We start from the raw sequence: 72,089 nt of genomic DNA, 5'->3' as shown, positions 1-72,089 counted from the left end.
GGCTATCAGTATTGTGGCCCCGGTACAAAATTGGACCATAGATTAAACAGAGGTGATCCTGGTGTTAATCCCCTAGATGCTGCTTGTAGAGACCATGACATAGCATACAACACACATTCTGATCTTGACAAGAGACATGTTGCAGACAAGAAATTAGAAGAGGCTGCATTTGGTAGATTTCTAAGCAAAGATGCTTCTTTGAGTGAAAGAATAGCAGCATTGGGAACCACCATAGCTATGAACACCAAACAAAAACTGGGGTGGGGGCTGTGAATATGTATATAATAAACCTACAATGAAGGCCAAGGGTGTTATGTATCAAATACCTTATGCAGGTCTTAAATCTCTTAAAACTATTGATAGTTTTTTAACCAAAAAGCAGCGCAAGAAAAAAAATTCTTGTCTTGCAAAGGGCCATGGTATGAAATTGTTGCTTAGTACCCCCCAATTAAAAAAATTACAACAATCTAGAAAAAAAAAAACATGTGGGGGGTTTCATATTTACTATCCCGGCCATCTTAGCAGCACTTGGGGCTGTTGGGAGCTTGGCTGGGGGATCAGCTGCCATAGCAAAAACAGTAATAGATGCCAAGAAGAATAGGGCAGAATTAGATGAATTGAAGCGCCATAACCTGGCCATGGAGAAACAAGGCAAAGGTGTTAAGAGAGCCATGAATAAGTTTAAAAAAACAAGAGCCGCTTACAAACCAAGATATTGAAGCTTTAATCAAGCCACTGGGCATCAAACATTTTAGAGGTGTGTACATGTCTGATTCTTTACCAGAACAACCACTGAACAAAGAGTGTGGCATTGTTAATTTGGATAAGTACAAAAATCAGGGCACTCACTGGATCTGTTATCTTAAATATTTAAACAATAAGACATTTGTGTTTGATTCATTTGGAGGTGTTCCACCTGAAAATTTAGTAAGATATCTAAAATCAGCTAATCTTTATTACAATAATGCCCGTGTTCAAAACTTCAAAGATGTTAATTGTGGACATTTGTGTTTATCTGTTCTTAGATATATGTCTCAAATAAATAAACCATCAATTGAAAATTTTCAAAAGGCCCTGTAGTATCTGAAACATCATGGGGGTATTCCATCTCACCAGCCAAAATTCAATATTGAAACTCAAATTACATGATGATATAGTGTATCCCAAAACAATAGCTCTCAGAGCATTTTATGGCATGTACTTGATCCCTAATATTACACACCACAACAACAAAATTGCAGTAGGGGATCAAAAAATTGTCATCACTCCAGGGCAGTATAATCTGTCCACTCTAAATGCTCAATTACCCAGAGGTATAGTGTTAAGTCAAAATTCTGTCACTCACAGAGTAGAGATTGTATCTGCTACAGAAACAGTGGATCTGGGTACTATAGGAGAGCTGTTAGGTTTTGAGAACAACACAAAACTTGAAGCGGCCATCAAACACACTGCTATTAATATACCTAAATTCTTAGCCATAGAGACTCTAAATATTCACTGTAATGTGGCTGAAGGTATGATCACCAAATCAAATGGCATAGGCACTCACAAACAAACTGGCATCATTGCAACATTTAAACCTAATTCTGAATTTATGGAGCCAATCATCTACACTTCATCCCCAACATTATATTTTCCTGTGTGCCATAATAGAATAGATTATATTGAATTGATGGTCACTAATGAAAAAGAAGAATTAGTTGATTTTGCTGGAGCCACAACAACTGCAATCATAGAGATTAATATTTAAATAAAAATACATACAAAAAAAATGGAAAATATTGAGAGTTATGAGCTACAATCATTCCCCCCAAACAGGAGGACATTTGCAAATTTAAATCAACCCAACACAGAGATTGAGGTTGATCTTGATGTAGGGGATGGCTTTATACACCCCCACAGAGCAGATCTATACATCAAATTTGATGTTGTAAAGCTCGATGGAACAGATTATCCGGCAAATTCAAATATAAGATTGGTAGACAATTTTGTGCCGCATCTGTTCTCTGAAATTGAGATCAGAAAGCATGGTGTTGTTATAAACAGTGTGGATTATCCCGGCATTACCTCCACAGCTTTGGCCACACTAAAATTATCCAAAACCGAGGCTTCTTACTACAAAATAGGTGGATTTGAGGCTGGTGATAAAATAATATCTAAAAGCCACACAGTGCTGTTCCCTATGCGCCTGTTGCCAGGATTCTTCTCAGATTACAAAGATATTATGTGGAAGGGTGGTTTAAGAATCACATTTAGAAGAGCTGCAAATGATAATAATGCTTTGATGAGGTACAGCACATTAAACTCTACAGGGGAAGCTTTGCCCAATACCCTACCTGATGAATGCAAATGCATTATTCAGACTATGGAGCTAAGAATCCCGGTTGTTGAATATGAAGCCAGTTATGCTCTTAAATACAAAGCAGATATAATAAAAAATCCACAGATTCCTTTACAATTTTATACATATCAATGTGTACAGAAGCCTGCCGCTGGTACTTATTATGAGTTTGATGCTACAAATTCATTCTCCAGTATACAATATGACATGCTGGATTTTGTGGTGGTACTGTTTCAGACTGGAAGACACAATAATCAGGAAAAAAATTCAAGTAGATTTGATAACTGCAACATCAAGAACATATATCTTAAAAATGGCAGAAATGAGGTATTTCCTAGAGAAAATTATAATTTAAACATGTCCAAGGATGATTTTTTTAAATTATATGAAGCATTTACAGCATACAAAAGGGTCACTACTGGCAATACTGACATGTATTACACACCAGATGAATTCAAAGCACAGAGACCCATGTTTGTCATCAACACTTCAAAAAGGAAACAAGTTGTGGTTAATGACAGGACAAACATTAAAATTATCTGTGAATTCCACGAAACACTCCCTGATGACACTATATGTAGTGTTATTCTCATAGGTGAAAAATCATATGTTTATGATATAAGAAATGAGAGAGTCACAGAACAATTCTAGAAGAATTACATTGTTTTAGTACTAGATATGCAAGTTGAGCCTGGTGCCCAATTGAACTTAATCCAGAAGTAAATATAGGTGTGTGGGTGTGTGTTTTATGAGGATTTTGGCTTAATTTCAAGTGTATCCAAAACAATATCAAGAAGGGCTTATTTTTAACAAGCTTATGGACAACAATCTGGCTGATGCAACTTTTGTAAGTATGGGCAAATCAATCTGAGGGGCTCATCATTTGTACACTGTAGCTTCGGGAAATTCCCGAGGGCATTTTTACAAAAATCTTGGATTAGACGGGGTGCTACACTTGAGCAAAAAGCTCATATGGGCATGTTGAGCTTGTTTTAAGTGTGACCAATTCTGCCTGAGAGGGGCTCATCATTTGTTGTCCTGGTTATAGGTCCAATTACACTACTGCGATGGGACTCGATTCGCTCGTCACGTGTCACCCAACAAGGAAGTCTATTGGAAAGACCTGAACCTTGAAAGTTGTCACAGGAGCGCGGAATTATGTTGGTGCACGTCGATACTCTTAAACATAATTTTCACGATGATATTTTTCCCCCATATATCACTGTGTAATCAAGGTGTCCCGGGTTCGATACCCGGTGGAGGCACATAGTGGTTCGGATCCCACTTTAAACTCTAGGTCCAGTCCCGATTAGCCTTACAGTGCATAAAGTGGGCTTAAAACACCAAATTAATTAATCAAAAATTATTTTATAGTGCCATTTTAAGTGCCTATCTGAATCATTTTTAGGCCTATTTGCCTGCCTATTTGAGAGATTTTTAGTGCTTATAAATCAACACCATAGTAATGTATGTAGTTCTGAATCACAACATCATTTTGAAGTGGATATATTTATTATTTGCACAACATAAATACATTAACTTATGTTTGATTTACTGTGATTTGAACTACAATTCTATTCAATAGTTTTCAACAACTTGTATCCTAGCAAAAAACAGCTTGCTACTACATTTTTTTTACATGTGAGAATTAAATATAAAATTCATGATTTGGAATTATTTACAGCGTTCCTCCTCCTTTGGGAAAAAAATGTTAAAACAATGTTGTTGTTGTTTTTTTGTTTGTATGAGACAAGTATTATATGATCAAATTTCTACACCAATGTGGGTGTCACAGACACTACTGGTTTGTAAAAATACTGTCTGATTTCAATGGGATTTTTGCAAGCCAGAAGTATCAGTGACTGCACCTAGCATTTAATAAAAAGAGGTTAACCATCTCCTTACCTTTTGGTTGAGTTCTCTAAACTGGAACATGAACAGATGACATTCTAAATGATGAAAGACTGGAAAAAAGGCCCACAATTAAATTCAACATAATTCTTTGCAAGAATTCTTACATAACACCACATTTTCTAATGGAAAGTGTGAAATGTATAGATGAGAACAATTATTATGAAGTTTGGTGACAAAAATAGAAAGTAAAAATTGCACTAAATATGCAATATCTTCTTCTAGAACATTTCTCTCCTCTTTCAATACTTCACCATCCCAATGAATTAATGAAAATTCCAGTACCTAATATGGCCATGCTAGTGTTACAATTAGGTCTAAATCCAGACTGAAACGAAACTAGAACTTCATTGATATGTGAACTGACTTGATCATGAGCAAGGCTTTTGATAGTGGAGCGAAACTGATCTGACTCCTTGACAAAATATGCACTTATTTTTATCTCACATGAACGGAGTGTACATTTTTCAGCAAGCAGATAAATTTATCAATGTGCAAATTCTCTTTTTCACATTCTCTTATGTAAATTGTTTCTTCCAATTCCTGCAGAAAAATATCATTGTGACATGATGATCTCATGCATCTGATTGATTGGTCGTTGTATGTGGTATATATATCAAGATTTACCCCATGGGAAAAAAATTATGTTGAGGGTAATACATACTTGAAAGGAATCTGTATCTTGTGTGATTAAAAACAAATTACATTTAATATCATAAACAAAGCCTTAAAATTGCATTCTTATAATCCTTGAACATGCCATATATAATTAAATTAATTCATCCAAAACCGTATACAGTTGGCAAGGTCTCTTGCAAATGAAACAAGACAAATTTTCTTTGTCTTGCTCTGGTTGCAAGATCTGACTGCAAGCTGTATGAATGGCCAAACACATGTGCACAGATACACACACAATGGTGGCTGCTTAGTATATGTTACCATGCTATAGCATATTACTCAATTTGCTTAACTGAAAAGAAAGTAAAGGACAAATTTCATAGTTAAAACAATGAATGTGCTTCTCACATTAATACATTTCCAGAGCACTAAGTATTTTCCTCATGTTGTTAAGAATGAATACCAAGCAATTGGTTTCATTGCATGTTTTTACCTCCCCGCCTCCTGGTTCTGTTGGAAGATGTAGGATCTCAGCGCAGGAACACCATCTGTCAGTGTTTGTGAATTTGAATTTGAATTTAAAATTTTGGGTGCATAAGCAAAATTGTTGGGCCAACGTCAGCTTTTATGTTGGAAAGGTTGGATTTACGTTGGTTGGCAAATTGACGTTGCCCAACATTTGCCCAACCATGGTAAAGTGAGTCAAAATCAGTTTTAAAACAAATTTTTCATGCTAAGACAACTTTCAGGAGTATGGTGTAAATTCTAGAGTGTACAATAAGTGACATATAACAGTGTTTCTTTTCGAATATTTCTGTCACAGCACATATTGGAAATATAATATATTTTTAATGAAAGTGGAAGCTACATTTAACTTGCAGTCACTCACCAGTCCTTTGTCAGCTGCCATGGATGAATGATGTGTTGGTAATTGCTTATTGTTTGTCTCTTTAGCTGTAGTAGAACAAGAACATTCTTACAGATATTATTGTGAACGTAGTTAAACAATGTTATGTGCAGACTAAATTCCATGAAAGGTGGAAAACTAAGTAAACCGTAGAAAAATTTTGTGCTACCACTTGAAGGTATGGTACCTTGACAACAATGATACCATGTGACTGAGAAAGTGCTGTGCATTTTTTTTTATTTTCATAAATAATGTGTGCTATTTTATACATTTGGCCTCACAATAAATTATGTATAAATCAGAACACAAACCTATCCATTCTTTAGTTTTCAGTACATTGACCCAACGTAAATACCACATGTTGGCCCAATGTAAAATACACACGTTGAGACAACGTTGGAACCACGGCCAAAACAATGGTATGTTCTTACGTTGGGCCAACCGCTGGCCAACCGTTTTCAGTACATTTGGCCAAACGTTGGGCCAACCACTTTTGGTTACGGGGGGTCACTCAGCACAAACAAGGACAAAATACAGGACAATAGACACACAGTCCTATGAAGATTGTACTGGTCATAGGTCCAGACCCCAGAGCCTCGTTAGTCTGCAAAATGCAGCACAGGGTGTACTAAGTGGAAGTGAGGTTGACAATTGGTTGTACTATGTGGAAGTCACCCCTTACACCCCATCTGTTAGTGTGATGCACACAACTGCAGCACGGTAGGTGTTGTGTTTACAGGATAAGAAGATAGTTTGCATCCACCTTATCGTCTTTGTCAGAATAACATTTTTCAATATCATTTGTGTGCATTCTGTAGGTTAATAGTATGCATTTTGTGTTATGTTTGTTATGTGTCACATACATTAGCACCAGCTGTAAAGAATTGGAACACGCTTACAATTGAATCTATTGTGGTGGTAAGTTGAAAAGACTGCAACTATGAAAGTATTATCCATCCACTTCAAACTTCTGAAAGTGCTCTCTGCTATGTAAAGGTATGTTTCGATCTATTTGCTCTGCACATCGAGTCGCATTTATCACACATATCGACAAACACAGATAGCAAGCACAACTCTTGAGAATAACAACAGACAGCAATACACATTCCAGACATGATCTTTGAACACTGATCTGCCCCTAACAAGAATGACTCTATGTGTTACCCACTTTTACAATTTCATCCCACTCAATAAAGAAAAAAAGATCCTGCTATGCTACTGGTTCCAAGTAAGTGTGTGTGTCTGCATCACAAATGCTTGAAAAAAACAATATTACCTGCAGCATGCACCTTTGAAACTCATGAGCCAGCACAGCACAGCACAGCACACACACACACACACACACACACACTAGAAAAAGTCTCTTGACCTTGAAATCCCTTCTCCCAGAAAAATATTCAATGAATTATATTCCTACATAAAAATTTGGCCTTTCGTTATGTGGACCGGTTAAAGTTACAGTGGTGTAAGTCACTTTGTTAAAAAGGAAAAACAGTCTGACTCACAGCACTTTGCTGATCAACACAACAGCTGTTTCCTTTATTACAAGACCTTAAACTCTCATCTGTTGACAGTTGAATGAATATCTGAGTTCACATTCTCTGTTAACAGATTAACTTATCTCGATCTGGTTTCTATGTCGAAGTGTTTTTTTTTTAAAAAAAGTGACTTACACCACTGTAACTTTAACCCGTCCATGTAATAATCATAAGTTACCTAGATATGATATCCCCCAATATATGATATTTGTAACTGCTGTGCAAGTATGTTGGCAAATATACTATTAATTAACATTTAAAGCCAAATTAACTCAGTAGTACAACCTATGGCAAAGATAATAATAGGAAAATTGTCCACCATTATTTTTGTACTTTTTCTTCCCCTACATTATGTGTTAAGGAATGGATTTCAGTAGATTCGAAGCAGATGCTTTCCTCTGGTTATTGACATTTTTATTTCAATTCATTATCATAAGGGCTAGGATTTTCATAACTTAGCATATTTTTTTTGGTAAGGGTGATGTGTCCCATAAATATATAGAAATTCATATTCTGAAGAGACTAATTGAATTAATTTAAGGTCATAATTTGGCATATTGGCCATTTCTACGTGTTAGATTATATTTTAATGGATTTTGGTCATATTCAGCATATTTTCGCTTTATCAAGAAATATACAGTCATTTTCGAAATGGATTAAATCTTACTCCCATGTTTACTGCAGCAAAATATTTGTCATTTTTATTTGAAAATTTACAGAAAGTATTGATTGTGTATTGCAACTCGTCAGGGTCCATAAAGTCAACTAAAAATAGTGAGTTTATGAAAATATTTGAGCATAAGTTAGATATTGATGTTTGAAACAGTTAAGTTATAAGGCCATATTTTTCAAATTTTAGTGCATATTTTGTAATATTTTAGGTCATAAGAGCACATTTTATTTTGCATATTTTGGTGATTTTTAGGTCATAAAAATCCTAGCCCTAATTATCATATTGTGGTAAACAAACTGAATGAAAATGGTCATGAACAATTTGCCTATTATTTCTATTGCCATTGGGTACACTACAACCATTCAAGTACATTCATGGGATGATGTGCATTTACATGTGTTTGTGCTTAATATTGAAAATGATTTTCTACTTCACTATATTTTTCTAAAGGCATGGCTGAATGTTGAACCTTTTAAGTAGATATGAGAATAAACACAAAGAAACACACACACACATACAAAAACAGCAGGTTCACATTTGAATGCATAGTTAGTCTACATTTGTAAATTATGTTATCTTTATCAGAGGAAAATTAATAGAAAATCACACATACGCAGAGAGAGATATCAATGATAATTTCACAAAAATCATGCCACATCACTTGATTGAAACTAGGAATGGGAAGGATCAATATGCACTATAATCGTATCATGCAAATGGGCATATTACAGTATTGCCTTATCAGTAAAATTGCCAATAGTATACAGTTTCAATATTTTTATCAACAGCATGCAATTTAGAACACATATGTCAATTTGTGTTTTACAATGTTTTACAAGTGTTATTCACGTACTCATTGTATATAAATGGCTACACACGGAACTTTCTGGCCAAACTTATTGGAATTACCCCTCAACATACATTTATGAATAAATGCATCTGGTATTTCATGGAACATTTGTAAATTTTATATCAGCAGTTTAATATGGTCACTAATATTGGCCAATCTTACATTGGTCACGTCCCAATATGAAATTATATTTTTTTATCATCTTTCATGCTTGCCCTCAACACTGGATGGAGGTTCTGGATCTTCATAAGTATATGGCTGTTCTTCAGCAATTTCGTTTATGGGAGGGGGATATATATATAACCCACTTTCTTCGGCTTCCAAGTCTCTGTCAAGACATCCATAGTGAACTGTTGTATATTCTCTATATTTCCAGCAGAAATGGCTGTCTGGAAAGACAATATCTTGGTTAGGACAGAAACATCTCACTGCAACAATACAACTTAATTATCAGAGGGAGAGAAAATTGAATTTTGAAAAATTAATAATAATAATGAATAATAACTAAAAAAAAATAAAAACAGTGCCCATCTAGGTTTATTGTTAAGCATTAACCAAAATATACACAAAGACAATAAACATGATGAACAACAGTTACATATTTATTATTGTATTTTCATCATTTACTGATTTGATTGCATCCCAATCTCTGTGTTTGTATTTTCTATCATTTTATCATATCACTTTACAGCACTTTTGGCGAATCTCCATGATGATAATGAGTGATGATTAGATGTAATTAATAAAAGAACTCTGAGAAAAAATACCCATGTCCAGGACTGGACTGAAAAATCAGTGGAGAGTTTCAAAGACCATGTATTTTTCCAATTTATATGCATCTCATGTAATATTTGTTATTTACAAAATTTATTGTGTTAACTTCAAAGTCCAGCCTTAATACGGATATATGTTAAAACACCTGTGTTATCATTTCTGGTACTAAAAAAACATATAGTTATAAGTTTGAAAACTAACATATGTGCATAGTATCAATCATAAAGAATGAAGAAGCCATTACAAACATACTTTACTTCTTATTTATGTATATTTATTCTTTATTTTGCAAAAAATAAACTTGTACTGTGACTGTTCAGTTCAAGATTTTTAAAGTTTCATTAAATATAAGCTTTGTTTCAAGGTATGTAAGTTACACACCTCAAATTTGGACTGACTGATTGATTTAGTTTATTTTACTTCACTTTCGGTCACTTTTGACTAATCACAACGAACACCCATGCCTTGACTAGGGTTTGATTCTGAAACCTCTGGTGTCGCAATGTGTGATGATAACCACTCTGCCACATAGGTTGGCACTTTAACCTCATAAGATGACATACAAAGGGTTTGGAAATTATGCATGCAGAAAGAGTTCTGCCACACTAGACATGTAAAATGCATAAAAGTGTAAAATACATAAAAAGTACCTCTCAAATTCACAGACGTGCTGCTTCAAAAAAGGTTTACTTTCAAGATATTACATTTTTTACAACCTATTATAATATTTACTAACTGCATTATTTAATGCCCAACACCATTATTTTCTTTCAGGTTGGGCTGTTTCTTTTAACTCAATTGATGATTATTATTATCACCCTTCATGCATTCCATAATTCCATCACAGTTGCACTGTGGGAGCACTTTGGTTATCAGTCACTTCCTTATGTAGGGGACAGCATAGTGGCACATCAGAGTTTCAACTGTGATGATAATTTGATTCAATACATTTTTGGTTTAAGCATCGCAAGGGAGAATAGAGTACATTTTATTGAAATGTCGTTAATTGTGTCATAACAAATCGGAACACTCTTTAAATGATTTTTCTCATTTCTCATTCTAATGGGTTGATTGCCTATGCAGAAAAATGTTATTTATGTCTGGTTAGGAGTTCTATAACCATGTAAGTCATGCACATTCATAATTACCACAATGTCAGCTTTGTGCATAAAATTTACAGGAGTATTTTGTACTTGCACTATAATTTGAGAATAAAATTATGAAAATATGGTGCATGATTTAGGAGGAGCATTAGTTAGAGTGAATGGGAAGAGAGGGATAAGTCATCTATTTAATGACCATGATAACTGTTGTAAATTTAGAATCATTTAAGTAAAATTATTTCTGCAGCTAGAAAACTTGAGCAAAATTGGGCAATTTGTTTCAAGATGGTGGATGAAAAACTGAAAAACACTCCTATGCTCTACAATGTACTTGTTTTTCAAAACAGTCTAGAATACATTTTCAGAGATTTCATTGGTTCTCAATTTTGCAGTAAATCTTTTAAATTATATTTCATAACTTAGGAGAGGAGTGATAGTAAAATCACAAATGTTGTATTTATGAGTTGCAATTTTTATAGTTACAAGATAACTTGAAGGATTTTGGTCTCACATTGTATTTTAGAAAATTTGGTCATCATGTTTAAAGATAGTAGACGGCAGACCAGTTTAACATGTTTTGTGAGAACTACAAATTATGCTCATATTTGACTAGGTTATATTTTCGTAGATTAAGAAAAAGAAGTCTCAGCAATGTTATGGCATCACTTGAGTTTTAAATTCTTAATAAAAACTCTGTAATATAATGTGCCTTTTAGGAAGGGTGTGATAAGTCACCAATTTCCAGACCATGATAACTACAGCAAATTTAGAGGTTTTTACCTTAAATTAATCACAACTAGTTACATCTCGGGAATGATTTTGTTTTGTATTTGCATTTGTTCAAAGCATTTGAAGATTGTAGATAAGAATTTATTTTTCTCATGCTGAGGTAGATTCCAAATTCTGATGACACTTTCAAATGCCTAAACTACATTTTTGGAGATTAAACATGCATACGGAAGAATGGGTCCTTTAAGTGAACAGTGAAAAATAATAATAATGATTAGACAGTAAGTAATTTGTTTACGAAGCGCATTCATAAAACATATTCACACCATTGTCAGGCGTGTTTCCCAACTCGGGAGTGAGGAAGTGCAGTGAAAACGAAAGTATAAGAAATTCAGTGTAGGTTCTATTTCTAGACCTTGACGTGAATGTGGTGTATTGATCGAACCTGTGAAAAAAATTGTGGCAAACGAATCACAAAAGTAAAAAAAAAAACAGGATGCCGAATTGTGACAGCTGTAAATCATTACGCCTCGAGTGTGAGAGACTGAAACTGGAACTAGCGTCAAAGGAAAAAATTATCGACGTTCTGAAATCGGACTTTCAAGATGTAGAAGAAGAAAGAAGGATTGCCCAAAATCTGTGCGAGACAAATAAGCAAGATAGTTGGAGTGAAGTAGTGAAACATGGGGGAGTTCTATTCAATCGGCACTATCCATCCACTAATGCCCCAAAAGTAAAGTGCTTGGATAATTCATTCGAGCATACCAACTCTTTTGCAGCACTGACCAATGAACCTGGTGAAATCGAAAGTGCACGCAATCAGTGTAGGGAGCTAAAATCCCAAGAAAAAAGAAAGCAGCATACAACAGACACTATCAATGCACTTCGAAACGGGAAAGTTCAAAGTACTACAAAACTGAAAATTAAAGAAAAGAGACCCAAAGCAGTGATCTTCACCGACAGCCATGGCCGCTACCTGGCCACCAATATGAAAGATTTTCTACCAGGAATGAATATATATGGTTCAGTGAAACCCGGGCAAAGTCAAAACATGTACTAGAAGCAGCAAAGAAGGACTGTTCGAGGTTCAGCTCAAATTACTATGTTATTATAGTCACTGGCTCCAATGATATTGCGACAAATCAGGGCAGCGATGCAATAATGGCAGTACGTGACTCACTAGGTTCACTGACTCATACAAATGTAATTGTAACTACTATACCCCAAAGATATGATCTCATCCCTCGGTCGTGTGTAAACATCGAAATACAAAAAATAAATAAACAGATGAAGAACACTTGTAAACACTTCAAAAATGTAACCATAATCGACCTTGACACCATGAGCAGAGAATATCATACAAGACATGGACAGCACTTGAACCACAAAGGAAAACAGTATGTATGTCAAATGATCCATGGTGTTATTAATAACAGAAAATCACAGGAAAATCAAATCATCCCACTCTGCTGGAAAAAGTGTACTGACACAAGGAAGTGGATAAGTGGATCAGTGCTAGTTGAATCCGATAAGGGAAAAACACAGAACACTTTGACTGAGACGAACAACAAGAGCAGCAAGGAAAATGATAGGGTGGGCGTAGAAGCTAGCTACATTGCTATGAAAACTGTGAGTGATATAGGTTTCATGGAAGAGAAAGGGCGGAAATCAAGTGAAGAAAGTGAGGAGAATGGCATAAACCAAAGGGAAATTGAGGAAGAAGCACATTCTTCCATGGTAAAAGTACAATCTGAAAGCAGGGATTGTGCTGCTAACAGTCACGACACCGAAGATAGCAGTGAAAAGTGTAGTGAAAAAGTGAATGCTCCAAATGTACGGTCATCTCAACGGAAGAAGTGTACACCCAGTAAACTGAAAAATGATTTTTATGGTAAGTGATAAGCATACTTATGATAACCAAATCCCCAATAAAAACAGCCTGCGAAACCAAGAAGGAACGATTACAGTTCTCCATAACAATGTACAGAGCATTTCCAACAAAATTGACCAACTGGAAAGTGAGTGCACACCAGATATATTTGTAGTTACTGAACATGGTCTCAGGTCTGAAAATTATAAATTATGCACAATTACAGGTTACAATCTACATGCAGTCTACCACAGGTCAATTCAAAAAAGTGGTGGCACTGCAATCTTCATAAAAAATAGTGTACACAATATCAAAAAAGTGTTAGACCTTGACAAATACTGTATGGAAAATATACTAGAAGTTAGTGGTGTAGAGCTTAATATAGGATTAGATACATTTAAGATTATAGCAGTATACAGATCACCAAACAGTGACATAAATCTCTTTGTAAATGTTCCGGACAACATGCTAAACCATTTGACAAAAAACATAACAAACTATTAATAGTTGGAGATATAAACATAGATCTTCTAAAACAAGACACAAACTGTGGTCAATACTTGGATACCTTGAAGTCAAACAACCTAACTCAAATAATTCAAGAACCAACTCGAATAACAGAAAGTACAGAAACCCTGATTGACCATGTAATAACAAACATACAATCAAATCACATTAAAGCTGAAGTCCTACATACGCTTATCTCTGACCACAAGTCTCAAAAAATTACAATACAAGGGAAAAGGTTAGAATACTCAAAAAGTTACACAATAGAATGTAGGGATACATGTGAGCAAAATAGAGATTATCTCAAATACCTCTTACATTAGGAAAATTGGATAGACCTTTACCAACTAACTGACACGAATGATATCTGGGAATTGCTAATAAGCCATTTAACATATTATTTAAATGTAGCTTGTTCCAAAACAACAAAAATAATATACCCTAATAAAAAGAAAGTGCCACTAACAGAAGAAATTATACGTTTGAAAAGTAATATGAAAATAGAATATGAAAAATTTAGAATTACAAAAGACACTAAGCACCAGGAAAAGTACAGAAATGTAAAAAAACTATTCAAGAAAGCCATAAAGAATCAAAAATCAAATATTTTCAGTAAACAAATAAAAAAGTCTGTTAATAAACAAAAAGCCATTTGGAAAATAGTAAACAATCACCTTGTATCAAACACAAACAATGATAAAGCAAACATAAAAGTCATCAAGGATGACACTGAAGTAATTGACCCGAATATCATATGTAACTTATTCAACTAATAATTTATAAACTTAACCAACACAAACAGAGAGAATGAAAATAATGACAAAACACTAGAGATCCCAATTGAGAAATATCGACCAAACAGTATATATATCCCAGAAGTAAGTGCTAATGAGTTAAAAAAGGTTATACAAGGTTTAAAAAACAAAAAATCACACGGACCTGATGAATGGTCAGCTGAACTTATTAAATCCTGCTCAGAATCTATTTTAGAACCCCTGCTGTTTGCAGTCAACAATTCAATAAAAGTTGGTACATTCCCCAAAGTTCTAAAACACAGTACAGTGATACCCATATTCAAAAAAGGAGCTGCAACAGACAGTGAGAACTACAGACCTATCTCCCTAACATCTGCTTTTTCAAAGATATTGGAAAATTTTTTATCAAATTATATTATAAAGTTTTGTAACAAATATAACATAATAAACAGAAACCAGCATGGATTCCAGAAAGGGAAATCAATAAACACAGCTCTAGCACAGTTAATCGATTATGTAACCGAAACATTAGAGAAACACGAAGCTGCAAACACTATATATATCTAGATCTTTCCAAGGCATTTGATAGGGTAAGACATGACATGCTTATGGTCGAACTAAGCAATATAGGAATAAGAGGGATAGCTTATGAACTTATACAATCTTATCTTCAGGACAGAATGCAAATTACTCAAATAAGCTACAACATGCATGGTATAGTCACTAACTTTAAATCACAAAGTAGGAAAGTGTTAATGGGGGTACCCCAAGGATCAATCCTGGGGCCCCTGCTCTTTATTTTGTACATAAACAATGTACCAGAATACCCAAACACAAAAATTGTCACCTATGCAGATGACACAACTGTTTTTGCCAGAGGTATCGACCCTAGGAAGCTTGAAATAAACACTTGTATCACCATAAACCAACTGGCACAATACTTAACTTCACATGGATTAATAGTAAACAACAATAAAACAAAATTTATGATATTCAATACAATCCGAAACATGGATTTTGAGTCACAAACACTATGCATAGACAATGTGCTCATAGAAACTGTATCTTCAGTAAAGTTTTTGGGAATAACACTAGATCAAAAATTAACGTGGGAAGAACAAATTAACAACATCTGCAGTAAATTATCATCTAATCTATACATGCTAAAACAAATGGCTGAATATAATTTAACAGAAATTAAGAAATGCATATATTATGGACTAATTTACCCCTATGTTGAATATGGCATAATAGCTTGGGGTGGATCATTTTATAATAATACTGTCAGAATACTGAGACTTCAGAAGAGAGCACTTAGAATAATGTACAAACTAGGCTGTAGGGAATCTTGCAAAGAGTTATTCAGGGAAAAACAAATAATGACAATATACTCCCTATACATCTATAAGGCTATAACGTTTGTTTTAAATACTGGAAGCATGACTAAAAATAACCAATTACACAACCACAATACAAGGGTGAAAGATAATTATTACCAGAACCAACACAGACTCAATATCTCAAAACAATCTCCAATGAATGCCGGAAAAATATTCTACAACCAGCTGCCTCATGACATAAAACTGATATCTCCAAAAGATAAACAAATACAAACAATAAAAAAATATTTGACAGATAGAGCTCTCTACAGTATCGGAGAATTCATGGAACAAAACAAAACAAGACCAATGTACTAAAGAATATGTATTTTAATTGTATTCTTATTTCAAATGCAACAATGATAATTTGTTTCTTATTTTTATTGTAGTGTAATGAAGTGTATTTTTTTCATTTTTACTTTGGTGTAGTGATGTAATGTACTACACAATGTTTCTTCTTTTTTGTTATGATGTACTTAACTAATTATTATTTCATTATGTATCTTGACGTTTTCCATGCCCTTTTAAACAAGGGTCAAAGGAAGAAAAATAAAATTCAAATTCAAATTCAAAACTCTTTTAAGAATTTTAGGGCATCACTTAAGTTATAGTTTCACAATACATGTTTTGAAATATAGTGCATGTTTGGGGAACATTGGGGGACCAAATTGGTGCCACCAATGTTTTGACCATGGGAATTGCCATTTTCATAGCAGCCAGACAATTAAATATGGCAAAGTTAATACACGGAGGAGGTATTTATGCTTGAAACAGCCAGAAAAATAATGGGAAAACACAACTGTGATAAACTGTGAAGAGACAGTATTGAAGCAGATTTAAAACATTGTGTTGCATGGTATTTTTGGATTATTTAATAGTCTATGACATATACAATAACTGAGAGAGAACATGCGTTTGTAACTGTAGCATAATTTATTACACAACACTGCATTCACAAAATAATTTGTTTCACAAACTGAAGTTCAGAATGGAATATTCACAAATAGTATTTACTAAAAATGTGCTGCATCTTGAAAATCATATACTTTAACAAGCATAAATTTGATTATTGTTGCAGGGGGAAGAAAGTAACAAACCTGATTGATAAAACTAAAAGTCTCACTGTAAAAAAATTAGTTAATTTTTTTCTGGGAAGAATGGTTCCGTTACTATTCAAGTTCATTTGTTATGTTAATGTGTTGTTTGTTAATGTGTTCATCACAAGCCCCACTGTGCAGTGGAGGGGAGGGGGCACAAGCTTTGGGGGCGCAGTTAGAATGATAAATTTAGAAATACCAATAGTTCACAAAAGTTGTCCTTTCTCCGGTAAAATACTTTTTCAAACAAACATATTATATTTTTATGCCCACATAATTGCAAACAGAAATGTAATAGCTGAATAGTTCAGGTCATTAATTAAGTCACCGAAGGGTAGACAACAGGAAACAAAATGTGCTTGCAGCACTGACTTTCACCATTCCATGCCCTATTTACAAATTCTACCAAATGGGGGTGACAGAAAATGTTGGCTTTTTCGACCCATTAAATTGTTATATAGTAAAATTTTCTACCGAGCTTTAGATATTCCAGTAAATCAAGTAAACAATAGATTTCAAGAGTATGAAACAAATAAAAGAAAGCTTCACTTTTAAAATTCCCACCACCCTAATGGAGCACACTGACAGACAGGTAATGGAATCCGTTACTAATTTCTGGGAGAAATATGAAGGAAATGCATCTTGAACTATAGGTACAGAAATGATTTGGTTTCGAAATGTATCTCTGGAGCAAGGTCATCAGAGAAGGGGAGGAAACCGAGTGGGCAGTGTGAAGCAATACATGCTGCTGTGAAGTCTGGTAACTGCAGTCACTTACCCGACTCAACGCAATCCATTTTCCTCTCACGTGTTCAATGGTGGAGCAGTCTCGCGTCACTACTTGTGCAGAGACTTGATTTCATTTGCCAGTTCCAGAGATAACTGGGACAGAGTATAAAGCAATACAAATTAAATGTTATGATACATTACTACTAGGGGGAAAATGTATTTCATTCTTAAAATATATATTCTTAAACATAACCTGAAAAAGACCAATAAAACCCAGTTTTGCCTTTTTTTGGGGGGTTCTATCTGAAAAAAAAACAACCGAAAAATATGGGTAAAATGGCAACCCTGTTTTATTTGGGTGCAGAAAGAGTGAATAATAAGTGGATAAATATATGCTACATAATACACAACATATTATTAAATATACTGACCTGGTACATTAGATGAAAGATATTAAAAAAATAAGAGAAACATGAAAGAAGTGCATGCATGAATTCTCATTTATGAACATAAATCAAATCAACTAGAAATGCCTAAGAGGAGGATTATTTTATCAATGAATGTTTCTGGGATTAGTGTTTAGATGCTCTTTCACAACTAAGAGTTTATATCTCTGCTTCACATGTTGTTGTTTCATTAATTGTGTGAAATTATGCAGTGATGTTTTGGTAAGTAACGGGCCCAATTACACATTGACAGTGTGGCAGTGGTATGCGTGCCCTGAACACCAAGCATGATCAAACCAATCAAAAGACCTGTGGAGTGTAAAATCAGGTTGAAAATGTAGATTCTGAATACTATGGATGTACAACTGAGTGTAATATTATGTCAAACTTGTGATGAGTTACAGCTTAGTTAGAAGATTCGCGCACCTGTTTGGATGAACTCAAAAATTGTCATAAATGTCAACCTCTTTATGAAAAGTTGTTCTTTATGAAATGTCTACAATTTCACCTTGCCATAACAATTTCTGCTATGACTGTGATGTAACAAAAGTGATGTACACAGATATATAATGCATAGATATCTAAATCCGGATTTTTTTAAAATCCGGAAATTAAAATCGGAGAATCTGGATTTCGAATATGACCCATTCTGGATCACAATTTTAAATAAGTTCAACAGCACCTAACCAAGTCTCCTGAATATGTTTGCAGCAAAATTCTAACTGAGAAAGGAGTAGTTGGGCAACTGAAAAGCAAGGAGATTAGTGTTGTTGCAGCAGTATTGTAAAACTAAAACAGTTCTTTGTTTCGACTTAACAAGCTCGCATTGCTCGATGGTTCCTCAACTGCTGTAGCAGTTGCACAAGAGCAGTATTTTGCTAGATTCGACAAATTGGACCAACAGTGGTGGTTACTTGGGTTAAGCAAATGTGCAAGCAGCTTCTGATGATAAAACAATATAATGATTTGCATCTGCTTCTCGAGATTACATGCTTCGGAGCTCAAACAATGGAATTGATTTAAACACAAAATGTCATATTTCCTTCTATTTTCAACCAAACGTTTTTTTACACTCATGTCTACGTGGAAAAAAACATTCAGATTACATCATGTACCAACATTTAGTTAAGCTATGCCAACTGTGGTTGGCCAAAAAATTGATTGATTTATTTGGTGTTATAAGTCCATTTTATGCACAGTAAGGCTAGTGAAGACAGGACCTATAGTTTAAACTGGGATCTGAACCACTATGTGCCTCCACCAGGTACCAAACCTGGGAACTTTGGTTACAAGGTGGCAACGCTACCATTGCAACATCGGGAAGGCACCTTGACTACAAAAAAAAAAAAAAAAAAAAAAACATGTATGTAGGTTGGTAAACATAATGCAACAATTCAGGGGCAGTGCCAGAAAAATTTGAAGGGGTAGGCAGGAGTCAAATATTGATAAATTAGGGTTGGCAGATATTAAGTTTACGAGTTTCACAAACAGGTATTCTCTCACGCTCACCTGAACTCCTTTGTATTTCATTCGCCTTTTCCCTTTGCTGTTGTACATCTTATTTATCTCTTCCACCATTTTCCTCTGCTTGTAACCCCCTTTCTCTCTCACTTATTCTCTTGTAACACAAACATGAGCATGCGTGGGTAAAACGTTCACCAAATCTTCTGATTAAAATAATATTTATCCACTTAAGTCTAGAAAAAAAGTAGGGAAATGACTCTACATTTACACCTCTTGTAAAGCCTCTTGGATACCATTCCAATCTTTCCTGGGTCAATTTTAATAAGACCTCCTTATTTTTCTCATTTATATGTCCCTTTCCTGATGGCTTTCAATTACTCACTGTGTACTTAACTTTGTACAGGGAATATTTTACCTTATATCTTTAAATTAAGGAGGAATTTATCAAAGCCCATTTTTTATTAAGTGAACGACAGATTAGATTAATTGGTTTGATTTATTTGTTTTATTTAACTTTTATTTTCTTCCAGTTTTGGCTAATTGCAAAGATAAGGATGAATTGTGATAAGATGAAGGAGACAAAGGGAAAATCATAAACACACATTTGCAGATAGCAAACCCACAAAATAAGTTCCATGTAAGCCCCACGACAGGTTAAGTTTGCAGCAGGTTTTATGTATCAATCCACTCTAGAGAGGCACTCAGCATCCCCGTGCCAATCTCACCTTAACCGCTGAGCTGTTCATATCACAGACAGTGAGAAAATCCGCAGTATTGCAGCGGACCTATTTTCTGCATGCACGTTTGGGTCTATATATGCGAAAAGTTGCTGCAAGGTTAACCTGTCGCGGGGCTTAGGATTGTACTGGCTGTGAATCCAGTCTTGTTAGTCTGCTAAATGCAGTTCAGGGTGTACTGCATGGAAGAAAGGCTCACATTTGAGTGGCAGATTAGAGTACATATATATATATATATGCATATATATATATATATATATATATATATATATATATATATATATATATATATATATTTATGTAACAATTATTCAAAATATTGATAGAAATCCGGATTGCTTCCAAAATCTGTTTTCCCTCTAAGATACGTTTTCGTTTCAAAATCTGTTTTGCATCCATAATCCATTTTGCTTTCAAACTCTGTTTTGCCTCCGTAATCCTTTTCACTCCAAAATGTGTTTTGCCTCCGAAATGTGGATAGTAAATTTTCCAAACCCAAATTTCAAATTTTCCAGAATACTGATTCCAGTTCCTTTTTGGCACTCCTAATATAATGTGCACTTGAAACAAAGTGCATGCAAAACATAATTGTCTCCCACGAGACATGTGCTACAGGTTGCAAAGCATTATTTAAACAACAATATTTTGTTACCATTCCATAATGTAGAATTCTATAAATGCAGTCTACAAATGCCACCTCATATTGTTTTTTTTAATGCCATGATTGTTAATATTGGGAAATGAACCACTATGTGCTTCCACTGGGTATCAAACCCGGGACCCCTTGATTACAAGGCGACGACGTATACAACAACAATATTTTGTTACCATCCCATAATGTAGAATTCTATAAATGCAGTCTACAAATGCCACCTCATATTGTTTTTTTTTATGCCATGACTGTTAATATTGGGAAATGAACCACTATGTGCTTCCACTGGGTATCAAACCCGGGACCCCTTGATTACAAGGCGACAACGTATACACTGCATCGCCGGGGAGATCCTGGGACCCTTTGATTACAAGGCAACAGCCTTACCATGTTGCCATTGGTTAAGCCTACAAAGCAACATGTTTGGGGAAACACATGTATATTATTTTATGTAAGAGGAAAAAAATATTCTGCACAAAAGATCAGTATCTCCCTTCTGTATGCACAGGTGTCTGGGCTAAAGTACTCAAAAGTAACAAATTACAATATAAGATATAACTTGCTGTGTGTTTTCAATATAAAGCTCAGTCCATGGGAAATTTTAGTAAGATTTGTTTTGTCACACTTTTGATTGATTGATTGATTTAGTTTATTTTACTTCACGTTTTGTGCCTCTTGGCTAATTTGCGAAGATGGGGATGAGTGATGAAATGATGAAATTGATGAATGGACATTCACAAACAACCATGCCCAAGCGGGATTTGAACCTGGGACCTTTGGCGTCGCAGCGCAATGTGCTAACCACTTGGCCACAGGGTCCGGCTGTCACACTTTTGAGACCAGGCATGTTAATTGAAGTCATGCATGTGCAAAAAAATCAGCATAAGAACAGTAATGAGTTCAGTTCAGATGTGAACACCGCAGTGGAAGGTTCAGTCCATGCTTTGCTTACTGGAATTTAAATCAGTTACTTGCATTCAGCATATTGACAAAGAGAGTGGAATGGATCCTTCCATGGATCCTTTCATGATTTGGAAAGGTGCACATATCACTGATACAGTTGCTTTAATAAAACTTCAGTGATGAAAAGCACTTGGTGAGAGCTCAAGTAATGTTTTATCATGTGTTGAGTTATGAAAGGTACCCACACTCATCTTCATTGACCTCCATGAAAGCTTGGGGAGTTAACTTGCAAAATTATCAAACAAATATCTTAATAAACATTATAGCTGCTGATATATGTATGTATTATATATACATACAGAATTCTATCATTCTCATCATGACACTATACTACTGCTTGAACTATAGTCCATAAAAATATCAAGGGATCATCTTGATTCCCTGCTTTGTTTCTGTGTGCAGTGAATTCTTGCAAATGCAAATCAAGAGAGAGATAATAACTCACATAGTTTTAGAAAGCAACAAGTACAAAGATTTGGAGTGCATTTGGTTTTCGTTCTTACTGTACTTTCATTTATTTCCATGGCTTTTCTCTCCTTTAGGTTAATTACAGTGATGAAGCTCCAAAGTTATTTATGATGATACAACAGATGAAGGGTCACTAATGAACAATCGCACATAGGGCAAGACACAAACCAAGAATATTTAGCAGTGGGGTCATGAGGAAAACACTCAACTCATTTTGCTCCCTGGCAGCTTATTTATTTTTATTCACTTATTTATTTCACCTTTATGTACATGGTTAAGTTAAGGCAATTATGCCTTTTTTCAACTTACATCCCTTTGCTAATAAAATAGAAAATAAAAAACACAAAGGCAGTTCAGTTTACATCACATATATGCATATTCTTGCCCTGCATACACATGCATGATACAAGCAAATACGCTTAAACATAGTCCAAAACGGTATACATTAATGATAATTAATTTTAAATATTACACATAATCATTTCCTTGTGTCTTACTTCAATCCATCATTCTCTGCACCTGCTGCTTACTTTGGGAAGTCAAATCTTTAATTTTCAATCAACATTAAAGTAATACCCAGCTAGAACTTAGACAGTGACCACAGGTTACTAGTAGGAGATGTGAAGAGATGGAAAATAAAAGATAGAAGGGAAGGACAAGAGCGAAGGATAAGTGTGTGGAAATTGAAGGAGAAGATGATAAAAGAGAAATGTCAAGAAATATTGTGTACTAAAGTGCCAAGAGATGAATCCAAAGGAGTAGAAACAGAATGGACATGATATAAAACCGAATTAGTAGAGGCAGCTGAAATGGTATGTTGAAGGACAAGAAAGAAAAGATAGAAGACACCATGGTGGAATGAAAGAACTAGAGAGACAGTGAAAAACAAAAATGATGCATTTACAAAGTGGTTTAAAGTTAAATCACAAACTGCACGAAAAGAGTACATGGAAAAGAAGAAAGAGGCAAGAACAGTAGTAAAGGAGGAAAGAGGAAAGTGGATGGAAGAATGGGCCAAAGTGCAAGAAGAAAATGTAGATGGGAAGAAGAAAGTATTGTATGGATTAGTGAGAGAAAGGAAGAGAAAAAGAAGAGACAGCTGCAAAGGTAAGAGATGAAAGGGGAAACATTGCAGAAGAGGATGAAAAAATAAGAAGAATGTGATGAAATCATTTCGAGAAATTGCTGAATATGAAAAAAAATGAAAGGAACATGAAGAAGCGAAGGAACAAGAAAACAGGAAGGAAACAAATAATATCACATGGAAAGAAGTGGAAGAAGCACTGAAGAGAATGAAGATAGGCAGAGCACCTAGTACAGATTAAGTGCCAGTGGAAATGATAGTAGGAGCAGGAGTGATTAGTTTATTCTTTGCAAAACATTATTTTTTCAGCCCTGAAAAAATTAAAAGTTCTGATTTTGTATATTTGGCAACATAGCACCTCAGAGCCAACATATAGTAGCCAACTTTGCAACAGTTCTTTCTAAATGAAAACGCTCATGTGATTATTATTTTTTTCTGATTCCATACAATATACAATAAACAAAAATCCAATGCGAATATGAATGTTGAAAAATAATTACAATTCTCTGTTCTGAAATTGAAAATAAGGAAACGTATGTGCAATTTGAAACACTTAAGAGGTTCTCCTCCATCTGGACACAGGCAGCCCCCATGTCGGAGTGATTAGCAAATTGCGCTGCAATGTAAGGAGTCCTGGATTTGAACCTCAGCCTAGGCATGGATCCATTCATCAATTTCATCATCATCACTCATCCCCATATGACCATGTTAAGATAAGGTGTGTAGTACATGTAAATTTTGCCATTGTGTGAGGGCAGTACTGCCAAGTGGGAACAGCTGACCAGCGGGGTCGAGTGATTCACGTCAGACTCTTTCTGTACAGACAGTGAGCGGTGCACAAAGTTTTGTGTGCAATCCACGTTTCGAAGTGGGCTGACTGGTGGTAAAATCATAGTATTTGTGTACTGTGTTGTTTTTCTTTTGTGAAATAAATATGTTGTTCAACATATGGGCTTCCTGTGCAGTGTGGTGATACCCATCTTCAGATATTAGCCAAAAGTGGCACAAAATGTGAAGTAAAATAAAAATCAATCAATCCGTCTGGACAGAATTGCCATCATATTTGATGGCAAAGAGTCAAATTTCTCATGATCTTAGGTGAAATTTCAGTAAATATATATTGCACAATATCAAACAATTCTACAAAGTTAGTCTTTTCCTTGATCAGTGAAAAGAAACTGGTTCGGAACTCTGTCATAAGGTTGTTTCAACACAGATCTACGAGTTTTACAGAGTTTCCTTTTAGTAATCTCATGGAGCAGTTGGTTAGACTGTTACCTTGTTATACTTTTTCGTCAAGAACATCATAGGTTCAAATACCACACTCTCATGTTATTTTTTTCTTATTTACTGATTCCGTAGTGTTGTGATAAGGTTATATATGTCATAGATTATGTTAACACACATTAAGGATTTGTATGTCATAAATTTCTTAAACAGGAAATTGTAATCAATGTTTGATAGCCGGTGGAGACACATTGCACAGTGGTCGGATTCCAGTTTAAACTGTAGATCCAGTCCTGATTAGCCTATATGTGCATAAAGTGGACTTTAAAAAATAAATATATATATATGAAATATATATATATTACTTTCCAAAAATTTCTGCAAAGAAGGAGGTTTGAACACAGAACTTTCCATTCCACAAGTCAACATAATCACCCTACACCACACTGCTAACTTTATTTTATGTACTCCATTCGAGGGATGATGACATATTCTGTATTGATGTAAGTAGCATGGTGTGAAGTGGTAAGTCTTACGTGGAGGATGTTTGCTGGAGCCTTTAGGATTGCTGGGAAATTCCTGTAGGATTAAAATTATGGCCATTTAATAATGCAGAAAAATCAGGTTCATATTTCGAAAATAACTTGAATACCAATACTGTTGCTTGGCAAAGGAGTCTGGTTTCACTTTCCAGATCCTACATTCAACAAAGAAGAAAGAATTTCATAATTAAACGATTGCTTGTTCCAAACATGGCAATTTTGTTTACCATTTAAAACATGTAACAAAACACCAATATAAATGTTTATCATTCTTCCCTTTCATTGTTTCTCAATTTTTGCTGAATACATTTCCACTTAAAACTTGCTATGAGGAAATTACAGACATGATATCACATGTGCATTAACTTCTTCAAACTGATAGCTTATTTTAATGTGAGTTACTTGAAGAAGAGGTAGCGTACTTGTTCCTTAAATAGGTGGTCACAGGTTCGATTCTCCATAGAGGCAGGATTCGTTTCAGAAATATAGCGTTGGGCATAAATCTTATCAGGACAATCAAGTGCCACATGGAATGCACTGAATTAAGTTAATCAAGTTATGTAGAGCTAAGTCTGAGGGTAGTTGTTTTGGGAATGCGAATTTAGTGGAAAATGTGTTAGACCTAATACTTTCTGCTCAAATAAGACAAGTAATTTGGATAAAAAGCAGTGGCGAATTAATAATAATTCTCAGGTTTTGCCTTTTATATTTGTCACTCATTACATAAATAGTAAATAGTAGTTTTTTATCGCATCAACCTCAGTTGCAATAACCATTTACTTATGTTAATTGGCGATTTACTATTAGTTTCAGACACATCGGAAGATGGATGTCAGGGAATTAGGAGCCAGCCATTATCAAGGAACGAGCATAACATAATCAATCTTGGCATTACAGTAATGCACCATATCAATGTATTGCATTACTGCTTAATATAATTGTTTGTGTGTGCCAGTATATCGAAATAATCAATAATTTAGGTCTACAGTGAAGGGCTTAAAAATACATATCTTAAAGAACATTACATGCAGCATCCTGAATAGATATATGTGATATGTGATTCAGTCATAATGTGTGTGTTAACACAACTTATCAAGAACAGCTAAGATAAAAAAGTTTTAACCTTAAATCACGGCAATCAACTGAATAACCATTACGTTTCTGATTAATAAAATGCAAAGAAGGGATATCCCTAAAAGTGTGCATTGCATTAATTTTACAGTGTTCTAATATCAACGGTTTGGAAAAAAAATAGCAGACTTGTACAATAACAGAGAGAGACAAAACAAAGATGCAGGCAGTAGGGATGAAATTTTTAAGTAGTATATTGGGGAAGACTAGAAGAATAAGAAAGGAGTAGATACAACAGACAGTGTAGGTTTTAGAGCTTTAGGACAGAATAGATCAGGCATGGAAGAGATGGTTTGGACACATGAAGAGGATGGCTGCAGAAAGACTGCCAGTAATAGCTTACAATGAACAAGGAGTGGGAACAAGGCCAAAGTAGAAATTAAGATGTTGGTGTAAGAAGCAGATAATGGAGAGTATTAGGAGAAGATGACAACATTGGAACACCATGGAAAGAAGAATGGTAGAAGACCAGAAGAAAATGGAGAGGCTTGACTTCTGTGCCGATCCAGCCAGCTCAGATAGGCTAACTGGGACTGGATCTATAGTTTAAAATGCAATGTGAGCCAAGGTGCAATGTGCTTCTACAGTGGACTGAACCAAGAGACTCTTGATCAGGCAATCAGATCTCAAAATTCTAACCTACTTAAAAATACAAAAATCAATAGTAAGGATCATAAACACATAAGAGTGTAATTATAATGGTAAGAACACCTAACATACTTACATAACAATATAGACACAGCAAGAGAAAAAATGTTCTGCACACAATATGTAGTTCATAATCAGAAAAATTGTTCAGTGTGAGCTCATACACATGTATTGAATGTGATTTGCAAAGAAATGTGTGTGTGGGTGTGTGTATTGCATGGATACCCAATAGCCTGTCTAGTTCGCTGCACTTTTTGACTCGCTTTGACTCTCATTGCACCGAAGCGTCTTGTAGGTTGGACAGTGAAACACTGAGTCGTCAAGGTTGTTGATTTGGAGTCAAGTAGTTTAGTTGGTGTTTGCACCGTTTGCACTACGTTCATGAGCAGTGTATGTGGTGTACCCTTGTTTGTATAACAAACTTGGCTGCCTAGTTATGGATCGTGGAAGAAAAAATATGTTGTATGAAGGAAAATAATGGAGTTCCAGTAATTATAGATGGCAATTACATTTTTATTTCAAAACGTGAGTGTAGTTAGTATTATATTAGCGTTTATTTGTTATTTCCCATTGAAGCTTCATGCGATAATCTTGACTTGTTATGTGAAGGCATGCTTACATCAAGTGTATTCCATTTATTATTTTAAGAAAACATACAATTTCGTACTCAAGTGTAGCATTTAATTTAAGGTCCAAGTATGAGTGTGTGTGTGTGTGGAAGGGGGGTACAGTGCTTTTGTCTCGCGGTATGCTGTACTGGCACTTTTGTTCAGGTGAGAAGAAAACAGATTTTATTATTGAGTTGCTGGTTTGAGTTGCTGTTTTAAGTCCACTTTATGCACAGTAAGGCATGTGTCACTCACTACATGAATGCACGATCATTTGATGAACGTACCATACGAACGGCTAGCGAAAGGTTCAGCCTTGTCTGTGGGTATAGCAACTTGGCGATGTATGCTAACAGCACCAAACCTCACCTGCCTAACTTATCCTCATGCTCATCAATAGCAGAAATAAACATGTGAATAGATGAGGCATGTTAGGTGTAAAGTTGTTAGTGTAGCATACCCATCAGAGCAGAAAAACGTGATGTATTTATAATAATATAACTATATAAAATAATATTATAATAAATAGCCACTCATAGCAGTTCTTATGATGAATTGAACAGTACAAAAACAAACCAATTTGAAGCATACTTGAACCTTTGTTACCGGGAAAAAAGGTGCTCTCATGTGATGATTGATTGATTGAATTGGTGTTTGAAGTCCACTATATGCACAGTATGTCTAATCAGTACTGGTCCTACAGTTTAACGTGGGATACAAGCGGTCGTGTGTGTGTATGTGTATTAAATTGAGTTGTTTAATACTAGTTTGCGTTTCTGCCAGTTTTGGCTAATTGTGAAGATCAGGATGAAACGTGATGAGATTAAGGGACAATCACAAACAAAAACACATAAGGACAGCACAAAACACAATTCCCATAGAGCAGTGGCAGCGATTGGGTTCCAAAACAACTGGGGACAAGGACAGATTAGTTTCCCTTGGAAGATAAGGTTTACCATAGTACGGGAGCAAAAGTGGAAAAAAGTAGTGGGCACTTCCTCCCACGCCCCAATAATCGCCACCACTGCCATAGAGGATTATACTGGGCGTGGGTCCAGACGCTAGTGCCTCATTAATGTGCAAAATATAGTTGTGGAAGAGAGGTAGGGGTGCGCGCGCACACACACACACACACACACCAGGGGTGTGATGGGCAGTAATTCTTTTGGACGGGAATTTATTTGAATCCCTACCTTAGGGGTGGGATAGATTCAATATCATGGAAGGGGAAATAACTATAAACATTCAAATTTTTCCGACACTAGAAATATCAAATTCTACAAGCTAGTCCCTTAAAGTGATAGTAGTTGTTGAATGTCAAGGCAAAAAACGAAAAATTTCCGAGAAGTTGCAAGATAGGACTGGAATTTTTTTGTCTCGATTCCTGTTCTGACTTCTCGGAATCCCGTACAGCCAAAATATGTATGTATGTATATACATATACATATAATTGGCAATACTCATTAATTGAATTGAGATTTCCAACTCGCAGGAAAAAAATTGACCGGAAATTTAGTCGCCACAAATTGTGCGCATTTGTATCGGCAAGTTGCGACTCCAGTAAATGTTCAATTGAATAATATGGGGAAAATATTCATTGACAGGTTACAGGAGTAATAAGAAATAAAAATTAGTGAGAACTGCAAAAACCAACCCCTTAAAATGACCCACGACCACCATACTTGTCTGTGAACAACTTTTCAAATGAAGGTTAAGATAGTAATCAGGAAATATTATGTAGTGCAACCCGCCACAACTAGATAGTAGTTATGTATGGTACATACATTCGAATGTCCGCTTAAAACGGATATTATCTACCAGTGACATGCGGTAATGTTGACACTTGGGGTAGCAGTCAGTGGCATGATCAAGGGAGGGGGTTGGTGTGGGTCACATCCCTCCTCCCTTTAGGACCCAGTATTCCTAAAAAAAGAATGTTAATAACAGGAAAATATTGCAAAATGATGAATGAGTACTAAAAAATGTACACATAAACCCCACCCACATTCGAAAATAAAAAAAACAATTTGATTTGACTACTATGCCAGAGATCCTGGGTTCGAATCTCAGCTTGGCCATGGGTATGTCATGATGATGTGATAAAATTAATGAAGGGACAAACACAAAGAACACCCGTGGCCAGGATGGGGTTCGAACCTGGAACTCCTGTTGTTGTAGAGCGCTGTGATAACCACTCCCCCATGGTTGGTTGATTTGGTGTTTTAAGCACACTTTATGCATAGAAAAAAAACAGGTAACAAAACACAATTTTCTGTAGTTTCTTTAATAATATTCATTTGGCATTTTAAGTTCTGAGATACATTTTTCATTCCAAATTATTTAATTATTCACGGCAGAGTACAACACATAGGACAAGAATGTGCACTCATCACGGGTATGAATCCTGCCCTGGATTGTTCATATCAGGTTCCTTCATCAATTTCATCATATCATCACTCATCCTTATTTTCACGATAACTAAATGTGGCAGAAAAGCGAAGTAAAATAAACCAAACCAACAACAATATGAACCAGTGTTTTCTTGCCCAAATAAATACATTCGTATTTATGACTGTTAGAGACCAAAAGTAGTATATTTAAATAAAACACTACTAAAATGAGAGTGAGAGAGAGCCCAAGCACATATTTGTAATTTAATCATTATATATTCCATACTTGAAAAAAAGGAAAAAAACTTAACATTAATGTCTGCACATAACATGTTCCCATTTCATAAACAATAAAACTACATCCCATATTATACAACGTGTAAAATGTTGTGTAAATACAGAGAATTTTACCCTGAGTTCTTTAGAGGATTTACAAAAAAATCTATGAAAAACCAATCCCCTATCTGTCCTATAGGAGATATGCAGGGGGACCTGAAAGCACGAGCTTTCAACCTTTGCAGTGGGGGTGAGGGGACAAGGGAGGTAGAGGCAGAAATCTTCCCTTTTCCTTCGGAAACCCACTTTATACCTGGAACTGCTAAGGCGGAAGAAGAGCAAGCTAGGGTATCCAGCCAGCTTGGCCAGCGGATCACACCGATGGATGAGAAGCGCGTGGAAAAGAAAGTGTTGCATATGAACTGTGGTGGCTTTAACAAGACAGTAAATATTGTGATTTGAATATAATTCGAAATTTGAGATTGATTGATCTATCTCTGCTAGACTAGATACTCCTCAGTGCACATCACTGTTATCTACTGAGATTTGTCAAATTGGAAAATTGTGATTTGCCTGTACAGTGGAATCCATGAGTATTACCATGCAAATTGTCCATGACTATTTTCATTATTTTTCTTTCTTACATTCTATGCATTTTTAAGCGATGGATTTGTATGTATTCTGGTGCAGAAATTGTCAACAGCTTGTTTTGAGTTTTCTTATAATTCTTGAAGCTCCTATTGGGTCAAATATAGTGCACGAACTTGGTGATGGATAATTTTGCATGGTAATACTCATGGATCCCACTGTTCATGGGGACCGGGAGCATTCACTGTGTCATAGAGAGATGCAGGAAGTAAACTAGAATATGTGGCCTCGTGAACCTGCTTTCATCCAGTTATTTCAACCACTGCAAGATAAACATACCAAGCGATTATTTTTCTGTCTAGGGATTAAGATTTTCTGTATGGCCTGTAGTAGATATCCTAAAAGTGTTACAAGTGGCCTACCAAGCCCTCAGGTTCATGTAAATTGAAAAAAAGGTAAAGTGCTCCTCTGTGCTTAGCACTACACCATGAAGGCGTATAGGGGGTGTGGGGGTAACGCCCACACTTCCTTGATCCGGTCGTGAGTGTGGGTGATGTGATCAGCATCATGCCCCTGACCACCTTTACCCCCCAGGTATCCATGTCATTTGACTCTGGGTGGGTGCCGTGGCCGCTTCCAATGTTAGAAAATTTCCCAGATATAAACCGGCCAGGGATCGAACCCGGGACCTTTAGCCTGGTACTCAGATGCGTTACTGACTGAGCAACCACGGCCACCATATAAATTGTACAGTTATCAGCTAAACATACCTTGTTTAGATCTTTTTGGACAATACTCTCTTCATCCATAATTGCTTATTAGTTAAGAGCACTTTTGTTTACTCATTCTGAAATGAGTGATGAAATCCTTGTCGCTGTACTTTGGCACTACTCCTTCACAGTAATTACTTATGATTTCTCTCTTTCTCTTTTTCAGTAACATTAAGGCTTCTACTGATAACAATGCTGCTTCTGTTTCCATCAAACCTTCATCATGAGTTGAAGCTTCAGAACTTGAAGGTTCTAGTATGCAATTCACCAACACCTCCATTCTATCAAAACACAGATTACACTGCAAAACCTCAGGAAATGTCTCACTTATCGCACGTGTGACAAACACCTCCTCGGTCTTCTGATGTCTGGTTTAAATACTTTTGTTGTTAGGCTAAGTCTAACCTAACTATGAAAGCATTCTGCGCTTGTGTTAGAAGATGAAATTCGGCGCTTAACCGAGATGTTTAGTAATCTGTGCGAGAGACCAAAACAAACCCTACAGAAGAAGAAGATTACACCGATTGCACTACAGCGTCTAGATGGTTGAACACGATTCACTTACACCAAGTCAACACTGGATACATCTGCACTGCACCGAGTGTCAAAAAGTAGCCAACTAGACGGGGCTAATATACACAACTGAAACTTGGGCAAGAAGAAGAAGATAAAGGGAAATACTGATTCAACCGAGCATGTAAAACATACTAATGTAAGAGTTTTCGAAGGAAAATCATGTTTTCACACAAATCTACAAAATAAACTTGAATTTACCTGTGTAAAACAATAAGTAACCATACCTGCACATACATCACTAGTTCATTTCCTAGACAACAGGAAAATCGTAAGGCAGTTTACATGAAAGGAAACTCAGAACAAGAAGTGTCATGTGACACACTGTATGTAGACAAGTTGCCTGCTGTTGATTTAATTCCAGAGTGAAGTCAGACTGGTTACATGTGACTTCTCAAAAGAGTGATAAAATGGTGAATAAACAGACCACAAATAAGTGACAGATGATGTACAGAAATTCTAGAAATTGTATTGGCTTTGATTACTGAAAAAAATTAACACATTTTCACCAAAAAAGACATGATGCAAAATAATACATTTACACAAGTACATGACACACATATACACATACTATAACACATCATATATGAGCAGCAACCAGTAACATTTGGAGTTAACCAAGAAACTGAGTACAGTGACACTTGTTAGTGCACTCAAGTTTGTAATAACAATAATAAAAACAATAAAAATACTCTTGCAATGTAAGTAAAAGAGTGGTCCCCAAAATTTAAGTGCTTCTACTCAGGCACATATCTAGAATTACATTGGGGGGGGGGGGGGTCGGAACCAAATGTGTCAGTGATAATAATTATAAGATATTTTTTTAAATTATAATTAAATTGAAGTATTAATAAAATATATAAATTAATGAATATTGTCTTCTTGTTGTTGCATCAAAGAACACAGTATAAGAATAGAGATATAACAACATATAATCAAGATCACCAAAATATGTGTGAAACAAGTGTTCTGAGAAGGAAATGAATGTCAAATTTATGAAGAATTGAAAATTTATTGATTAACAAAAAACGAAGATAACTCCAGTTGACAAAAAATAATGTTCTTGTTAATATTTTACACATATTATCTTAAGTAGTAGTGTGCATAATATTTCTTTGGCACTGTCCTCCAAAGCTGTATGATCCCAATATAATCCTTGTCTTTCAATAAGTTCAGAAGACTCCCCTAAATATGTCCTTGCTTTTACTAGTACATATACCATACTAGCAACAAAGGGAAACTCTTGTATCACTCTGGACATTGTATTAGTTAGAGATTATTTTGTAAGTTAGGGAATACATTGTTATAAATGTGTTATTTTTTATTGGCTAAAACAATTATTTTGCACTCGAAATAAAGTTAATTATTCCTTACCAGTGTTTCATACTACAATTCATAAATATAAATTTTATATGACCATTACACTAAGCAATAACGTTTCCTTAATGAGTGTTGCATGAGATCAACCATTTACCTCCTCTCTAACTCTCTCTCTGTGGGGTGTGCAGAGACCTTATTCCCATAACTAATCAAAAGCAGCAATCACAGGTATCACATCCCAAACATCATAATTCTACAACTGATGTTGATTCTGTTGTCACAATATGGTTTAGGATTAATGAATATAAGGAGGAGAGTCTATTTCACATGAGAAGATATGCTTAATTTTTTGTCAAAAATGTAAGAGATTGAGACAGAAATGCGGGGTGATTCAAAAGTCCCTTTACACCCCCATACAATGTAAAGGAGTTAGACTGGGTGTAAATGGCCATGATAGAAGCAGGTTTGGCCTAGGGAGAACCATATTGGTGCCTTCCAAGCAGACATCCATCATATTGGTGGCCACCAAATCGAATTCATCTCAATACTTGTAAATTTGAAGGGGATGATGTGATATATCAAATCAGGCTAGAATTTCATGAGAAATGCAATGGTAAAGTTAATCAGGAAAAAAGTTATGACTGCGTGATTGTAACAGATGTTTAAAATATTTAAAGCACATAAAAAATAACCAAATTTTTCCTCAATGGTTTGCTTGTCTAGCCCTTATTTCAATACTGTGAACCATTGGAAAGCATAATTTTTTATAGAAAAACGTTAGTAAAGGGCATTCCATTAAAAAGTGGTCTTACTCCATGTAAATAACAAAATTAATTAATCTGGAAATTATTGTTGTTTTTAATTGCATTAAATTTTAAATGTTTGCGAATTATTATAATATGCATATTTCACCAAAAAAATCATAATCTTCAGCCTACATGCTTCACAGACAAATAAAGTCAAATTTTGCTACTTTCTAAAGAGTCACACGTGTAACACATTTTCGTTCATGCTTTTCATGCATGTGGCTATGTCATCATATCAAGTCTTTTTCATTTGTTAGTAGACAGCACAAAGTGCTTCATAATTTTATGAAATAAGTTCATTATGAATATTTTAATCTGATATCATGTTTAGAACCTTAGATTTTGTGTTTGAAATGTCACACATGTAATGCTGGAATGCCCCTAAAGCTGTTATAGGCTGTTGAAGCAATACCATGATGCAGGAATCGAAGATAAATTGTACCCTTCACATTTTTGGAGATACACCTAAATTCATATATCCAAATTGCACAACTCGAGTGTGCATGCGCAAATGAACAATCAACAAAGATACTACCAGGGGACCTCGTATAAAGGAACATATTTACATTCAAATAGAAGACATACCTTACATAATATTGTTGTAATCCCGTTTTACCTGTTATCTGAGGTCACAGGGAAGTTTCAATTATACATTTAGGTAGAGCTTAATTGTATCTGTTGGCTGAACCTGCTCCGATTAGGAGGGTAGAGATATGGAAAATTGATGTAAAGGTTATTCACGCTTGTTCATACCTGGTAGGTGTGTCATGTTCTTGTCCAGATGCTTCTTGCAGACCGAATTGTGACAGGTGCCAAGGTTCTATCCTTCGACCCTTGGCTCAGCAAACCGAGCAATCCCTTGCGACTCGTAGCATGCTAGGCAGCAGTAACTCCGTGTTCCTTCGTCGTAGTTCAGTACTGTTAGTGTGTTGTAGAGTAATCAGAGACTAAATTATCCATGTGAGCGTCGATGATAAAAGTAATTCAAAAGAGCGTCGATGATAGGTGTAGTTCCAATGAGCGTCAAAATCCAAAAGAGACCGAGCTCCGGGAGTGAGCTCCCTTTTATAACCTTAGGCTTCGAAAGGTTGTTAAACCTTTCGAACGTGCTAGATCTTGTTTTGATCCACGCGTTTGCCTTTCAGTTCCTTGTTTAACGGAAGTTACAAAGTTAGCGCATTCTTGGGATCACCCGCTGGTCGGACAATTCCAGGAAATAAACAAGCGTGAATATTACCATGACGAGGTTTTCTCGGTTTAATAATCTCCATATCTCTACATTCCTCTTGTTGAGTTAATCGATCCACTCTTGTGATGGTCGACTAGCTCCGGAGGAGGTTATATTTAAAAATTATCATTATTAAAAATTTCAAAATCCGTAGAAAACCAATACATCAATCCATTCACCATAAGATTCACATCACCATAAAAAAAAATGAGATCACCAAAATAGTCATATCATCAAAAAAAAACATTCGTAGCACAAAACACCGTTGAGAAAAAAAATAAAAACACGTAGAAAAAAAATAAAACTGTAGGTCAAAGCCTCTTGTGTACTCACAGAGTACGAGCACCAATAACTAAGTCTTGAGGGATATAGAAAAAAAATAATCATGTAGGTTTGACACTGAACTAGTTTTTAATTAGACATGACAACACGATAACAGAAAAACAAATGTCAGCACTCAGTGAAGGAACGCCGCATAACGCACGTGGTTTTATTGACTGTTTGCGGAGTTCAAAGTACACACTGAATAACACACACGAGGTTGGGCGGAGCATTGAGGTAAAGTTACCATGGCAACGCCGTAGACTGCAGGTCGCTATTGGCAGAGTGTAATCTGTAGCAAGCGATAAAACACAAAACAAAGACTCGTATCGCACACAGGGCGTGAAAATGTAAATCCACTAAAAATATGGGCAGCACCCATGGTCACAACCCTGGCACTGTAAATGACATATTTGTGTACTAAAAATGTGTGCCTGACGGTATTTGATGGAGGCTGAGCACTGGATCACACTTTCAGCCGATGAAAAACGACAATGCGTATCTCGTGATGGCGGATAAACAAAGGCAACACAACACGCTCTGAGTGGGAGGGGCTTTGCCGATGTAGGTCGCCGTGACGTCATGGAAGGCCAGTCTGGAATTCAAGCCTACGATGTCGGTTCGGGTCGGTAGACGTCCTGAATAAAGCGTTCCACAGCTGGATCGCGGCCTGGAAGATGGGAAAATCCGCCAATCGGTCCAGACAGGATTGGGTCCTTTGGTGCTGGAAGTCCACAAGATCGTCGTCGTACTATGCGATGAGCCTAGATCTCTCGCTCGGAAGCACAGGCAGGTCGTCATGATGAATCCATCCGGTTGCATTCGTGGCGATGAGAATGAAACAAGCGCAAAAAATAGGGAAAAATTAGGAAAAATGTAAAAAGTAGTGGAGCAGAGTTATAATAAATGATGGCGGGTTATAAAGTCGATACAAAAAGGACTTTCAGATGGAACGGGGGAATTATTTCGGGGGGAGAGGAGGGAATATCTGATCGTAGTGACGGCGAACGGGCGTTGTTACTTATATGACGTACAGTTTTTTAAGGGGACCTGTTTATGAGTGACAGGTTTACATGAGGAAAGTTCGCCGGGGGGGCAACGGGGGGGGGGAATGGGTGGAATAGCCGGACTAGCCGGGATAGGGGCCGGGGGCGGCTGTGGCTTCACTTGAGGTGCCGGAAGTCGACGTTCTTTCGGAAGAGTGGTGGTAAATTGAGTTGGAGTATTTATTTGTTTCGTACCAGAAGTGAAAGGGGTCGGGGGAAGAGGGGGTGGTGTGAGAATGACTGTTGTCTCCGGGGCATGCGAAATTGATTGTAAAGCAATCGGGGCACTGATGGAAGGTTTCTTTAATCGTTTTTGGGGTGTTGTGACACGTGATTTGGGGGAACAACAGCAAGATATAATTAATAATACCAATAAAATAAGTATGCCGAGAAGTGCTATCACAAAGGATGCGATAATAGCATAATGAGCGGGAGACATCTTGTGGTAGGAGTCTGAAATGAGAAAAGAAAGGGGAGTTCAGCGATAATAGAAAGAACTAAGTGATTACGAGACATTTCCTTCTGTAATATGTGTAAATGTCGTATATAAAAACAATTGCAAGAATTTTTACGTGTATTGTGGGCAAAGGATTAAGCGCCTTCGATTCGCTGCTAACCAAAAAAAAATTGAAAAAGAAGCGAAAAAGAGTAAGTAATATGTTTATAGAAACTTCATGGAAAAAAAAGAGTAGGTTTTAATTTCATGGGACATGAGCTATACCATGTTGTATGCTATCAATAATTGAACTATAAAATTAAAGAGAGAGTGGGAACATTTGCCTATATTTATTATATGCTTTGTTAACATATTTAGTGCATTGCAGGTTTCAAAGAAGCAGTTCGCGTTACACCTGAGCGTAAATAAAAAAAATTTGCTATGGCCAGAAAGCCAATAGTTCAGCAAGTTCTACGCAGTTAATTTGTTCTTTAAATCGTTGATCTTGTTCTATCTTAGTTCTTTCTTTCTTTCTTTCTTTCTTTGTACTCTTTTTTTTTCATTTGAGCGTATATGTACCAGCAAATGGGGAAAAAAATGTTTGCTAGTTAGAATCATAAACGCGCTAAGTACTTATTAGTCAAATCAGCTAAGTGATATGTTCTGACTATTACTATGCGTATAATCGCAAATTATAAAATGACATTAAAATATGAGTAGAAATTAATTATTAGGCAAGAGATGTATTATAAATGTTCCGACGATTGAGATAGCATTCTGTAATCCTGGTCTTGTTAAAAATAAAAATGAGTTCGTTCTAACGAAGAAGTGCAGTGCGAGCACGGGAAGTGAAGAAAAGGGGGGGGGGGTCGATGAGCGTGAGAAAATGCTGGATCATGGGATGTTAGCATGTGCAATGTACGTAACGAGGAGGCTAAAGAGAGGGAGGACGGAGAGGAGTGTTAATGAATGTTAGCGTATATGTTAGTGGGGTTTTTATGGCACTAGTCGTAGCGGGCTTTGAGTCTAGAAACAGTAAGAGTGTCAGTCTTTTGCTTACTCCTTCCGTCGATGAAAGTAACTTCATAGGAGTTCTCGTTAACTTTGCGAAGAATAGTTCCTTTGTACTTATAAGAGGACGCAAAGGCTTTTGACACGCCTGGAGTCGGAGTGGCATCTAGAATCCACACATGTTGACCTGGTGAGTACTGCATTTGCCTAGGAGTGCGGTCTGTGTACTTTTTCTGCTGTTCGTAACGTTTATGTAAGTTGTCGTGAGCGGTCTTACGTATGGATGTCAGGAGTTCAAGTTTCTGTGCGTTCGTCTGGGAGATATTGTCAGGTTTCGAAGGAAGGACTGCGTCTGCTAAGATCCTTGGGTTATAGCCAAACAAAGTAAAATACGGGCTCTTGAGTGATGCAGAATGGATTGTAATGTTGTGGCTGAACGTCGCACTAGCTAAATAGTCACACCACGAAACCTTTTTCTCTAACACAAAAACTCTCATTACTTTCTTTAAGTAACTAAATGAACTCTCAACTAACCCATTCGTGAAATGTGCACAAGTATCTACATATTTTAGTTGTACGCCTGTAATATTAGCTAACTCCCGTAAAAGTAAACTTGAATTGGGTGTTTAGCGATCTAAATAGATCGTTTCCGGGATGCCATGGATTAGAAAGACTTTCTCAACTAAAGCTGTTTCTATGTTTTGTGCATCATGATTAGCCAATGGAGCTGTAATGACGTATCTTGTACAACTATCAACTACTGATAGAAAATATTTGTATTTGTGCGTTTTAGAAGAGACTAATGGTCCACAAACGTCAATATGAATTCGTTGGAAAGGAATTTGGGCTGGTTGAAATGTTTGCAGGGTATGTGGTTTAGAACCTCGTGGTTTCTTTGAGATCTGGCAAGGGATGCAATGTCGAACCTTATCGTACACAAATTTCTTCATATTAGGGAAAAAGTAGCGCATAAGCATTAAATTATATGTCTTTTGTGCACCTTGGTGACTTCCATTCATTTTATGTGCATGAATAAGATCGAAAACTTGATTTCTTAATGCATAGGGAATACAAAGTCTATCCCGATAACCAGTTTTGATTTTATTAGTCCTGTATAAGACGCCATTTTTGAGTACATAAGAATACGAAAGTTTTTCTACTTTAGGATTACTAGTATTGTCTTTGTTTTCTAAAACGTCAATAATGTCTCTTAAATAGGGGTCTTTACGTTGTTCTGAACTAATATCAAAATCTGCTGCTTGTGCATGAAATACTTGATGAAAGAATAGTGCATCATTATCATCATCATCATGTTTCTTGTCAGGATTAGTCTTTTCTAGAGGTAAGCTTGCACGGAAAAGTTCATCCGCAAGTTCATTTTTACTGACGCTGACATGCCTTATTTCGAAATCAAAATTCTGAAAATAAAGAGCTCTTCTTCCTAGAATAGAACTATGGTGTTTAGTTGAACGAATATAGGATAAGGCTTTGTTGTCTGTGAGAACCACAAATCGTTGATTCATGAGGAAAAATTTGAAAGTTTTCAAAACATAATATGCACCTGGAATTTCGAGGGAAAATGTGTCAGCTTTTTTCTCTGTTTCTGTTAAGGCTCGTGAACAATAAGCACATGGATGTAAATTTCCTTCTTCGTCAAGCTGTAACAACGCTCCGCCAATCCCAATTCCGCTTGCATCAATGTATACATATGAGGGGCGCTTAGGGTCATAAGGGCGGAGGATAGGGACGGAAGTGATCATTTCTTTCAGTGTTTCGAAACTTTTCTGGTGTTCATCAGTCCATTGAAACTTAACATTCTTTTTGAGAAGCTTGAATAAACATTCTGTTGTCCTGCAAATCCTTGCACAAATCGTCGAATGAAATTTACAAGTCCTAGAAAACTACGAAGCTTGCGTTTGGTGGTAGGAGTGGGATATTCCAAAATAGCTTTAAGAATATGCTCTGAAATCTTAATTCCCTTTCGAGATACCAAGTTACCGAGGACTTTTACTTCGGTAAAGGCTAGCCTACACTTAGAGGGTGATAATTTAAGGGATGCTCTTCTTAACTTTTGAAACACTCTATCCAGTATGTTAACCATGTGTGGGAGATTTGAACTGTAAATAATAATGTCATCAGTGTAAACAGAAAGTTCTGAACTGTCTATTCCACTAAGGGCAAGTTCGCTTACGCGGTTCATTACACCGGGGATGTTTTCAATCCCTTGCATAACCTAGCATATCTAAAACTACCAAGATTGTTAAGGGAAAAGGCGGTAATGTCCTTAGAACGCTCTGTTAATGGAACCTGAAAGAATGCACTAGACATGTCCAAAATTGAGTAGTATTTCTTACCAGCCATCTCTGTCATGATGGTTTTTATGTCTGGGGCCTGCAGTGAAATCGGAGCTATTATCTGGTTAAGCGCGCGAAGATCAGAAATAAAACGATAAGTCCCATTGGGTTTCTTGACTAATAGGACTGGGTGTCGATAGGGACTCCCTTCACAGCGCTCTATAACACCTTGGTCTAATAATTTCTGAATTTCCTGTTTCATAGGCTCTCTGTAATGAAAGGGTATAGGGTAGGTCTTGGCATACACTGGGGTGTCATCTCTGAGCTTGATGTCATATTCCAAAACATTACTTTTAGTCAATTTATCCCCTGGCCAGAGAAAAATATCTGCATACGTGTATGCGAGCTTTAGGATTTTTCTCTTTCTTCTCGGGGAATATCAGGGTTAACTGTGAGGAGGGAGGGGTCAAATTTCTGTTGACTTTCACTTATTTGATGTTCTACTGTGCTATTTTCATTACAAGAGTATGAAAATGCGACATCTTCGCTTTTATTTTCCCAAACGGAAGTAACGTCACTTAAAATTTCACAGGTCGATATTTCACCTAATATCATGTCACTTTCCAAAGTGATTGTGGTTTCCGTAGGGTTGTGTATGTGAATGACAGGTGTCTTAGGGTTTACTGTAGCATTGGGAAGGACTACTGGATGCTGGGTCATAAGGGAAGCAGATGGGGTAAAAAGTACAGGCTTAGGGGTGTTAGGTGTCGTAGTGGTAAGTTTCAAATTGATATAAGTTTTGGATCGTGGACTTAACTGAATTGTGTTTGAAAGGGTAGCTTTTCCCTCATACACATTTGCATTTTCAATTTGGTTGAATATGTCAAGTGACACCTGGTGAGTCTTGTACTTTGACCTCAAAATACTATAATTTGGAGTACGTCCTAAATGATGAAGAGTTATTGTGTTGTCTTTTAACGACATTTCGCACCTTTGCGTTCGCAAAAAGTCATTTCCTAAAAGGGAAGGGACATTTGTTGAATCTACTATTCTAAACGGGTGCGAATATTTACGCTTTCCAATTATGATAGGAAGAACTACAATTTCAGACACACTCAGTTTCAATCCGGACACACCTTGGATTGTGGACTTTACCTTGTAAGTTTTTCTTTCAGAAGGAAGAAGGTGGGAGGGGTAAATTGATATTTGGGAACCCACGTCATTAAGTAAATCTACTTCTTTCCAATGTATGCTACTATTGATAAAATATAGGCCATTTCTCTCAATGATAGGAACTTTGTCTAATCTACTATTATCCTCGATTTCGTTCCTGCAAGTCGAAGATGATTTTAGTTTAAACTACTGTTATCTCCTTGTGGCTTGTAAAAGCATTTATCGCTCACGTGATTATAGCGAACACAGATTGTACAGGCCGATGTATTTGCATCGTCGCGATTACCCATATTTCGAGTCTGATCTCGACGTTGAAACCTGTTATTATTATTACCTCTGAATTGGCCTCGAGAGTTCGATCTAAAATTTCCTCTATGATTAGCTCTATTATTACCCCTGTAGGAAGAGGAGTTATTATTCCCCTTGTTATAAACTCTGTTCCCTCTGTCATGTGCGTTTTGATTAGCCGTTTTCGCAAATTCCAAAACATTTGAGCAAAAATTAAAAAGAGAGGCTGTGTTCATTTGCTCGTATGAATGTAAAGCTAAGTTCGGCATTTGTGACGAAAGTTTATTTATCTCATCACTAGAGGCAGCACTTTGAGCGTGTTCCACAGTGGCTACAGCTGGTGGCTCCGCGCAGTGAGCACTGTCAGAACTCGGTACATGATACATTCCTTGATACATTGCGTGGGAGTTATTGACGGGAGCGGGATTTGATTGAAGACTTTGGACTTGATGAGCCGGTGGTGGGAGAAAGGATGGACTCTGGTTATACGCTACATATTGCTGACTCGGGTTCGGTGGATTACTTGGGAGGGGGGAGTAGACCTGTGCATGAGAACAGCTGTGAAGTGGCGTCTGGGTCAATGGCTGTTGCTGCAAGCTTGCTTGTGCTATTGCCTGGTCAATTTCAAACTTCTCCTCCATCATACGGGAATTAACCAATAACTGCTGGCGTTCGAAATTTTGTAGGTGGGCAAATAATTCCTCTGTTTTGGCAAAGTGCTTATTAGTTAAACAGCCAATGTATTTGGCTCGCAGTCCCGTGATTATATAAGATAGAGTTTGTTCTTCAGTGGCGTTCGGGAAGTATTGCTGGACTAATGTCTTCTTAGCAATAACATAGGTGTGAATCGGTTCTGTAATCATTTGCTTCCTTGCGAGAATTATCTGTACGGGATCCGCTGATAGGTACGAGCCTTTAAATAAAGTACTTAGCTCGTTCTTGATATGGGTGTATGTGAGGTATACAAAATTGGGTCGTTTCTGTATGTCATGAAAATAACTTAAAGCAGTGTCAGTCAAAAATAAAGGCAACATCTCTTTACGCTTAGCTTCCGACCATATCGCGGCGTGTGCTACATTTTGAAACATGAGGAAAAATGGGTCAATGTCCTTGGGGTCATTCCCGCTAAATGGTGCCGGGTATAACGCAGTTGGGATTGGGGTGGCCATGGTAGTGGTGGGAATTTCTATAGTAACGTTATCAGGGCTATTAGTATTGTTAGAGGGAGTAGGAACGTGAGCTGGAGTGCTTGCTAAGGGCTGGGTTCGGTTTAAGTTGGGTGCTTCCAGTCCTAGGACAAATTGAGGGTAGTGTCTCTTAGCAGACCTTAACCGTGTTAGTGGAGGGGAGGGGACTGGGGAGACTAATGTAATTTAAAGCAATTCGTACAGAAGGGTACTCAATTGCAAAAAGGGCCTGAAGCACCTCCACCATGTTGTAATCCCGTTTTACCTGGGATCTGAGGTCACAGGGAAGTTTCAATTATACATTTATGTAGAGCTTAATTGTATCTGTTGGCTGAACCTGCTCCGATTAGGAGGTTAGAGATATGGAAAGTTGATCTAAACGCTATTCACGCTTGTTCATACCTGGTAGGTGTGTGATGTTCTTGTCTAGATGCTTCTTGCAGACCGAATTGTGACAGGTGCCAAGGTTCTATCCTTCGACCCTTGGCTCACCAAACCGAGCAATCCATTGCGACTCGTAGCATGCTAGGCAGCAGTAACTCCGTGTTTCGTCGTCGTAGTTCAGTAATGTTAGTGTGTTGTAGAGTAATCAGAGACTAAATTATCCATGTGAGCGTCGATGATAAAAGTAATTCAAAAGAGCGTCGATGATAGGTGTAGTTCAAATGAGCGTCAAAATCCAAAAGAGACCGAGCTCCGGTAGTGAGATCCCTTTTATAATCTTAGGCTTCGAAAGGTTGTTAAACCTTTCGAACGCGCCAGATCTTGTTTTGATCCACGCATTTGCCTTTCAGTTCCTTGTTTAACGGAAGTTACAAAGTTAGCGCATTCTTGGGATCACCCGCTGGTCGGACAATTCCAGGAAATAAACAAGCGTGAATATTACCATGACGAGGTTTTATCGGTTTAATAATCTCCATATCTCTACAATATAGAAACAATTATGATATTGTTGAGTAGTTAACCCAAAAGCTAAAATATATTCCTGTGTGTGTGATGTGTGTGTGTGTGTAGAATATGTTTGTCCATCTGCATCATCACTCAATAACTTCAATATTATTAAATATGCAGATCATGAACCAGTGGCTTCTCATGGTTCGAAATGTTGGTGGTTGCAGTCAGTATCGTGCCCAGGAATTTGGAAAGTTGGGTGGGGAGGGCTTACGTATACTTTATAGTAGTCAGCTCTTATTTTGGCTAATTTCTACTTGGGGCATGATCTGACATAATATGCTGAGCCAAAATATAAAGCTGTTGCTGGTTAGCATTTTTACAAGACCACTAGCTTGATTAATTGTATCAGTGTTCCTAATTTCCTCATGTAATCTCTTTTATGGATGTACTCGACATTAAATCCTGCTAACGAACAACTTCTAAGGGGAAGAATGCGCAGAAGGGACGTCCCTTAAAGTGTCCATTGGAAACTTTTTTTTAAATATTCTAATATTAACGGTCTCTGTTCAGCGAACAAAAAAAGAAAGGGGAAGGTGAGATTGTAAACCGTGACCTTTCATGCATGACAAAAAATAAGGATACCCTCATCTAACCAACTGCTCTACATTAACTTACTAGCAACTTGCATTAAAAACATGTTGACGTTTATGAAATCATCCACTTTACTATGTTCAAAGCACATGTTCTCGACAAGTCATGAAAAATATTATTTTTTGCGAACCGTTTGATATTATGCAATATATTGAAAATGAAACGTTGCATAAATTCCCCAACAAATTTGCTTCTTTCTGCAAAAACTTGATGCAATTTTCTCCAGGTATAGAAAAACTCTATTCAGTGTTTCAAACCCCTCTGATTTCAAGTCGATCATGCAGAATTGTATAGATTTGTCAAGGTTCCTTATCCAATTCTTTATTTCTGTTCAAATATCCAGTCGGTATTCCACCTCCCTCCATGTGTTTTGAAGCATTGTAGGTGTTACATTGTTCACTGCAGCACAAATTCTGTTATGTAATTCTGCAAGATTATGCACCTGTGTACAGTACACTTGGTTATTAACAAATCCCCACTGAAAAAAGGGGATCTGGTAGGCTACGGAAGAAAAGTTGATCCTCATCCGTTCCATCCATGAGGAAACTGCTCATTCAAAAAATTGCGAACTTCTCTGGCATAGTGGAGGAGGAGCACCATCTTGCTGGAAAATTGTTCTGTGAGGGAGTTGAGACACAGCATACAATTGTATCATATCAAGGTAAGTGTTGGCATTGATCGTAGGCTCAGAGAAAAAGAAAGGGCCAGTGATTTTGTTATGAAGAACACCACACCAAACATTCGATTTAGGAGAATTCCTCTCGTACTCAATGACTACCCAAGGATTTTCTGACCCCCAGATGCGGTAGTTGTGCATTTTCCCCTTACCAGATATGTGGAATGTTGCCTCAACTGAAAAACAAGCAGATTCGAGAAATGCATTGTCAGTGTCAATTTTTTCTAACATGTCAATAGAAAACTTTTGTTGCACTTTTCTGTTATTTGGCAAAATCTTCTGATGGAGTTGTATCTTGTATGCCTGTAGGTGCAATCTTTTGTGAAGCATGGTATGCACAGTTGTTGGTGGGATGTTTAGTTGTACACTACCTTGTATGATGGATTTGAGCAGACTTCTTTGGAACACCTTTCGAATGCGTTCAACATTCTCCTCTGACACTTTATGCTTGGCATGCTTACCTGCTTTTCACATCAGATTTCCAGTCTCTTTAAGTTTTTTGTCCCATTTCATAATTGACAGGTAACTTGGATCAGCTGTCTTCGTTGGAAGGTTGTACTCACAACGAAAAAGGCACTGCACGTGCACCACAGATTTACATTCCACAAGCAACAACACACAGAAAACCTTTTGCTGAGCCGTCCATATTGTGACTCACTCTTCACAGCGTGGCATGACTTTTATGTGAATGCGCATTGGCGTGTGACTTATCATCACATTGCAAATGGGTATGAGTTGATTTAAAATTTCCTACATTGCTCTTTTCAATGGTGCCAACCGTTTCTCATTAGCACTAATATTTTTTACATTATACAATTTTCTTTTATTATACATATAAGCCAAACACTCTGTATTAGAATCACACAGACCCTTTCAATTGTTAATATATTTGGGTGCATGTGTGTGTGTGTGTGTATCTGTATGGGTTGTGAGGGGTGGAAATATATGATTGAAATAGAGAAAACATCTGTTTCTACTCTTGAATTTTTGGAAACTTCGCCTTGAAAACTGGGAATCTGGGAATTATACTTGAATTTTTCGTCGTTCTACAATGGCTACCCTGATTACATGAACTGTAATTTTAATTTCTGCATTATTGGAAAGATGCGAGTACATTTTCCAGCTATATTTTATAAATAGGGAGGAATGAAGTACAAAATGCCAAATATGTTGTGTTGGTTTAACTGCTGTATCACTTTGCACAGTCTGCATTATCCTAGAACATTGATTTCACTGCACACTTCGATCACAGGCTTAAACTAATTAATATTTAAATAACTACACATGGATCTAAATATTTTTGTAACACCTCTATTAGATCCTGTTCGTAGTCCTAGACAGCAGCGGCTCTAAGAGGAGAGCCACCGTGCCATGGCTCTACCCTCAGAAAAAGAAATAGCACTTGCTTTGCCAAAATATAGTTAAATTAATACAGAGATTCGAATCTTGTAAGCGTTCCAGCTTACGGCCAGCTCAATTCCTGCGCCGCATCCCCATCTGTTCTCTGACTTGCTCTGAGCCAGCATAATCTGGCCTGAGCGAAGAGGCCTGTGCGGAGGTATGAAAAAGTATCCGCAGTTAAGGAGCGAGGAGGTGGGGTGGTAGCCCAGTGGCAGCCATAAGACAACCAGCCGTGCCAGCTCGCATCGTGGCACGACGCGTGAGCTTTCACATTGTGTTGACATAGTTGCAAACTTCACAGAGAAGTGACTAATCCTGACCGATTTGTAATACTCGTTGGAGAAGTAATTCGCGAAAAAGATACTTTCCTGCATACTTGGCAAGAACGAACGTAATATCTTCCCCAAATTTATATAACCATTTAGATAGATGCGTCTAAAGAGCCATCCAGACTTTTTTGTTATTGATTTATTCCTTAAGAACCGGTGGAGGCACATAGTGGTTCGGGTCCCACTTTAAACTGTAGGTCCAGTCCCAATTAGCCTTACTGTGCATAAAGTGGACTTAGAACAACAAATCAATCCAATCCAATCCAATCCAATATTCCTTAAGAAAACATATATCCCTTGTTCTCACGCACACAGACACTCATGTGTTGCAACTGACGTTGACAACATTGAAGACATTTACTGTACAAAAGAATTGCCTAAATATCAAAGGGAATTCGCATCACCAGGGGATTTTTTACTTTAATATTTGTAAAAAATCACACGGAAAATCTATCAGTACAAGTATATATCACTTGGAGATATAATTCAATTTCTTGCATTGAATTCTAAAAATTTTAGATCTACAATTCATTTAGCAGATAATCATATTTAAGTTTTTAGTAACACCTATTGTTGGTGTACCGTCTGCCGTGCTGGGGTTGAAAATTATAAACAAAGCAAGGCGAGAATACCGTGATCAACTCGGTGTCTCTAATTGTTCAGTGTTTTTCTTTTTAGTGAAGTGAAAGTGTCCGATGGTGTGTGAAAGGAAGGGTAGTTAGTAAATATGAGTCAGATTAGAGCATTATTACATACACAGTTTTCCAAGGTACTACGCGATATTAAATTAAAAGTTAAACAACTTGGCTGTCCCACGCCAGATTTAAACATCAATTCTATTTAAAAATATTCAAAAAACGGTAAATATGACAGGAGTCGAAATTTTAATAGTCACATTTATTTCCTAGAAAGGCTTGATTGATTGATTGATTGATTTAGTTTATTTTACTTCGCGTTTTGTGACTCTTGGCTAATTTGTTAAGATGGTGATGAGTGATGAAATTGATGAATGGAGATTCACAAACAACCAAGCCCAAGTGGGATTCGAACCCGGGACCCTTGGCATCGCAGCGCGATGTGCTAACCGCTCGGTCACAGGGTCCGGCTTCTAGAAACTCTGGCCGACCTCCACACAGCATGATACGACGCCAGGGATTGCAGATTCGAATCTCGGCCTGTGCATCGGTGTTCTTTGTGAGTGTTCACTCATCCTTATCTTCGCGATTAGCCAAAAGAAGTACAAATCCGAAGTAAAATAAACCAATTTTAGGAACTCTGAATTTTTGTCTGCAATTTTAGGAAATAAAGTTCCATTGAAATTACCTCTTTCTTTAGATTTCTATGACATATGCTAGTGAAATTTTTTCGATTTCTTGATCACGTTGGCACTACCCATCATACTAGCTGCCAGTCGCCACTGGTCCTAGATACTTTTGGATTGTAACTACGGCACTGACTGTTACTGCTCAGCCTTTGGCTCTTCTTTTTTTTTTAAACAACAACTAATTTTCTTAATTTAAATTAAGATATGTTATTTATCCTTGCAGGATCATATGCATTGGTATCAGCTTAACTGTAGAATAACATATTTTGATTTACTTTCTATAAAATATCCTATTTCTAAAATTGATTGTCACTGTACCTGAAGAGATAATTGCCTGAAGTTAGTGTTACAAGAACTTACTTCTCTATTTTATGTAGATAACACTACAATGCCAAGAACCATAGTGTTTTTAATTACTAACATTTCATAGAAATGGTCTATTAGAATTATTAAAATAAAGAAATTGTTTTGGTATGGATATCTCTCAGAGGACCACATTGCAAATTCAATCATAACCAAAGATTGAACCTTGGTTGTTCTTTTTCTTTAATTAGAATTATGCACTGTAGATTTTTGGAATAATGAAATCTGAATTGATTCCATAATTTAGTTTATCTTTAACATTTTCTATTTCAGAGAAATTAAGTTGAAGAGCCAAGTGAACATAGGTAGTGAAAAGGAACCAGTTGAAGAACCCCTTTAATAGCAGACTGCTTGAAGACCATTCTAGAATAAAGGATTAGAATATCTAATTTGTAAAAATATGAAATATAGCTCAATGATTTGAAACTACTGTATTATCTTCTAGCCTGCGTACATGTTTCAGGCGATATTTATGAACTGCAATTTATTTTTGCAATGAATAGGAAAGTTAATGATTGGAAGCACTACGTTAACTTCCACTTTGACCAAACTGCTAGCAACAATGACTGCTATTACAGTAATGTGATAAGATTATAGAATAACCCTTTCAATGATAAGAAAATCGCTCATGTTTTGGATGTCCAGTTAATGCAGTCAATATGAATATAAAATTTTGCTTTACTGGGAGTACATTTTGTCCATAATATTGTTTTAACAATAACTATATAAACATTAGAATTGCACCATTTCTCAATTGTTATTTGTTCCATTATTGGACTATACTTTTTTATTTTTTTTTCGAATAGCTACTTTCTTTTCTACAACAAATTTATACATTCTTAAATCACATTATTAAATTAAGATATTTGATGGAATTATTGAAATTTGAATTTCATCAGGTGTCCACATAGGGAATGCTGGAACATGGTGGTTTATAACCAGAACCTTCATATTGCTGGATATGTGTTTCATTCTTGTAGCAAGAATTGTGAGCTTGCTTCTGATAATTTCGAAAACAACAACATAATTTCTAATGTAGAAGTAGAATTTTTTTGGTTTGAAATTGTAACCCCTCCCCTCAAATACATATCCATAGTCAAATTGAACTTCACTTATTACTAATAGGACGCTTCAAAGCTCTTTATGTAGCACTCAAAATACATACCTCCAAACATTGTTTGAGTCACAGTATGCTCCAAAAGTCGAAAATACCAAATGTGACACATGTCACATCCAAGTGTTTAAGGTTTAAAAACATTTATTGGAACAGATGACCACTTTTTTGTAAGAACCTCAAAATTGGGCTTTAGCCTAGCAAAAACATAACTAAATAAGAAGTAGACCATTATTTACAGTTCTTTAGACACACACACACACACTAACAGGGTGAGTTAAAAGTCACAAGATATCCTTTCATTTCTGAAAAGGAATTGAAAATTAAGTAGCTACCACAGGTAAAAGGGGGTCAGGGACATACTTTCCAAGATAGAACTACAACATGGCCACCATATTGAAATACATCATTTTATGTATCTTGGGTTAAATTTTTTTGTTCAGTTGGGAAGGGTTACATATAATTTGTGACTCACATATGATATCAAATCAGGCCAATTTTATTTCTTAGTATTTTACCATATGTTGTGTGGTACAAAAGATATTTGCTCAAAAATTTGAAACTACATCCAAATAGCCACATGTTGTGCTACTATTTTATGTATTCAGTATGTTACCCTTTGTGCCAATTGAAGTCACTTTGCTTGGTCGTTATGCACGAAAACATCTGGAGAAATAAATTGTTGATTTGCTTTTGTGCCACTTTTTGCTAATTGCGAAGATGGGGATGAGTGATGAAATGATGAATTGATGATTGAACACTCACAAACATCCACGCCCAGGCTGGGATTTGAACCTAGGACCCCTGGCATTGCTAATCACTCCACCATGGGGGCTGGTTGAGAAATAAATTGTGTTGTAGGTCTCGAGTATTAATTGCTGCATGTGGTTCTCGTGGCACCCATATTCACCCTAAATGCACAGAGCTAGCTGGAAATGCTACAGGAGAAGCCTTCAATTCCATTTTCAGTGTACATGACAGTTTCGCCTGTTCTTTCCAACATAATGAAGCTCCGTCACACTACGGAACAAATGTTCATCAATGGCTCTATGTGTATTGCCTGGTTATTTAAATAGTTGACATTGTCCGGAGAAATGGATGCCCAGATCACCCGACCAAGCCCCTCATTTATATCTGTGGAAAATCTGAAAGTATTTGTGTATGTCACGAAAATCCACAACAAAGATCATCTGCAGGAACGCATCATGGAGAAGTGCAACACAATTTTTCCAGATATTCTTGTGTAAGTGTGTAATGAGTAGACCAAACAAATTATACTCTGTGCTCAGCCAAACAAGGTGTAGCATACTGAACACATCACATAGATGCACGTTACATGGTCTTTTGGAGGTATACAGCTCACATTTTCATCTGGAAGGCGGGAAAACAAGAATTCACTGATCAGTTGAATCCTATTCGACTGAAATCGGGCATTCTCATGCCACAAGACACTGAATGTTGAAAGCGGGATGAAGCAAAATAATAATGTTTGTACGTGCACACCACATACAGCAAAGCTGATTACAAAAGGGAATTTCTGAGGAAAACATACCCAGGATTTTACATCATCATGTCATCCTTCCCTTTTGAAAGAAAGTAGTCTGAACCCATGATGGTGGATTTCAGTACGGTGGCAATATTGTAGTTCTATCTTGGAAGGTAGGTCTCATCGCCCACTTTTAGCTCTGGTACTTAATTTTCAATTCCTTTTCTGCATGGTGTCGATTAGGAGATGGAAGGCGACTGCCCGACGGATGATATGCCCACCATGAAAGGCAGCACAGAGACACGAAGATTACATAAACTGGATTCGACCCTGGCAAAATTAAAAAATAAATTAACCAATCATAATGCAACAAATACATTATGATTTGGGTCTCCTGGGACTTATTATTTAAAACAGGCATAATTAATAACCATAATATCTATAAAATTCTCACTTCCAAAGTAGAAAGTTTCTTGTCTAACTCCCAAAAATCAGAAATTGTAAGTGAAGAAATATTGAACTGACAGTACACACTGACAGACTAGAATACTGCTGGATTCCAGTGGTTCCCCAGGAGGCCTGAATCAGATTGGGTCATGGAATTTCAAATACTGAAAGAATGATGGATTACTAGAAATTTGACCTGCTCTGGAAACCAGAGTTATCAAATATACTATCACAAAGTGTAAAACCAACAAATTTCAATTCACATAATCCAACAAGTAACTATTACCATATCACCGATTTCAATCAATTGCAACCGTCACAATATATTTACAACTATTCTCGATCCCTGAATAGTTTTATTTAATTTACTTATTCGCACCCCCCCAAGAATAAAATATAAAACTTAAAACATAAGGGGTTTAACCAACGACATAGTAAGAAACAATACAAAAATCAGCAATTATAGTCATCAAAACTTGCCTTGAAACAGTAAAAAACACAAACACTACGATACAACCTAATGCAATCATCATGTGTAAATGTGGAAGTAAACAAGGCAAACTCTAAATTTTCCAAAGTTTGCAAAGTTTTTCCAAAAGTGCAAATGAAATCGGAAGAGATGGTCATAGCACCCACGGCCAACACTTAAATACAAGGTAACCAAAAACGTTCTTGCCCTTCAAGAGCAGTGATAAACAAAGAGCAATACAGTGGACGGTACGTACCTTTAGGTTTCGAAGTAACCTCCATCAGCATCCAACACCTATTGCAAATGTTGTTGCAGCTGTACAATACCCTGGTGATAAAACTCGGCGGGCTTGGCTGCAAAGAAGTCCGTGAGTGAGTTCCGCAGGTCTCCTTCATTTGCAATGGATCTCCCACAGAAGTGGTTGTCGAGGAATGAAACAGGTGGTAATCTGTTGGTGCAAGGTCCAGTGAATATGGTGGATGGCACAGTGCCTCCCAGCCAAGTTGCTGAAGGGTCTCCCGGGTCCTCTTTGCCACATGTGGCTTGGAATTGTTGTGCAGGAACAGCACGCCCTTGCGATTCAATAATGCCGGCTCCTTCTGCCACAATGCACGGTGCACCCTTTGCAACTGCTGAGAGTAGAGGTCAGCAGTGATGGTCTGACCAGGTGGAAGGAGCTCGTAATGCACCACTTGCCGACAATTCCACCATACAGAGAGCATAACCTTTCATGGGTGCAGAGGTGGTCTTGAGGTGTGAGGAACAGGGTCGCGTGGCGACAACCAATGTCTGGTACGCTTGGGAGGGTCATAGAGGACCCACTTTTCGTCACCAGTGAGCAAGCGATCAAATATGGGTGTATTCAGGTGCCGAGTGAGCAAGAACAAACAGGCTGTCACTCGTTGTTCCTTGTTTGGCTGCCGACAATGTGTGGGGTACCCACTTGCTAAACTTGTATGACTTCCCTATCCCATGCAGGTGCAGTCTGACTGTTTCAGCGGAAACATGGAACCTTTCTGCAAGTTCATCACACGTTAGATCACTGTCCTCCTCGATGGCTGCTTTCAGGACCTCGTCATCCAACACATATGGTCGTCCACTGCGAGGTTCAACCGAAAGGCTCACATTTCCAGAAAGGAATTTCTGGAACCAATGCCTGGCAGTGCGTTCGTTCACGGCATTGTCCCCAAATGCCTGGTAAATGCGGCGACTTGATGCGGCAGCTGACAGGCCCAGTTTAAAGTCATAGAAGAAACACACACGAAGAAGTTGCTTTGATACCTCCACTTCTCTTCGACACTGCTGTGTGTGCGCAACGTGCCTGTATTACTGACAGTCGATGGTCAGACTAACCTCCAATCTCTTGGCAGGCACGTGCATCATTTCGTTTCCTCTCTGTGAGTGCGTGATTAATGGGACGTCAAAAACGGCAAGAACTTTTTTGGTTACCTTCTAGAAGAAGGGAAGATATGCTGTGTGACAAACTCTCCCTATTGGTAAACAGTACACCTCCTCCAAACTGGAAAAATGCTATAGTCCTTCCAGCTCCACATCCTACTGGGAAGAATAAAAACTCACCCTTGAAACAACCCTTGGTTCAAGATATCACAGAAGTAAATCAGGAAATAGTAAATATTGGTAACCACATCAGGAAAAATGCTAAAAAATCAAGATGATGGCAAATCAAAGGAAAGTTTGACTAGTGAAAGTACAATTAGAAATATTGAAGATACCTGTCGGATATCTACAATGACAATAATTTTTTATGGGAAATGTAATTTATTCAGTGGGTTGTATGGATACAATGGTAAGATATAGGAAGCCAGAAATCTTAAATAATTTTCACCAAAATCTTCAAGTTGTAAATACAAATGTAGATAAGAAAATAATGTGTATGAGCAATGCTGAGAGAATGGTAATTCGCTAAGAAATGGCAGAGGATCAAAAACTCTGAATATATTCCATCAAAACAATCAAGGACTAAACACCAAAAATAAACTAAAGGTAGAAACACTCCTAGCTGATAAGTTAGCAGATAAAAACATCATATGTTTCACTGAGCATTGGTTAAAACATGATGAAATATGTTGTGTAAATTTTCCAAACTTAATTTTAACTTCAAACTTTTCAAGAAGTAAATTTAGGAGAGGTGGTGCATGCATATACAGTAAAATTGATTTCGTAGTCGAGGAATGCAAACAGTTTGCTCACCTCAACATTGAAAAACATCTTGAATCATGTATTATTGAATTACCAGAACTAAAATATATAATCGTAGTGTACATAGAATGCTGGATAGTGATTTGAATACCTTTATCAGTAACATGGAAGTTATTCTAAATCACTTTCAGCAGCCCAACAAAAAGGTAGCAGTGATAGATGATCTAAATGTTGATTTTCTAAAAAAGAATGTAAATCATGAAATAAACATGCTTCTTAACATGTTCAACCTAGAAGCAATGGTAAAAGTACCTACCAGAGTAACAAAAAATACCAAATGTGCTATGTACCAAATTCCATTGAACACACTACTCAGCCAATGCACAGTAGAGGTTTTTGACACTGGGTTTTGAGATCACTTTGCACAGTTTTTCTCACTTCCAATACCATTCTCACAAAAGAGAAATAGCAATGTTAAACAAATAAATGATTATACCACCCAAAGAGTTTTTTAATGATGAAAATATAACTTACTTAATCATTTACTCAGTAATGAAGAACGGAAACATATATATGAGTGCAGCACAGTCAATGATGCTTTCGACAAATTTCACTACATATTTTCTTACTATTTTGATGCAGCCTTCCCAAAGAAACAAGTTAAAGGGGCAACACAGAAAGAGAAACCTTGAATCACAAAGGAATAAATACAGCTAGTGATAGAATGAGATTCCTAAACAGGGCTAGTAAAAGCACAGCTGTAACATATGATTTTGAAGAATACTCCAAGAAATACAAGTCAACATACAAACGTGTGTTACAAGCTGCAAAGAAAGGGCATAATGGGAAATTAATTTCAGACTCTTCGAAGAAAGCCAGAGCAATGTGGGGCATAATAGAAAATTAACTTCAAAAAACTAGAAAACATCACAATTCATCGCAATGACACAAACATAAGGGATCCTTTGGTAGTGGCAAGCTTGTTTAATGAATACGTAATCAAGATAAATAAGGATAATGTCAAAACCAATCAAAACTCTGGTAAGATTTTAATGAATACACAAAGTGCATCAATGTTCTTACTTCCCACTCTCTGGTAAGGAACTGACACACATCATCTTAAACATGCAAAGCAAATGGTCACCCGGCTTGGATGAAATCCCATCTTCAATTATAAGGAAATGTCATACCCATATCTTACACCTATTATGTTATATAGTGAACTTATCTTTGTTACTGGTGTGTTCCCAGATAAAATAAAACAAGCAAAAATCAAACCAGTGTATAAAGAAGGGGATAAGCATACTGTATATAATTACAGGCCCATAACTCTGCTTTCACCATTCTCTAAAAATCATGGATATTGCAATGAACAAACAAATTTCAACTTTCTTAAATAAAAACAACATAATATCTAAATCACAACATGCTTTCTGTAAAGGCAAATCAAGAACTACAGCAATATTTGAATACATCGAAAATGTCGGAGAACTCCTGGACAATAGGGAACAGTGTGTATGTAGGTCTCTTTCTTGATTTATCAAAAGCTTTCGACACAGTATCACATGACCAACTTCCTAACAAATTAATCACTATGGAATAAGGGGTATAGTAAACACCTGGCTTAGATCTTACCTGAAAAATTGCAGTCAAGCTTTAGAGATCTTACATGTAGAAGGGACTAATAGCAATGCATCTTCCCATATTTCTAGTCTAGAAGTGACATGTGAGGTTCTTCAAGGCTCTATTCTAGGGTAAGTACTATTTATCATATACACAAATGACTTAAGCTCTAACTAACCCTCAGTTAAAACTACCTTATATGCAGATAATACGAGCATTGTGCTCACTGGCAAAAAGGAAACATATACTAAATTAAAATATAAAACACTTCAAAGAAACTCTGCAAATGGTTCCATACAAATAAGTTGATGATAATTAATAATAATACTTTAGCAATAAAATTCCATCACTCAAGAAATGTAAACAATGAAGAATCAGTAATAAAAAATGAAAATGAACACGTCAAATATACAAATTCCATAAAATTCCTAGGTATTTGGATACAAGAAAATCTCAACTGGGACATACATTGAGCACCTAGCAGGGAAATTAAGCAAAACCATACATGGTATACAAACCTTAAGAACCATAATAAACAGGGAGACAATAAGTACAACATACTTCAGTCTTTTCCAGTCGCAACTAACATACGGAATTGTTTTTTGAGGAAATGCTAGAAACAGTGGAAATAAAATATTTTGCAGATAGAGAATAGTACGAATTATGGCAGAAAAGAAAATAAATGAACCATGTAGGAAAATCTTCAGGGATCTTGGCTTCCTACCATTACCTTGCCATATATAGCCTACGTATATATTACATTTACTGTGCTATTTAAAACAAGATATGTCTAGTTTCTCCAAATGTATCAAGGAAGTACATTGATACATGATACAACACAAGAAAAAATTACAATCTGGTTATACAAGCTCACAAAACCACTCTTTTTGAAAAAGGTGCTAAATTCGTATTTATCCAACTGTATAATAAATTACCTGATCACATGAAAACAATGTAATGAAGTACCCAATTTAAGAAGGAATTATCAAAATTCTTATTACAACATTGCTTTGATTCAATAAATTAATTTTTAAATTTGTAAATATTTATAATTATATAAATTGTCAACATTAGAGTTCGATTGTGCAGAAATGGTTATATTATCATATACGAATTATTCACTATGTGCTATTATTGCGCCTAAATGATCATTAATAGAGGTTCCTTTTATATATTTGCATTCTTTCACTTCCTTTCATGTTGTATAATTTACATATTTACTTCTAAATTTTACTTTACATTATAAAATTTTCTAACTTATTATTGTGCTCATCCTAAATATTATATGAAATTCTATTCCTATAGTGTATTCTTCCTTTATTTGGTTTTCTTTCATGTAGAAATTCTTCAAATCATTACTGTAATTCCTGGCCAAAAGTGTATTAATGTTTTATTACTGTATGTATTATTATATGATGATTTCCATACCTATGGACATGGGTCAATGGAAATAAAGAATTATTATTATTATTAACATAAAATATTGTACCCTAAATAAAATCACATTGTAACAGTATATCTGGACTTCCCAATATCACAAAACTGGAAAGAAAAAACTATTCCCTAACAGGGAAGACTTGATCTGGTTACCAAAATGATTGAATAATTGATTTGCTTTATTTTACTTTGCTTCTTGTGCCATTTTTGGCTAATTTGCGGAGATGGGGATGAGTGGTGATTAGACCTTGGTTTTTATGTTTTTATTCTATTTTTTCCTTTGAAGGTAAATAAAAAATAACAAGTTATGTCAGCGTTTCATAAAAAACGCACCAACTGACAAAGTTTTATAGTGCCTAAAATAACATATTTTGCTTGTTAGAACCTATTTTATGTTTACGTGCCTAAATTAAACCTTTTTTAAAGTTTTTTATATATTTTTTAGGTTTTAAAGAATTCTTATATCTCACAGAGGTATTCACTAGGTTTTGTGGCAAAATAATTCAATGACTGGTGTGTTTGAAACATGTGTCCTGTCGATTTTCCTCCCTCCAAATATATGATGTTTAATAAAGCTCTAAACAAAACAAAATGCTTGACGCCACTGTCACCTGCACACAGCGGAGGCGATTACACGGGGCAGTTCCCCCATACTTTTTACCCCTGCCCTATAGACTCTTAATGCTAAGCCTTGCCTTCTAAGATAAAGTAAACAACTGTCCTTCCCCAACTCTGTCTCTAAGTTTTGACAAACAACCATCTTTACTGCCAGAACACTTCAAAGTGCACACTTCTGATCTCGGTGGTCTTGCTCACTTTCACGTCAGTTTGGTCCTTTTTGGCATTCACGCTTTGCGAAGTAACGTTTCAGCATTCAAATTTGCACAACTGACTATGTTTCTGTTGAAAGATAATTTTCAGCACATGAAATGATCCTCACAGACAAAAGGCGGAGTTTGAGTGTGGATAACATGCAAAAAGATTCATGCTGGTCACAAGGACCATGATAAAATTCAAGTTTATTTCCTTTTTTTCAATGCGAACTTTCCAAATATTCAAGGATACAAGCAGATGTTTTCTATATTCCAACCTTAAATATTACCGACTCTCACCCCCCCCACACACACACAAATAATGGATTGAGAATATTTTATTTACCATGTAGCTTTCTCTTTCTTCCTAAAAAAAACTAGAATGAGAGGAACTTGCCTAAGGACATTTATAAACATGTATAAATTTATGGGATTTAGATTAATAAAAGTTGCAATTTTTCATGTCTACGGAGAAAAAAATGAGAATAGAGAAAACATCCGCTTGTATCTTTTCTCATGGTCTACCAAAATTCACGAGTAATTTCCAGAACGAATAATTCACGCATATTTCCTGGAATTCAAGGAATTCCCAAGTGAATAGCCACCCTGATATTGTGCAGCAAATTATACATACGTGATTATTTTTTTTTATAAACAAGTAACTTTGGCTAACAGTGCAAGTGTAGTATTATAATAATTTGTAGATAATTTTGAAATTGGTATAATGAAATGAAAATTTGTTTCTAAAATTAACATTTAGATATTACGGTTCTTGTGTAATTTTGTTATTAACAATTGTATCTAATGAATCCTTTTCAGGAATTTTGTACCAATTTTAGTTTTTTGCAACTTACTTCAGAATTTTACGAGCCTAATTTCAGATTTTTAGAACGTATTTTAGGATTTTTAGAGCCTATTTTAGGAATTTAGGGCCTATTTTAGGATTTATAGAACCTATTTTAGGATGTTTAGAGCCTATTTTAGGAACCTAGAAGCACACTTTTTAGAACCTAATCATCCGATGTATAGTGATGATATGATGAAATTCATGAATGGTGACTCACAAACAATCATGCCCCAGCTGGGATTCAAACCTGGGACCCCTGGCATCAAAGCGCGGATACCAAAATAAGTATTGATATTAAAACACATTTAACTATTATAACATAAAATATATCACAACTAAATTATGAGTGTAACTTGTGTTTTCTTTCTTTTCTTTTCTAATGTTTAATTGTCCCAGATAGCACATAAGCTTGTGGCAAGCTTATGATTGCTTCCTTATAGCTTGTCAACTCAAGCTTGATATGGCAAGCTGGGCGCAAGCTTGAAGTATGTGATACTTAGCATGGGTGGATTCATTTTCTTAAAAAAATGTAGCAATAGACATACACATTTAATATAACAATAGAGATACTAGCAAAAACCTACACAACAACAACAAAATCAAATAAAACTGAAATACAGTGGAATGAAGTGAAATGTCGATGCGACCTCATGATACTGATGGACCTAAAGGTAATCTCCCCACCTAGTGGTTTCATGATCTTGTAGTTGGTGGTGAGGCTTGCGTGCTCTAATGATTTGCCAGGCTAAACCAGCTGTAACATTGCTACTCGTACTGTCACCCACGCCGGGAAGGCTGTCAAGAAAAAGTCAGGCTAAGGTGGAAGAAGATGAATGACCATCTCAATAGCGGAGGAGGCGGAAATGAGTAATACCTCTTTAAAAAAACCTTGGTCCATCTGGCTACGGATGGTAGCACTTTGTAGGGGCCCTTGCCAGGGTTACGGCAAAGACCTCAATGGCTGACGCAGCGGAGAAGGAGTCCTTCGGTATGGTACAGAATACGAAAGAAGCAACCCTCCCTTCTGGGGTTGAATAAAAAGGGAACCCCTGCCTTGTGGTGAAGAGGGATCATCGAAGACTAACAAAGACAACCCTAACAGAAAACATCATGCTTGGATGCTTCAAGTGGCAGCCCACCACCAAGATTGGGTGCTGTAGGCCAATAACCTGCACATCTTAAATTGCTTTATTAACGAAACAAAAGTGAAATGAAACCGGACAGATTCTTTGATGATAAAAGGAAAACGAATACTATGATGTTGGAATATCAGAACTCTGAAAGAAAGTTCAAAACTAAAACAAGTGGAAAGAGAAATGAAACAATACAAACTATAAATTCTTGGGTTGAAAGAGGTGAGATAGATAGGCTTGGTGAAATAACAACACAAGAAGGAAAGACAATTTTGTATTCAGGGCAAATAGGAGATAATGCAGAACACAGGAATGGCGTATGGGTACTCCTAAACAGACTGTCAAAGATGAGCCTAATAGAATGGAAACCTATATTCGACAGAATTATTACAGCTAGGTTTAGAACCCGCTTTAGAAATCGAACTATAATACAATGTTATGCTCCCACAGAGACTACAGAAATTGAGAGGAAAGTTGAATTTTACCAACAACTAAATGACGCAATAAAAAATTTGAAGAGAGGGATATTTTGATCCTCATGGGTGACATGAATGCCAAGGTAGGATCGCAAAATGAAGGATTGGAACATATAATGGGGAAACATGGTTTGGAAGACATAAATGATAATGGAGAGAGATTGGTAAACCTATGTGCATATCACGAGTTGGTAATTGGAGGAACAATCTTCCCTCATAAAAATTTTCACAAAGTAACTTGGGTTTCACCAGATAGCATTACAGAAAACCAAATAGACCATATAACAATAAGCAGGAAGTTTAGGAGATCGCTAATGGATGTAATAAATTAAAGAGGGGTAGATGTAGCCAGCGACCATCATCTTGTGGTAGCCAAATTTAAGCTAAAAATAATGTCAACATCCAAGAAGTTTGAAGGAAGAAAAAAGAAAATTAATGTTCAAAGATTGACAGAGAAAGAAAAACAAAAGGAATTTAAATTAGAAATAACTAATAGATTCCAAGCTCTTTCGGAAAGTACACAGCATGAACCAGATATTGAAACAAATTGGTAAAATGTGAACAGAATCTACTTAGAAACTGGAGAGAAGATACTTGGAATTAGAAACTAACTACAAAAAGACTGGATGTCTGAAGACTCTTGGGAAGTAATATGAAATAGGAAACAAGCAAAACAAAAATAAACCAAAGCAGAACAATATTACAGAAAGCAGCAGCCCAAACAGAGTAATCGGAATTAAATAAAAGGTGAAGAAATGTGTGAGGAGAGATAAGAGGAAATAGGTAGAGGACTTAGCACAAAATGCAGAAGAGCCAGAAAAGAGAAGTGACTTAAAACCATTATATGACATAACTTAGAAATTATCCAGAAAAACTTTCAGGAAGAGTAAACTGGTGAGAGATAGAAATGGTAATCTATTGCTAACCCAAGAACAACAAATGGAAAGATGGAGAGAATATTTTTAAGACATATTGAATAGAGATGGGAAAAGAGAAGAAGAAACTTGTAATCGAACAAGAACAGAAGGAAATAGGGAAGATACCAAAATAAAATTAGGGCCTCGAACTAGAGCAGAAGTTAGACTAGCAATAAAGCAAATTAAGAATGGCAAGGCTCCTGGAATGGATAACATCAATCCGGAACTAATTAAGGCTAATGTGGAAACTTTCATTGACCGATGTTAGAGAAAATATGGAATGAAGAGAAAGTTCCATTAGAATGGATAGAAGGTTTAATAGTAAAGCTGACAAAAAAGGGAGATACAACTAACTGTAAAAACTGGAGGGGAATTACTTTGCTAAGTATACTAAGCAACATGCTATCGAGAATAATCTTAAATAGAATGAAGGATGATGTAGAATCAAGATTGAGGAAAGAACAAGCTGGTTTCTGCAGACAACGTAGTTGTGTCTATTGAATAAATAATCTAAGAATAATTATGGAACAAAACAGTGAATGGCAAGCCACCTTATTTCTTACATTCATCGGTTTTGAAAAGGCTTTTGACTCACAAAATAGAATAGTCATGTGGCAGACACTAGCAGCAGACTATGGTATTCCAATGAAGATATTAAACGTAATGAAAGATATGTACGAAGGTTTCAGGTGCAAAATCCTACATGAAGGCTTACAGAATACATAGATGTTAACCTTGAGTTAATGGCGGCAGCTAGCTAGACTGGCAAATTACGCTGTCCCAGCACTTTCTATAAAGAAGGAGAAGGAAAAAATTGCAGTCGTTTGTAGCATCTTACTGGCGTGAAACAATAGCTGTAGGAACAGTATCGTGTACGAAAATAAGAATATCTTTACGCAGTGTGCTCCTTCTATTGAACTTTCGTGTGCGTGTGAATTGGCAGTGTTGTGTTGTGCATTCAATATGGCTCCTCCTAAGAAGCAGGCATCGGCAGGCAGCCCGTCCCTTGCCGTCAAGGAGTGTTTTCCCCCGAACTTACTGAAACAAGTGACGGAGGAGGTGAAGTCAGTGGTGCAATCCCCTGACATTCTATCGATGATCAAGGATTGCCTCATAGACTCAATCACCAAAGCAGTGGTGGCTCGTCTACAAGATCTCCTCGACTTTAACACAGAGAAAGTTTACCAGTTCGAGGAAGAGCTTAGGAGGAAGAATGAAGAAAACCAAGAGGTCAAGAAACAGCTGGTGAAATTAGAAGAAAAGGTGGTGGATCTGGAGCAGTATCAGAGGCTGAACAGTATCCGGATATTCGGGATTCCGGAGACCCCGAATGAAAACACAGATAACGTTGCTCTCTCTCTCTTTGAGGAACAGCTAGCAGTGAAATTGGAGCCATCTGAAATATGTAGGAGTCACAGGATAGGGGCCGAATCTGAAGGTAAGATCAGACCAATCATTGTTAAATTTACAAACTATCATTCCCGGGCCAGAGTTTTAAACTCCAAGAAAAAGCTTAAAGGTAGCAGAATCTCTATCAAAGAAGACTTGTGCTTCTCCAGATTGCAGCTCTACAGGGGAGCAATCGAGAAATTTGGTATGAAGTGTGTGTGGACATTCGATGGCCGCATTGTGGTTAAAAGAAACAATGCCAGGCACTACGTCACAACTTTTGATGAACTTGGTCGCCTCTAACACAAAACACAGTGATCGTTTGCTGGGAACATTGCTATTCAACCGCCTTTTAGTTTGTGTCATTCTCAAGTGTTTTTATTTTTATTTTATTTTCGTTCTTTTTTCTCTTTTTCTTTTTCATTTTTAATTTAAATTTTCATTGTAAGAATTGAAAGTACCTTTTCAATCTCATTCAAATAATTTTAAGTAGCTATTTATTCTTTCATATCATCTACCTCATTTATGCAAATGTCTAAATTTCAGTCTCAGGATCTCACATTTTTAACACCCCCTACTTTTAAAAACTCACCCCACAAGTCCGTACTTATCTTCCCCGATCGCCCCAGATGCACTGAACAAACAACGCGAAAACAGTTTACGAATTGCGTCATAGCTGATACTGAGTTTGCAACACTTGCAGTCACACCGAGGTCATTCGCGTCCGCAAGAAATGGCTGATCTTCCACCCCAAGTAGCTAGCCTCGAAGACACCCCCTCCCCGACCGCTGACCCATATTTCAAGGGGCCGACAGGTTTAAAGCAAGTGCTTTTGAGGTTGTATCCTACCCTGCCGGACGTCCAGCTCGCGGAGGGGGAAGGCCACATTCACGTCTGCCACCTGAACGTTCAGTCCCTCGACAACAAATTCACGGAACTCTCCGCATCCGAAATAACAAAATTCGATGTAATCGCATTGAGCGAAACGTGGCTGCAATCATCTATTCCTGACCCTCTATACAGCATTCCAAATTTCCATCTCTTTAGAAACGACCGAGACACCCGGGGAGGCGGTACCGCTATTTTCGTTAAGAACAACCTTCTTGCCTCTAACGTAATTTTGGTCAATGAAAGTGACCTTGAAGGACTATGGGTGCGAGTCTCGTGCCCAAAAACAAATAAAAATGTTATCGTAGGTTGCGGATATAGACCTCCTAGCGGATCGGTTGTAAAAGCGTGCGCAATCTTGCAAAGGATGATCAGTAGCTTACCACCGAGCCATCTATCAATATTCCTTGGAGATATGAATGTAAATTTGCTGAAAGATGACAAAGACTCAGATACATTAATGGAAACGTTATCAGTCCTAGGACACAAACAACTCGTTACTCTGCCTACAAGAATTACGTGGACATCCGAATCGTTAATCGACCACATTTATTCCTCGAACCCTTACTTGCACACAGTCACACGAACTGTCTATGAGGACATGAGTGACCATTTTCTCGTTTACACCACACTCAAAATTAATATAACGCGCACGCCAAGGAAGCTAATTACTACCCGTAAAATTCATAAAATATACGAACCTAATTTTTTCACCTTCGCGTCCTCTCTTCCGTTCTACGCAAGTACATCTCCCGACTTAACCGTGGACGACAAGGTCAGTCATCTGCAGTCTCTCATTTCGACTGCACTCGGCGAATTTGCTCCCTTGAAAACTCTCAGGGTGAGAGAAAGCAGGAAGCCCTGGATCACCCCTCAAATTATTAAATTAATTTCACAGAAGAACCGCTTGTTCAAGAAAGCGGTGGATCCTTCCTGTGACTATACGTGGGAGCAATACAAATCTTTTAGAAATCATTGCACAACAATTACTAGGGAGGCAAAAGTAAATTACTACAGAGATATGGTGAATCAGACCACAAGCTATAACAACTGCAAATGGAAGGTTATCAATGAGATCACGGGTAGAGAATCAAAAACTACAATTAATCATTTACTAGTCGATAATGTCCTCCTAACGAGCCCGTCCGACATAGCTCATTACTTAAATATTCATTTTTCTAATATATGCAAAGCATCGGCGCACGTTCATCCTCGCAATTCGAACATAAATATTCTAAGAAAAGACCCCAATTCAGCTGTTGTCCAACAAATTGAAGAGTTCACATTAAAATCTGTTACGGTCGATGAAGTTTTGGCAATTCTAAATAAATTAAACGTAAAAAAGGCAGGAGGTTCGGACGGCATTCCCAACAGCGTTCTGGTGGTTTTGGCTCCACTTATAGCTGAGCCCCTCGCCGACGTAATAAACACGTCCTTCAAACGTGGCCAATTTCCAACGAGCTGGAAGCACTCCATAATAACCCCAATTCACAAATCTGGATCTCCTACCCTAGCGTGTAACTACAGGCCCATTTTCTTAACCTCAACATTAAGCCGAGTTATGGAAAAAGTAATAGAGAAGCAACTGACAACTTTCCTGGAAGCCAACAATCTGATGTCTGATCGACAGTATGGATTCAGGAAGGATGTATCCTCGGAATTATTATTACTTAGTTTAATTAATGAATGGCGCGAGACACTGGACAAAAAAAGCAATTCCCTAGTTGGATTAATTTCCCTGGACGTTTGCAAAGCCTTCGATACCGTTGATCACAATTTGCTAATAGAAAAATTAAAGAACAGATTTGGTTTCAACAGCAAAACAATTCTCTGGATGGAAAGTTTTCTCGCAAATAGAAAAATCTCAACGAAAGTAGGATGTTCACTTTCCACCGAGCAGTCAGTGTCTGCAGGCATTCCACAAGGCTCTATACTTGGCCCAAAATTATTCAACTTATTTATTGACGATATCACACTAATAAATTCAGATTTATCGATTACTCTGTACGCAGATGACTGCCTTCTCGTCCATGTTGGAGATACGTACCAGGATGTAAAGGAGAAAATGGAAAACTCATTCCCCAAAGTATTAACGTGGTACAACATGAACAACCTGAAACTTAACGTTGCAAAGACGAAGGCCATGGTGCTTCACACCGGTAAGGGAATCCCGGCTAACACGATAGATCTTACCCTTAATGACGCCAGAGTACCTTTGAGCAAACATTTAAAATATCTCGGAATCATTATCGACCCTCAGCTAAATTTTAATCTTCAAATAAATAACTATATTCGTAGAATCTATCACCATATTTACATATTTCGAAAAATTCGTAAATATCTTAATAGAAATCTGAGTAGACATTTCTACCTTTCATTTATTCGTCCCGTATTCGAGTATGGTGCTAGTCTTATTTTTGGCGGTAACATAACTCATCTGAAGGAGCTTGAAACTATCCAAAACAATTGCTTAAGAATCATACACATGCACCCCCAAGAATATAATTCCCAACAATTGCGCAAGATTTACAATATACCTACAGTCACTTCGAGAATACATTACATCTACTTGAATAAGGTATTCCATAGCATACACAACAAATCATCTCCATTGCAACATAGGATTAAGCTCCGCTCAGAGTTCAGCACTCGGAACACCAGATCGTCCTTACATAGAGACCTTGTAATCCCCAAACCCAACAAAAGCAGATTTGGTCAGAAGTCTTTCTCGTACTTAGCAGCGATAACCTGGAATTCACTCCCGACGAAGATCAAACTCAGTACCAGCAAAGCGCAGTTCTGTCGTCTTCTACGTTCACATGTCTATAAATTCTAACTCCAGTAATATTATTTCCAGTGCTTACCCCCACCCCCTCCTCACCATCCCCACCCACACACATATATTTTAAAATTTTCATCCCTGTACTTCGAACAGCAATTCCATACACACTCATATCCAAACTCACACACCTTCACACTTTCTTTTCTTCTAAATGTGTATAACTCTCAAACTTTCTTTATTTCATTGCTACTATAGAACACTATATATACTAATGTAAATTCATCACATTTTCCTTAGATGTAGCTTTTGCATATTTTTTTTACTATATAGGGCATCAAGTCATTATTTGTATTAATTTTGTTCAAAATGAAATGTTGTATGGCTTAATTGTAACCCTATGGAAATAATAATAAATAATCATAATAATAATAATAAATGGAGTGAGACAGGCTTGATTGTATCTCCTACAATATTTCTGCTAGTACTAGATGCAGTTATGAAGAAAACGATGGGTTGCAGGAAAAGAGGAATACAATGGGGACTCAAAGATACACAAGAAGATTTAGATTTTGCGGATGACATCTGCTTATTAGCTTAAAGACTTAGCGACATAAAGGAGAAAGTAAAAAGACTACCGGAGGAATGAAGAGTCAATGCAAGAGGGGGAAAAAATTGAATGTTTGTCATGAGCTGGTTGAACAAGTAGAGTCATTTACATACTTAGGAAGTGTCATAACAAAAGATGGAGGTTCATATGAAGACATACAAAATAGAATCAAGAAAGCCAATGTGGCATTTATATATCTGTATCCCATTTAGAAAACCTGCAATGTTTCTAGAAAGACACAAATAAGGATTTTCAATACAAATGTAAAACCAGCTTTACTCTATGCTTGCGAAACATGGAAAACCACACAAGTTAACATGAAAAGTATACAAACCTTTATTAATTGCTGTCTCCGGCGTATCCTCAATATAAAATTGCCAGAAATAATATGAAATGAAGAACTATGGAGAGAAACTAAACAACAGCCAATTGCACCCCAAATAAAAGTAAGAAAATAGAGTTGGTTAGGACACAGCTTACTAAAACCAACTGGAGCAATAGAGAAAGCAGACTTAGACTGGAAACCCCAAGAAGCCAAAAAAATAGGACATCCGAAGAAGACATGAATGAGAACAGTAGAAGAAGAAGCAGCCGAGAAAGGAAAAACATGCAGAGAGGTCAAGGAGTTGGCACATCACAGCCAAATGGAGGCGTTTTACTGAAGCCCTATGCTCCTGATGGAGCAAAAGGAATTAAGTCAAGTAAGTAAAGGAAATATGTAAAGATTGAAAAAATTGGATTGATCTTGCTCAGCATACGGACAAATAGAAGGCTTTTGTTGCTGCAGCCATAAACTTTCGGGTTTAAGAATACTAGAGAGTGAGTGGGTGTCTTAATCTCAGAACCTTTCAGCCTTTAAGATCGGATGATTTAAGAATTTGCAAGTAAATAAGCTGTCTGAACGCCTGGTGTTGACATGTTATGAACTGTATTAGCTCAGATGTGTTGATAGCAATCACACTGTGCACATAGTTTGGATACCACTTCAAACTTCAACTCATCCACGTGATGTAACAGCATTGTTTTTTGTTCCTGGATGACTAAATACATAAGTAGCAATGACATGACATGGGTTGGATGTCACTTTTAAAGCTGTTAGTCTTCTAAAAACAGGAAAGTTCCAATTATTGCATGCGATCAACAAATATTCAAAATATCGAACTGGATTCAGTGGTTCTGGGCTGGCCATAACTATATGGAGACGATAAGAGAGTCATCATGTTGGAAGACTCCACGTTGAAATTATAGTCTTTAAATGCATGGTGGTGTTCTTGCTGGAAGAAGCTAATTATAAACTCTGGAGCAAACCAAATGTACTTCTTATTAGGTACAAAGGGATTCATTTCGTAATGTTTGACATGTGATGAACTACAGCAAGTACTCATAAGACTTCAGCGTGTGCACTCCACAAACTGCATAAGGATGTATACCTTGTCAATTTTAATGCAGAAGCTGACTCAAGATAGTGCAAGTAAGGAATAGGACATCCGAAGAAGACATGAATGAGAACAGTAGAAGAAGAAGCAGCCGAGAAAGGAAAAACATGCAGAGAGGTCAAGGAGTTGGCACATCACAGCCAAATGGAGGCGTTTTACTGAAGCCCTATGCTCCTGATGGAGCAAAAGGAATTAAGTCAAGTAAGTAAAGGAAATATGTAAAGATTGAAAAAATTGGATTGATCTTGCTCAGCATACGGACAAATAGAAGGCTTTTGTTGCTGCAACTTTACACTGTTCACCTGGAAAGAGCCTTCATGAAATTAACTTCTCTTTATACCTCAAATCTCTGTGCAATCTGTAGTGGGCTTTTCATGCTCAAGACCATTATAGCCAAGCACGAGGTACTATACTCTGTCCCTGGAATCTGTGGAGCAGGTTAACGAAAGTAAGTCTCTGCGCAAGTAGTAACTTTAGAGGGTTCGACCAATGAAAACTTACGAGAAAACAAAACAGTATTGTGTGGATGGAAAAAGGGACTGCATTTACCAGATGTTTGCATCAGCGTGTTCTGCTTTGCTCCGCCCTCTCGCTTTCTTCCCGTCTCTACCGTTATGGATGGCCTTGCTCCAGATTCCCAGGATAGTGTATAGGTTAGGATGGTCCATCATAACATGGCGAGAAGAAGATTTCTCCTATTTCAACGCATAGTTGATAATTTTGTTCCATTAGGTCTAGACATACTCTGTGCAAAATTTCATAGCAATAGAAAAATATTTAAGGGTCGATCAAAGCCCTCAAAAATGATCCATCTATATGAAGTATCATATGTTAATATCATGTTGTTGTAAAACTGAAAACAAATTGGTAATTTTGAATTATTTCTTAACGTTGAAATAAATTTATTAAGATGAAACAAGTGTATGAAGCAAACCAACACTGGACAAAAGTCATGCAACAGCAGTATTGACTTCATTTTCTCAGTTTGAGCAATGTTTCCGGGAGAGCAAAAGAAGGGGACTGATTATGAAGGAAAAAGGTAAGATGTTCGTGTGTACTGAGATACAAGTCAATATTTTTAATGAACTTCATCTATCATCCAGTACATTGTTTCAAATGTGTGTGTTCTTTTCTTGTACAAGTGAAAGGGGGGTGGGGGTGAGGTGTTGCCTTGATTTTTTACCAACCTTTCATTGTATCAAGCATTCGGGCAGAATGTCGCTCACTGCAGTTGTTATGGCCACACTATTAGGTTCCACAGTGAAGCACAAGCGAGCTGTGCATGAAGAAATCGTTCACAAAACGATTTTGTGAGCAATTTTGTAACACCAAAAGACCTTCCTTAGTCTTGCACTGGGATAGTAAGTTGACGAAAGATCGAACAAATCAAACGAATGTGAAAGCAACAGTATGTATCTGTTTCAGCTTATGAAGTTTATTAGAAAATATTAGGTATTGTAAAGCTACCACATCTGAATCAGGAGGGGTACAAACAAGGAGAAACCATTGAGCAGATTGCTGCTCCTTTGAGAAGTGCTACATGATATTGTGGGCATGATTTTCGATATAACAGCTTTTAAGACATTAACGATGAAGTTTCTGCTTCCTGTTGGAAAAATGTATTGCAAGATTTGTTTCAATTTTGTTTAGGAGTTTTAACGAGCATCTGAAAATGATATTTTCTATCTTTTTATTATGCAACAACATTTTATAGCTTCTTTGTTGTCGCTGGACTTTATTTTTACTGTAGAATAAGAATCTAAAAGAGAAAATACATCATGGAAACAATATGCCAGCAGATACAATGTAAGGGTGAAGTCACCTATCAACCGTTTCTTTCAGATAATTCATTTACAGGGTTCCCACTGACCTGATATCCTGTACTACCTGAAGAAATTATGAATACCAGGCTGGAGGTGAGCAGAGGCCTGCATGACCCGGAAGAAACCCGTTTGCAAGGAGGCGCGCCTACGATAATATGCAACACGCACGTCAAGCCCAGGTGTTCGACATCGGGCAAGCTAGTTTCACGTCACAGCTGTGCACAGGTCTCGATGCCTGCCAGGTTTTTTTCTTTACCAGGGTCCTAAGAAGACCCGTGAGACTCGATGTAGTTCTTACAGTAAGACGCGAGCACTACTGTCAGTGTTGCCAACGGCCATTATATTTCACTACGCATTGAAATATTTGAATTTCTGCTAGGCGCATGTGGCTTGAGGTTGTATAACCATTGACGTAGTAAGTGTAGGCAAAGTGGTCCTCGCTCATGTATGGGTCTCGCGTCCCATGAGGTTGATACGAAAAATGTAATAAATGGAAGTTAGAAAAATAGAAAAGGCTAATTTTTGTGGGAAATAAAATTTTAATCTTTTGTTTTTATCTGGCTTTATATTCTAGTTTAACGTTATAATTTCAATAGATACGTCAAATCGGAAGCGGGTGGGAGCTCTAAGCCTAAGAGGTCCCGAAAAATCAAAATAATTATCATTTCTAATGTGAAACATTAACGCAAAAATTATTTGAACATTTATATCCATTTATTCTTTTATTGAATAGCTTTTCTTCCGTCTCGTGACCTTGAATAGCCTACCCGATTGTAATATGTTAATGATAAAGCACCTCAAACTTCCACGAAGCAAAGTATGGGGCATTTAAATGCTTCCGTAGTTATAAACTGAAGAAGGGCATGGATAATATTAGCAGTTCTTCCTTTCTTCCTTCAGATTCAGATGCAGCTATTGCCCTCTGCAACGGGCACGAAGATGACTTATCTTCGAATTTCCTGATCAAGTTCTACGTTTCAAGAAATTGATTAATCTGAAATCAAGTGCTTTGGCTTGATAGCTCTACCTACCTTCCAGTGTTCTCTTTATCCTGTACCGCTTTCTGTTTGTTTCCTACTCCTCAAGTACCAACCACGAAAAAAGAACAATCTTTCTCAAAATTGGAACTCAGGAAAAATTTTTTGGA

Source organism: Lepisma saccharinum, chromosome 2 (genome assembly GCF_977018435.1).
Source record: "Lepisma saccharinum chromosome 2, izLepSacc3.1, whole genome shotgun sequence".
Taxonomy (NCBI): Eukaryota; Metazoa; Arthropoda; class Insecta; order Zygentoma; family Lepismatidae; genus Lepisma; species Lepisma saccharinum.
The sequence above is the reverse complement of the archived record's forward strand: the minus strand, read 5'-3'. Positions refer to the sequence as shown.